Source organism: Dendrobates tinctorius, unplaced genomic scaffold, assembly GCF_039654945.1.
Source record: "Dendrobates tinctorius isolate UK_male_01 unplaced genomic scaffold, ASM3965494v1 ptg000158l, whole genome shotgun sequence".
Lineage (NCBI taxonomy): Eukaryota > Metazoa > Chordata > Amphibia > Anura > Dendrobatidae > Dendrobates > Dendrobates tinctorius.
In genome coordinates this window covers 35,041,455-35,102,402 of record NW_027361825.1, presented here as the reverse complement: position 1 = coordinate 35,102,402, position 60,948 = coordinate 35,041,455, and the positions used below count along the sequence as shown (strand labels likewise).

At 45.0% G+C, this 60,948-nt stretch overlaps 1 protein-coding gene and 1 long non-coding RNA gene across 2 annotated transcripts; both read left to right on the top strand.

Moving 5' to 3' along the window:
* Positions 1-681: 681 nt before the first annotated feature.
* LOC141051705 (uncharacterized) lies at positions 682-1,702 on the top strand. The gene is made up of 3 exons (XR_012220680.1): positions 682-800; positions 898-993; positions 1,511-1,702. It is a non-coding gene; the product is annotated as an uncharacterized lncRNA (long non-coding RNA).
* Positions 1,703-16,032: 14,330 nt separating this feature from the next.
* On the top strand, positions 16,033-49,280 carry BLVRB (biliverdin reductase B). The gene is made up of 5 exons (XM_073549273.1): positions 16,033-16,186; positions 31,320-31,481; positions 36,203-36,292; positions 43,639-43,770; positions 48,895-49,280. Exons 1-5 carry the CDS (start codon positions 16,069-16,071, stop codon positions 49,053-49,055), a joined length of 663 nt encoding a protein of 220 aa, XP_073405374.1. The 5' UTR covers positions 16,033-16,068; the 3' UTR covers positions 49,056-49,280.
* The last annotated feature ends 11,668 nt before the right edge of the window (positions 49,281-60,948 follow it).

Genomic DNA, 60,948 nt, shown 5'->3' with positions numbered 1-60,948 from the left:
CAGTCATGCGCATGCGGATGAGTGCGTCAAATAATCGCATTACTTTCTATGGGGTACGCAAGGACGTGCGTACGCACATGCGTTCTATACACATGCGTTTTTTTTAATGAGTTGGTCCAAGAAGTGATTTAACCACCTGATAATTGAGAGCTCTATAAAAGGAAGTGTGGACACAGCAAGGCCATAAGTCTTTGGACGATACCACAACACTGTCTATGTAAGGCTAGGTTCACATTGCGTTGGGGCATCCGTTTAATGGATCCGTTAAACGGATGCGCTAACGCTGATGTCATTTTTGACATCTTTTGTGCCCTAGCGCATTTCGCTACCATTCGTTAGCCATACAGGTCTATGCACAGTGAACACGTCTGTTCACTGTGCGCTAGACCCGACGCACCCCAAAACGCTGCAGACCGCGTTCGAGGGTGCGTCATAAAGTAACGCATCATCGCTAACACATGCCGATATTGGCATGCGTTAGGATGCGTTACTATTATTGCGGCCAACGGGAGCCTTAACACATCCGTTACATAGCGTTAGTGCCGCTATGGAACAGATGTGTTCAACGCATAGCCCCTAACGCAATGTGAACCACCCCTAAGTATAGAACCTTAGAAAATGTCTGTCTCACTGCTGTTTGTACTTTTTATTACATTTCTTTTTGGTTACTTTTAGACATGTCGACTGTCCTGATACAGTGGGTGTCTCCTGGTGCAGTGGTTTTCTCGTGGTAGTCTCCTGTTGCTGCTGTCTGTCCCTGGCCTGTGCAGACTGCTGTGGTGTTCACTACTGCCTGTAATGTAAGTATTGTTGTCCTTTTTTTTTTTTTGGGGGGGGGGGGTCTACATTGTTTTTGGCTCTTTACAAGTTTAATTTTTTTTCTGTTTTTTTCTGTAGTGTATCACTTGACTGCTGCCTGCTCTTGAAAATGTCCTCAAGTGAAGAACAGACCTTCCCAGGGTGGACCCGACAAAGATTATGCTATATTGATTGGTATGTACTGACTGGCAATACTTCACGTGTTAAATCATTTAACTTCTTTACGGCTGTGTACCCACGTAAGCGTTTTTACTGGCAAAAACGCTTAAAAAACGCTTACATGAAGCATTCCATTCATTTTAATGAATTCCGCACTTTTTGTGCACATTGATGCACTTTATTCCACGAAAAAACGCATCGTGGTAAAAAACGCAGCATGTTCATACATTTCTAACTATATTCTATGAGCAGGAGGATGCTCCTGTAAAAAAAAAAAAACGCTTAAAAAAGCGCAAGAAAATGCGCGTTTTTCCTGGGAAGGAGTCCGTTTTTTTCTGCATACGTGGGTACATAGCCTACAGGTACCTGGCAGTGATGAAGAGCAGGAGCAGTCGAGTGGAGCTGATTCTTCCCAGGGTCGTCGGGCACATGTGTCTCAGGAGGGAAGACGGGGTGTAAGAATTCCTTTCATCAGAGTTGTAATACAATTTTTTTTCAGTTTTACTCAAAATTCTTTCTATTTTATCTATAGGTTTCACAATGGGAAGAAACCACACTGAATATAGACAACGTACAACTCATCCACCTTGTGCAAAAGCGAGTACCGTTGTGGGACACCCGTGACCGTCAGCACTCCGACAACGTGGTGATTCGATGGCTCTTGGAAGAAGTGGCAACATCGCTGCTGCCTGGTTGGGACCGTGCCTCGCCGTGTGCCAGAACAGATTTTGGTAAGTATTGCAATGTGGTCTGAAACAGCACTGAACCTGTAAATCAATGTGTATTGTTTTATAATATTTTTTTTTTTCCCCTTTCACAGTGAAGTGAATCAAAATCTGGTGGCTTTCGATGAAGGACCGCTTCAACAAGGACATGAGAGAGGAGGTTCGGGTTCAAAGTGGTTCTGCTGCAAGGTTTTGCAAATACAAGTATCACTAGGACCTTGCCTTTCTGAGGCCTGCGCTTGCGCAGCGAACGTAAGTATATAATTTTTTTTATTCTTTTAACTAATGTTTATTTTTTTTCCACACACAGAACCAGTGTCACGTGGACCCGTCCTGTGTGACACGGCTCGCAGGCCGGTAACTAAAACAACAGGACGCGGCACGTGATACTGTCCTGTGTGACACGGCTCGCAGGCCGGTAACTAAAACAACAAGACAAGGGGTAGGGAAAACAGTTACAACGGTGGGCCCTGCGATAGGGAAAGGGGACGTGGAGACCTCCTGCACTCCCCTGAGTCAGTGTCCCTACCGCTCCTAACGTTCCCTATGCCGGTTCCGCAGCGGGCGCCGATCACGAACCTGTCGCCCTAGCACACCCTACACCTATCCCTTGCTAGGGAGCTGGGTGGCGCAGGCACTGGCCCCACCGCTGTACTAATACACACTAAGGAGAAAACACAAACGGGGAAACACCACTTAGCTTTACTCTGTTGCACTTGCTCCTGGCAACAGAGTCCACCACCAGCATGCAGCTCTCCTCCTGAATCGCTGCCACCAAGCTCTGTCAGAGCTAAGGAAATCCCTATGACTCCTTTCACACCAGGCTCAGTCAGAGCTGCTCTCCAGCTCCTTCCTCCACCAAGGATGGATGAAATGAACACTATCACTAACACTGATTGCAACACCTGTGACTCTTTTATAGCACAGCAGCAATCACACCTGCATTATAATCATGTGCACTTAACTAACGAAACTAGAGTGCAATGACGCTCACCACCACCGGGGGAAAAACTTAGAACGACACACAGTGCAATAATCCTAATGGCCACCGGGGGCAAAAACACCTTAAGCACAGCTTAGGGAAAAAAAAAGGTTACCTGTGCATTAGATCAGTCCTGATCCAGCATGGATCATGACAATCAGGAGCAGCACAACATAACCTGGATTTTTTCACTAATGTTTTTCTTTTTTCCACAAAGAACCTGGTGCAGCACCACACAACCCGGATCATCCTCGATTGAAGCGGCCCCTCATCTACCAGCCACTGAACAGACACAGTCCCATTCATCCACCAGCGATGGAGCAACCTTGCCGGCTTCACAGGCTGGGGTAGAAGCAGCCGGTCCATTAGGTTTTCCCCTCTCCCAGCCCTCTGCCTCTGCTTTTGCAGGGTCTTCTCGTCAACGACAGAGTGCCTGGGAGAGGTCAGACGTGCATGAATTTGTGCAATTAAGCTCGGTCTTCCAGGATGGGGTTAGGTTGATTGCTGACAGAGTGAAGAGTGGATTCAAGAAAATCAACAATCGCCTTGACCACCTGGAAGCCGACCTTGAGAGACCGGCGCAACATTTTTTTCCTGCAATTGAGCGAAGCGTGTCAGAAAACCTTACGCCTCAGCTCCAGTTGACCGTCATGCAGGCCTGCCAGGTTGCTTACAGCCACTCATTACAGCAGCAGCAGTCCCAGCAGCAGTCACCATCCTACAATCAACAGGCCGGAGGATACTACCAGCAGCCAATCTTCTATCCAGCTCCCACAGCACAAAACTATTCGCCACCACAACCGCCTCCAGTTCCCTGAGCGACCACGCTGCCAAGTGTATCAACCCTGCAGCTGGCAGCATCCACCATGCTCCAGAGTCCAGCACCCATGCAGCCATCAGTATCCACAAAGCGTCCCAGTCCAGCACCCCGGCCCAGTCCAGCACCCCTGCCCATTCCAGCACCCCTGCAGTCAGCAGTATCCACAATGCAGCCCAGTCCAGCACCATGCCAGATGACTGCTACAGAGCCCAGCGCTCCCACTCGGCCAGGAAAAGCGAGGTCCAAAAAAAAAAAACTTGCATCAGGACCAAAACCAGGAGCCAAAAAAATCTGCCCACCTTGAAACCACTACCTCCACCCTCACCTACCAATTTGTCACTACCTTCCCTTGTGTCTCTGTCTGTTCCTTCCAGTTTGTCTATCGATTCCCATTATTCCACTTTGTCATCTATCCCCAATGTCTCCAGTGCCATCCCTGATTCAATCCTTCAATTTGTTGCCCCTTCCCCTGTAGACCCTTCCCCTGTAACCCCTTCCTCATCAATTACCACCCAATCCTCACAGCTCCACACCCCCAAGGTCCTCCCCATTTCACCCTTACGTAAACCCGACAAAACAAATCACCCCAACCTTAACCTTGTTTTTTTTTTTTATAAAAGTGTATAAAATTAAAGTTGTTTAAAGTGTTGAAAATAAAATTTGTATTTTGTTAGCACTATATCTTGTGGGTTTTTTTTCTTTATGCCCGCCGCCGACACAAACACACTTTACTTTTGAGGTAAGGTACGACACAAACACGCTTTATTTTTGAGGGAAGGTAGTTTATATTTAAGTCAGCAAACATTAGGGGTACATTATATTACATGTACATGTAACATCACAGGTACATTTAAACATAACAGGTATGTAATCTTTAAAGTTACAGGTATGTTTTAAACATAACAGGTACAAACTTAGCGGCTTAAATCATTTTGTCTTGCCATGCCACACGTCCATTATCTGAAACATAGTAAGCGGCAAACTTATCCCTCATCTGGGCAACTTCCACTGTGGTTCTCAGAGGCTGAAATTGGTAATCATGCAATGTAACGGGTTCTTCAGGTTGTATGCTTGGTTGCTCTTTTACCTTGATGTAGTTGTGCAGAACTACACATGCTTTCACAACCTCATCAATAGTGTCAATTTTTAGATTAATGGATGTGCACAAAATGCGCCATTTCGATACCAGCAATCTAAATGCACACTCCACGGTTCTTCGTGCCCTTGTCAGTCTGTAGTTGAAAATTTTTTGTGTGTGATTTAAGTTTGGACTTGAGTATGGTTTAATGAGGTTGGCACACATTTGGAAAGCCTCATCACCAACAACAATAAAAGGCATTGGAGGTCCATCAGTGTTGGCCAGACGTCATGGCAGCGGAAAATTAAAATCAGTTCCATACAGACGTTGGCCCATGTCTGAGTTTTTGAACGTCTGCGAGTCATTTTCTCGTTCAAATGATCCAATGTCCATGGCAACGAATCTACAATCGGCATCCGCAATAGCCATTAGAACAATAGAAAAATATTTTTTATAATTGAAGTATTCTGTTCCACTTCCAGATGGTTTCATAATCCTAATGTGTTTGCCGTCCACAGCCCCCACACAGTTAGAAAAATTGCAAATTGCAAAAATTGCAAATAAGTTCATCCAAGTCTGGTGACTTGGATGAACTTATCCTCCGCAGCAGAGGTGACTCTTGGTCTTCCTTTCCTGGGGCAGTCCTCATGTGAGCCAGTTTCTTTGTAGCACTTGATGGTTTTTGCTACTGCACTTGGGGAGACTTTCAAAGTTTTCCCAATTTTTCGGACTGACTGACGTTCATTTCTTAAAGTAATGATGGCCACTCGTTTTTCTTTACTTAGCTGCTTTTTTTCTTGCCATAATACAAATTCTAACAGTCTATTCAGTAGGACTATCAGCTGTGTATCCACCAAACTTCTGCACAACACACCTGATGGTCCCAACCCCATTTATAAGGTAAGAAATCCCACTTATTAAACCTGACAGGGCACACCTGTGAAGTGGAAACCATTTCCGGTGACTACCTCTTGAAGCTCATCAAGAGAATGCCAAGAGTGTGCAAAGCAGTAATCAAAGCAAAAGGTGGCTACTTTGAAAAACCTAGAATATAAGACATATTTTCAGTTGTTTCACACTTTTTTTGTGAATTATATAATTCCACATGTGTTAATTCATAGTTTTGATGCCTTCAGAGTGAATCTACAATTTTCATAGTCATGAAAATAAAGAAAACTCTTTGAATGAGGTGTGTCCAATCTTTTGCTCTGTACTGTAGCTTGACATACTGTATACTGTGTGTGTATATATATATATATATATATAACATATATTATGTGGTGTAGTAACCACTGAGTCCGCTAGGGGGCGCCGTGTGGATGTCCCAGGAGAAAGGATGAATGGCAGAATACGGAATGGCCGTTATGTATCCCCAAGTGGGTGGCTTTGGGATGGAGACTTATCTGTTGTTCAGCAAGGATATTGCTTCAAAGTATAAGGGAGAAGTCTCCAGGTAACTAGAGAGATGTGCGGACATGGATACCTACAAACCCACCCACCCAGGGGTGTGTTTAAGAGTGTCATAATAAAGCATATGTGTGGCTGTGTGTAATAGGACCTTTAGTGAGGTCATAGCCATGTGATCACCTGTGGGTGTGGTTATGGACCATATAAGGTACCTGAGGTCCGGTCACATGAGAGAGAGCGCATGGATCTGATTGGGCCATGTGGAAGGTCCCGGCAGGCCTATGTGGAGGAAGGTGTGCTACCTTCCTAAAGACCACGTGCTGAGGCTGCTGACCCGGTGAGGCCTGTGGATATTGGCTGTATGTGAGGACGGATAAGCCTCCTGTGTTTGCTGAGGCTCCAGGACTGAGCCTGAAATCATGGACACTTATGCGTGCTTTCGCCTGACCTAAAGGCTATTCCTTGTGTTATGTGCTGCTTTATGGGTTATGAAGCAATAAACCCTGTGAACTTTTAAAAGGAACGTGCCTCCTGATTGACTCCCGTGGCTCCTGAGCGAGTTGAATCCCTACAATATATATATTATGTATATATATATATATATATATATACACTGTGTGCAGAATTATTAGGCAAATGAGTATTTTGATCACATCATCCTTTTTATACATGTTGTCCTACTGCAAGCTGTATAGGCTTGATAGCCAACTGCCAATTATGTAAATCAGGTGATTTGCATCTCTGTAATGAGGAGGGGTGTGGTCTAATGACATCAACACCCTATATAAGGTGTGCTTAATTATTAGGCAACTTCCTTTCCTTTGGCAAAATGGGTCAGAAGAGAGATTTGACAGACTCTGAAAAGTCAAAAATTGTGAGATGTCTTGCAGACGGATGCAGCAGTCTTGAAATTGCCATACTTTTGAAGCCTGGGCCAAGAAATATCTTAAGACTGATTTTTCTAAGGTTTTATGGACTGATGAAATGAGAGTGACTCTTGATTGGCCAGATGGATGGGCCCGAGGCTGGATCAGTAAAGGGCAGAGAGCTCCACTCCGACTCAGACGCCAGCAAGGTGGAGGTGGGCTACTGGTATGGGCTGGTATCATCAAAGATGAACTTGTGGGACTTTTTCGGGTTGAGGATGGAGAGAAGCTCAACTCCCAGACCTACTGGCAGTTTCTGGAAGACACCTTCTTCAAGCAGTGGTACAGGAAGAAGTCGGTATCGTTCAAGAAAAACATGATTTTCATGCAGGACAATGCTCCATCACATGCATCCAAATACTCCACAGTGTGGCTGGCCAGTAAAGGTCTAAAAGAAGAAAAAATAATGACATGGCCCCCTTGTTCACCTGATCTCAACCCCATAGAGAACCTGTGGTCCCTCATAAAATGTGAGATCTACAGGGAGTGAAAACAGTACACCTCTCCGAACATTGTCTGGGAGGCTGTGGTGGCTGCTGCACACAATGTTGATCGTAAACAGATCAAGCAGCTGACAGAATCTATGGATAGAAGGCTTTTGAGTGTCATCGTAAAGAAAGATGGCTATATTGGTCACTGATTTTTTTTGTTTTGTTTTTGAATGTCAGAAATGTTTATTTCTAAAATTTGTGTTGTTATATTGGTTTACCTGGTGAAAATAAACAAGTGAGATGGGTATATATTTGGTTTTTATTAAGCTGCCTAATAATTCTGCACAGTAATAGTTGCCTGCACAAACAGATATCCTCCTAAGATAGCCAAATCTAAAAAAACAACACTCCAACTTCCAAAAATATTAAGCTTTGATATTTATAAGTCTTTTCGGTTGATTGAGAACATAGTTGTTCAATAATAAAAAGAATCCTCTCAAATACAACATGCCTAATAATTCTGCACGCAGTGTCTATCTATCTATCTATCTATCTATCTATCTATCTATCTATCTATCTATCATCTGTTAGTATATAAAGCTCAAGTGTGTGTATGTATGTATGTGTGTCCGGGATTGGCATCCGCACCGTCGCAGCTACAGCCACAAAATTTGGCACAGTCACACGTCTGGACCCCGAGAGCGTCCTAGGCTATGTTGTGAGGCGAAATTTTAACCCCGCATGTTCAAATTCACCAAACAATTTTGCCCCTATCTACATAATGGGGAAAAAGTGTGTGTGTATCAAGCCCCGCCCCTCATTATGATGTCACAATGATTGCCATGGCGACGCTGATGTCATAATAGGCTGCAAGCACCGCCGCTCATTATCATGTCATAATGGTTGACTATGGGATGGAGGATGTGTGATGGGTATATGGGCACTGGACTATGGGATGGAGGATATGTATGACGGGTATATGGGCACGGGACTATGGGATGGAGGATATGTATGATGGGTATATGGGCATGGGACTATGAGATGAAGGATGTGTGATGGGTATATGGGCACTCGACTATGGGATGGCGAATATGTATGGGTATATGGGCATGGGACTATGGGATGGAGGATATGTATGATGGGTATATGGGCATGGGACTATGGGATGGAGGATGTGTGATGGGTATATGGGCACGGGCCTATGGGATGGAGGATATGTATGATGGGTATATGGGCATGGGACTATGGGATGGAGGATGTGTGATGGGTATATGGGCATGGGACTATGGGATGGAGGATGTGTGATGGGTATATGGGCACTCGACTATGGGATGGAGGATATGTATGATGGGTATATGGGCACGGGCCTATGGGATCGTGGATATGTATGATGGGTATATGGGCATGGGACTATGGGATAGAGGATGTGTGATGGGTATATGGGCACTCGACTATGGGATGGAGGATATGTATGATAGGTATATGGGCACGGGCCTATGGGATCGTGGATATGTATGATGGGTATATGGGCATGGGACTATGGGATGGAGGATGTGTGATGGGTATATGGGCATGGGACTATGGGATGGAGGATGTGTGATGGGTATATGGGCGCTGGACTATGGGATGGAGGATATGTATGATGGGTATATGGGCACGGGCCTATGGGATCGTGGATATGTATGATGGGTATATGGGCACGGGACTATGGGATGGAGGATGTGTGATGGGTATATGGGCACGGGACTATGGGATGGAGGATGTGTGATGGTATATGGGCACTGGACTATGGGATGGAGGATATGTATGATGGGTATATGGGCACGGGACTATGGGATGGAGGATGTGTGATGGGTATATGGGCATGGGACTATGGGATGGAGGATGTGTGATGGGTATATGGGCACTCGACTATGGGATGGAGGATATGTACGATGGGTATATGGGCATGGGACTATGGGATGGAGGATATGTATGTTGGGTATATGGCCATGGGACTATGAGATAAAGGATGTGTGATGGATATATGGGCACTCGACTATGGAATGGCGAATATGTGTGATGGGTATATGGGCACTCGACTATGGGATGGAGGATAGGTATGTTGGGTATATGGGCACGGGACTTTGGGATGGAGGATAATTATAATTTGTTATAACTATCCACAGTTAGTTACTATGCCCGGGCAGCGCCGGGCTCTTCAGCTAGTATATAAATATATATATACACCTATGTGTATACATGTACTTTATCTATTCTATTTTAACATGTCAGTGTGATTTTACAGTATAGTGCACTGAATTGTCGGCTTTTCTAAAGGACATCAGTGCGTATTTCTCGCAAGTCACACTTGTGGTCCGTGTGTAATCCGTTTTTTTCTCGCCCCCATAGATAATAATAAATTTTATTTCTATAGTGCTGACATATTCCGCAGCACTTTACATTTCAGAGGGGACTTGTACAGACAATATACATTACAGCATAACAATAATCACATAGATCACAACAGATACCAAGAGGAATGAGGGCCCTGCTCGCAAGCTTACAATCTATGAGGAAAAAAAGAGGAGACACGAAAGGTGGGTGGTAACAGTTGCCCTGATTGAATGGACCAGCCATAATGTTAAGTGTGTAACAGTACAGACACAGAGGGCTAATGGATGCATAAAGCATGTGGGAACATGATGCGGGGAACCTGGTTATGGTAAAAAAACTTTTGGCTGTGCCACACAGGGATAGATTAGGTTAATGTGTTGAGGCGGTAGGCCAGTCTGAATAAATGAGTTTTCAGGGCACGCTTAAAATTGTGGGGATTGGGGACTAATCGTATTGACCTGGGAAGTGCATTCCAAAGAATTGGCGCAGCACGTGTATAGTCTTGAAGACGGGAGTGGGAGGTTCTGATTATTGAGGATGCTAACCTCAGGTCATCAGCAGAACGGAGGGCGCGGGTAGGATGGTATACTGAAACAAGGGAGGAGATGTAGGGTGGTGCTGAGCAATGAAGAGCTTTGTGGGTGAGGGTAATAAGTTTGTACTGGATTCTGGAGTGGATGGGTAGCCAGTGTAATGACTGGCACAAGGTAGAGGCATCGGTGTAACGACTGGTGAGGAATATGATCCTGGCTGCTGCATTCAAGACAGATTGGAGGGGGGAGAGTTTGGTAAGAGGGAGACCGATTAGAAGGGAGTTACAATAGTCGAGACGAGAATGAATAAGAGAAATAGAGTTTTTGCAGAGTCAAAAGTAAGAAAAGGTCGAATTCTAGAAATGTTTTTGAGGTGCAGATAACAAGAGTGAGCAAGTGATCGGATGTGGGGGACAAAGGAAAGCTCGGAGTCATGTATGACCCCAAGACAGCGGGCATGTTGCTGGGGAGTAATAGTAGAAGCACACACGGAAATGGCAATGTAGGGTATAGGTACATTAGTAGAGGGAGGAAACACAAGGAGTTCAGTCTTTGACAGGTTCAGTTTCAGATCTAGTGAGGACATGATGTTAGACACAGCGTTTAGACAATTGCCGGTGTTTTCTAGAAAGGCTGGCGTGATGTCAGGAGAAGAAGCATATAATTGGGTGTCGTCAGCATACAGATGGTACTGGAAACCAAATCTACTGATTGTTTGACCAATAGGGGCAGTATACAAAGAGAAGAGGAGGGGGCCTAGGACTGATCCTTGAGGAACCCCAACAGTAAGGGGAAGATGAGAGGAGGAGGAGCCAGCAAAAGATACAGTAAAGGAGCGGTCAGAAAGATAGGAGGACAACCAGGAGATAACGTGTCCTTGAGGCCAATGGAACAGAGCATAGTGAGGAGGAGCTGATGATCCACAGTGTCGAATGCTGCAGAGATCCAAGAGAATTAGCATGGAGTAATGACCATTTGATTTAGCTGTTAGTAGATCATTAGAGACTTTAGTGAGGGCAGTTTCAGTAGAATGTAAAGAGCGGAAACCGGATTGGAGAGGGTCGAGAAGAGAGTTTTCTGAGAGATAGCGGATAAGACAGGAGTGGACCAGGAGTTTAGAGATGAAGGGAAGATTAGAGACAGGTCTATAGTTAGAGGCACAGTTTTGGTCGAGGGATGGGTTTTTAAGTAGTGGATGTATGATGGCATGCTTAAATGAGGAGGGAAAGATACCAGAAGAGAGAGAGATGTTATATATTTTAGTTAGGTGAGGGGTGACAGCAGAGGAAACGGTCTGGAGTAGATGTGACGGAAATGGGTCACTGGTGACCCATAGATTTGCATTGGCGAGTCTTGGGCGTAATACGGCGCAAATCGCAGCATGCTGCTATTTCACCCGCACGTATAATATGGGCGAGAAAAAAACAGATGATGGGAGCTGCCCCATAGGTTAACATTGGTCCGAGTGCTATGCGATTTTTTTTTCTCGCATAGCACTCGTCTGTATTTCTATCTAGTGTGACTCCTGCCTTAGGATTTTGCTCTGTTCAGTTGGTTGTCACGTGATCGCTCATATGTGACTTGCATATTTGTGGTTTTGTGCCAACTCACTTTTCTTCCTGCTTCTCTCAGTGCTTTAAAGTTACAATTTCGTGAAAAAAGGAAGAAGCGCTCGTCGCCACGTGACCACAAAAATGCTAATCGCATGCGATTGATCATGTGATGACCGATCTAAGGGGGAAGCAGAGCCGATTCCTATACTGTAAGCAGAGGAGTAATGATTCGGAGACATATATTACTGGAAGGGGCCCAAGATGAGGGGCATTATACCAAGATAAGAGACATATTACTTTAAGGAGCCCAGGATTGGGGACATTATACCAGGATGGGGAACATTATACCAGAAACATGCCCATGATGGAGGACATTATATCAGAAAGATACCCAGGATTGAGGACAATATACCAGGAAGGGGCCCAGGATTGGGGGCATTATACCAGGATGGGGGACACATTATTGCAAGGGGCCCAGGATGGGGAACATTATACCAGAAAGATACCCAGGATGGAGGACATTATATCAGGAAAGGGAGACATTATACCAGGAATTGTCCCAGGATGGGGAACATTATACCAGAAATATGCCCAGGATGGAGGACATTATACCAGGAAAGAGAGATATTATACCAGAAAGGTGCGCAGGATGGGGAACATTATACCAGAAAGATGCCCAGGATGGAGGACATTATACCAAATAGATACCCAGGATGGAGGACACTATACCAGGAAGGGGTCCAGGATGGAGTACATTATACCAGGAAAGGTAGACATTATACCAGAAAAGCACCCAGGATGGGGAACATTATACCAGGAAAGGGAGACATTATATCAGGATGGGGAACATTATACCAGAAAGATACCCAGGATAGAGGACATTATACCAGAAAGGTGCCCAGGATGGGGAACATTATACCAGAAAGATACCCAGGATGGAGGACATTATAATAGAAAGGTGCCCAGGATAGGGAACATTATACCAGGAAAGTGAGACATTATACCAGAAAGGTGCCCAGGATGGAGGACATTATACCAGGAAAGAGAGATATTATACCAGAAAGGTGCGCAGGATGGGGAACATTATACCAGAAAGATGCCCAGGATGGAGGACATTATACCAAATAGATACCCAGGATGGAGGACACTATACCAGGAAGGGGTCCAGGATGGAGTACATTATACCAGGAAAGGTAGACATTATACCAGAAAAGCACCCAGGATGGGGAACATTATACCAGGAAAGGGAGACATTATACCAGGATGGGGAACATTATACCAGAAAGATACCCAGGATAGAGGACATTATACCAGAAAGGTGCCCAGGATGGGGAACATTATACCAGGAAAGTGAGACATTATACCAGAAAAGCACCCAGGATGGGGAACATCATACCAGGAAAGGGAGACATTATACCAGGATGGGGAACATTATACCAGAAAGATACCCAGGATGGAGGACATTTTAACAGAAAGGTGCCCAGGATGGGGAACATTATACCAGGAAAGTGAGACATTATACCAGAAAGGTGCCCAGGATGGGGAACATTATACCACAAACGATGCCCAGGATGGAGGACATTATACCAGAAAGGTGCCCAGGATGGGGAGCATTATACCAGAAAGGTGCCCAGGATGGGGGGAACATTATACCACAAAAGATGCCCAGGATGGAGGACATTATACCAGGAAGGGGCATAAATAAGATGGAGACATGATACCAGGAAAAGGGCCAGGGAGGAGGAAATTATGTTTGGAAGAGGTCCAGGATGGGGCGAACGTGTATGTCTTCACACAAACTGAAACGCTACAAAGGCACAGACATCTGCAAACATGCAGGTGGACGCCCAGGTCTAAATTTTTGCATCGGGGCACATCGGACTCTAGTTTCTACACTGACCATAAAATACATTGCCTGACAAAAATTGTTCCAGGTCTGAGAGCCCCCTTTAATGATAATGCATTGGTTTTGTGTATGAAAGAAGGGCCCTCAAAATCAAGTCCTCTGGTAGGCCCAATGTCTCACAGTCCCACATTGGAATAGATCTCTCAGTAGGTTGCCATTTTCCTTGGCACTGCAAGTCCTGTACACAAAGAACAATGCAATGCTGAGAAATATGATCTTTTGTGCTGCACAAAAGATTATTTCACCTGATGCTTGTTCATCGGCAGCCTGTTTACAATGAAAGATTATCGTGAAATTAGCGTTCTTAAGAATGCTTGTTCAGGGTAATCTTCCAGTGTAGACGTAGCTTAAGGTCGCACCATTTAATAGTTTCCTTACTTGTGATGCGTCGGTGCCTGGGATCACATCACCTCTCTCCATCCACTTATAATAGTCCTTGCCCCCTTATTGCACATGTCCAAAAACTGCATCTAAACCAAACAATAAGTGGGGTTCAAGTCAAGGAAGACCCGTTAATAAGTTAAAGGGGTTTTCCAGGCTTAGAATATTATGCACAGAAAACGCTCAGATCAGGGGTGATCCGGCACTAGTCAACCTCCACGGATCAGTCATTTTCAGCTCTGGCAGCAGCCAGATCTAAACAGTGTACGGAGCAGAACAGCACGGCTCTATACACCACGTAGTGGCTGTTCCAGGGTACTGCAGCTCAGCTCTTATTAAAGTGAATAGGAGCTGAGCAGATCTTCCTAGAAATGGCCACTACAGGGCGATCCTTGTCATCTTGGGTGGCCAAATATACAGTATGGAAGAAACAAAGAGGAGATGAGAACATTGGGGGGGGGAAGCAAACAACAATAAAGTCTTCCCAGAATAAAGCTAGTGAGTTGTCACCCCTTATTCATACAATGCATCTGGCATACAATAAGCAGGGTCTGTGGCTGTGTGCGGGCGCCAGGGTAAATGAGCATGGAAGATAACTAGCCCATTACTGCCAACTGTCAGAAAACGCGCTTTTTATCCGCGTTTTTGATGCGTTTTTTCTGGAGCATCCTCGGTCTCATAGAATATAGTTAGAAATGTGGATTTTTCCGTGAAATTAATGAGCATGCTGTGTTTTTTACCGTGATGCGTTTTTTTTTTTTTGCGGAAAAAAACGCATTAATGTGCACAAAAAGTGCAGAATTCATTAAAATGAATGGGATGCTTCTTGTAAGCGTTTTTAAGCGTTTTTGCCGGTAAAAATACTTAAAAAAACGCAAAAAAAAAACGCTTACATGTGCACACATCCTTAGGCTATGTGCACATGTATGCAGAAAATTTCTGCATGAAATCCTGACTCCTTCCCAGAAAATGCGTGTTTTTTTTCTGCAAGTTTTCTGCGCGTTTTTAATGCGTTTTTTTCCGGAGCAGTCCCAGTCACATAGAAAATAGCTAGAAATGCGGAATTATCCACAAAATTAGTGAGCATGCTGCGTTTTTTTCCACGGAAAAAAACGCATCAATATGCACAGAAAGTGCGAAAATCATTCAAAAGAATGGGATGCTTCTTTTAAGCTTTTTTTAAGCGTTTTATTTGGTAAAACGCGGAAAAATCCCGCAACGTGTGAACAGCATTATACTCGCTGTGGTTTATAGATGGCAGCTAGCTGGTCTCCCTTGTTATACATTATGGGAATCACCTTCTTTCAAGCAGGAACCTGATACACATGGAGGGACATGCTGGGGCAGGGCGGACAGACAGAAGGGGCCCCTAATGTAAGGACCCTGTGCTCAGTCCCCCCACCTGCCTCATAGGAGGTAGAAGCCCCTGACCCTTGGCGCCACTGTGCAGCTGCACAGGTTCCACCAGTGGTGGGAGCAGGGTCACTATAGGGGCAGAGGTTGCTCTGGCTCCAGCACTGGTGCTTAGGCCTCATTCACACTAGAGAACGCGCTACAAAACGCTCCTGGCCTCCATGCAAGGCTGCTACCCCGCGGCCTCCACCTGGCGTGTGCTGCTGTAGTACTGAGGTCTGCGCCCTCTCCGGCACCACGGCCTGGCTGTGACCGACCTCTGCCGCCCCTTTCTACACACTCGTGATGTTCCAGCTGTGCCAAGAAGCTTCTTGTTTCGCCTGTACTTTATTAGAGGAGGAATTGTTTGTCCTGGGCCGTCAGACTCCCCTGCAGTGTCCACACATTGCTACGGCCACTGTGAGCACCATAATGACACGCTAGGACATGCACGGCTCGGCCTGTCTACACACACAGCGACCAATGCAGTTGCACCTTTCTACTTGTGCAGCAGTGAGAGGGTTAAGTACACAGTCCGTGCCTGAGGAGGGCGGAGCGTCCGCGGTGCCCGGAGTATAACATGCCGGGAGGGAGCGGGCCGCTCAGTCAGACAGGCACTATGGCACACACAAATATTGTCATCTTTGGGGCCACAGGAATGACCGGGAAAGTGACCCTGGCGCGAGCGGAGGGAGCAGGTAACTTACATGGCATTGTCTACATAGCACATGGTGACATCCTGCACACAGTGCCCGGCGTGACACACTGTCCGGTGCCCGGCGTGACATACCGCACACACTGCCCAGTGCCCGGCGTGACATACCGCACACACTGCCCGGTGCCCGGCGTGACATACCGCACACACTGCCCGGTGCCCGGCGTGACATACCGCACACACTGCCCGGTGCCCGGCGTGACATACCGCACACACTGCCCGGTGCCCGGCGTGACATACCGCACACACTGCCCGGTGCCCGGCGTGACATACCGCACACACTGCCCGGTGCCCGGCGTGACATACCGCACACACTGCCCGGTGCCCGGCGTGACATACCGCACACACTGCCCGGTGCCCGGCGTGACATACCGCACACACTGCCCGGTGCCCGGCGTGACATACCGCACACACTGCCCGGTGCCCGGCGTGACATACCGCACACACTGCCCGGTGCCCGGCGTGACATACCGCACACACTGCCCGGTGCCCGGCGTGACATACCGCACACGGTGCCCGGCGTGACATACCGCACACACTGCCCGGTGCCCGGCGTGACATACCGCACACACTGCCCGGTGCCCGGCGTGACATACCGCACACACTGTCCGGTGCCCGGCGTGACATACCGCACACACTGTCCGGTGCCCGGCGTGACATACCGCACACACTGTCCGGTGCCCGGCGTGACATACCGCACACACTGCCCGGTGCCCGGCGTGACATACCGCACACACTGCCCAGTGCCCGGCGTGACATACCGCACACACTGCCCGGTGCCCGGCGTGACATACCGCACACACTGCCCGGTGCCCAGTGTGACATACTGCACACACTGCCCAGCGTGGCATACCGCACACACTGCCCAGTGCCCGGCGTGACATACCGCACACACTGCCCAGTGCCTGGCGTGACATACCGCACACACTGCCCAGTGCCCGGCGTGACATACCGCACACACTGCCCGGTGCCCGGCGTGACATACCGCACACACTGCCCGGCGTGACATACCGCACACACTGCCCAGTGCCCGGCATGACATACCGCACACACTGCCCAGTGCCCGGCGTGACATACCGCACACACTGCCCAGTGCCCGGCGTGACATACCGCACACACTGCCCAGTGCCCGGCGTGACATACCGCACACACTGCCCGGCGTGACATACCGCACACACTGCCCGGCGTGACATACCGCACACACTGCCCGGCGTGACATACCGCACACGCTGCCCAGTGCCCGGCGTGACATACCGCACACACTGCCCAGTGCCCGGCGTGACATACCGCACACACTGCCCAGTGCCCGGCGTGACATACCACACACACTGCCCAGTGTCCGGCGTGACATACGGCACACACTGCCCGGCGTGACATACCGCACTCACTGCCCAGTGCCCGGCGTGACATACCGCACTCACTGCCCAGTGTCCGGCGTGACATACCGCACACACTGCCCAGTGCCCGGCGTGACATACCGCACACACTGCCCAGTGCCCGGCGTGACATACCGCACACACTGCCCAGTGCCCGGCGTGACATACCGCACACACTGCCCAGAGTGACTGCACACAGTGCACAGCATGATACACTACACACACTGCCTGGTGCCTGGCGTGACACCCTGCCAAGTGCTCGGCGTGACACACTGTACACACTGCCCAGCATGACACACTGCCCAGTGCCCGGCGTGACACACTGCCCGGCATGATATACTGCACACACTGCCCAGAGTGACTGCACAAAGAGCACAGCATGATACACTGCCCAGTGCCTGGAGTGACACACTGCACAGTGCCATGACATGACACCTGCACACACGTGATGTCCGTACACACTGCACAGTGTGCCTGTATGGCACAATGCCTGGTGTGATGCCAGCACACACATATGTACAATGTCTGACATGAGACACTGCCTGGAGCGACCCCTGTATACACTGCACTGAGTGAGTGACACCTGCATATACTGCACAGTACACAGGGTGTCACATGTATACACTGTCCAGTGTTCAACATGACGTCAGACACACACAGCCTGCCATGACACATTACACACTACAGAGTGACACCTGTATGCACTGCACAGTACCCGGTGTGTCACATGTATGCACTGTACCGTTCCAGGAATGACGCCAGTACACATACACACCGCACAGTACAGTGCCTGTCATGACACGCTGCAGACTGTACAGAGTTATACCTGCATATACCGTACTTCACAATAGCCAGTGTGCACAGAGTGATGATTGTATACACTGCACAGTACCTGACATGTCACGTGTATACCCTGCACAGTACCCGGCGGGCCACGTGTATACCCTGCACAGTACCCGGCGGGTCACGTGCATACCCTGCACAGTACCCGGCGGGCCACGTGCATACCCTGCACAGTACCCGGCGGGCCACGTGCATACCCTGCACAGTACCCGGCGGGCCACGTGCATACCCTGCACAGTACCCGGCGGGCCACGTGCATACCCTGCACAGTACCCGGCGGGCCACGTGCATACCCTGCACAGTACCCGGCGGGCCACGTGCATACCCTGCACAGTACCCGGCGGGCCACGTGCATACCCTGCACAGTACCCGGCGGGCCACGTGCATACCCTGCACAGTACCCGGCGGGCCACGTGCATACCCTGCACAGTACCCGGCGGGCCACGTGCATACCCTGCACAGTACCCGGCGGGTCACGTGCATACCCTGCACAGTACCCGGCGGGTCACGTGCATACCCTGCACAGTACCCGGCGGGTCACGTGCATACCCTGCACAGTACCCGGCGGGTCACGTGCATACCCTGCACAGTACCCGGCGGGTCACGTGCATACCCTGCACAGTACCCGGCGGGTCACGTGCATACCCTGCACAGTACCCGGCGGGTCACGTGCATACCCTGCACAGTACCCGGCGGGTCACGTGCATACCCTGCACAGTACCCGGCGGGTCACGTGCATACCCTGCACAGTACCCGGCGGGTCACGTGCATACACTGCACAGTACTCGGCGGGTCACGTGCATACACTGCACAGTACTCGGCGGGTCACGTGCATACACTGCACAGTACTCGGCGGGTCACGTGCATACACTGCACAGTACTCGGCGGGTCACGTGCATACACTGCACAGTACTCGGCGGGTCACGTGCATACACTGCACAGTACTCGGCGGGTCACGTGCATACACTGCACAGTACTCGGCGGGTCACGTGCATACACTGCACAGTACTCGGTGAGTCACATGTATACACTGCACAGTACCCGGTGTGCCACATGTATGCACTGAACCGTTCCAGGAATGACGCCAGTACACGTACACACCGCACAGTGCCTGCCATGACACGCTTCAAACTGTGCAGAGTGATACCTGCATATACTTGACAGTAGCCAGTGTGCAGAGTGATGACTGTATACACTGTACGGTACCTGGCATGTCATATGTATACATAGTGCACCGCCTGGTGAGACACCTGTGCGCGGTGCCTGGAGTGACATGTGCACATGCTGCAGTGTAGCCAGTGTGATGCTGCCTAACACTCAGTGCATGCCCACTTTGACACGGAGTCTGCCGCCAGCTCTTCACGTGCACAGGGACAGGGATTCGAGTTTATAAAGTACTCACTGTATTTAAAAAAAAAAAAATAAAAAAAAAAAATTGCCGTCAAAATCAGTAACACTGCTAAATATGCAAAATGGAGGGTGTAACAGGTGGCCGAGTCATTGGCCACGCCAAGAGTGCACCAACGCATCCTCATACTGATCAGAATCATCTCTCACTACAACACTGGAGCTTATATTACTGGCTTATTTTAGGGGCCAAGTTTCCTACATCAATGTTAAGTGGCTGACTGCATGTTTGGGGTGAGACCCTCCCTTTAAGCCCATTTGGGGCTTATTCACCGTCTTTTCTTTGCAGAGCCTGCAGGAAAAACGTAGCATGCAATATATATTTGGGTTTGACATATCTTATGAGAACGGAGTAATCCATCTAGAGAGCGTGAATTTAGAATAGAGGGTGTAAAGATACGCCAAACTTATGAAACCTCACACACACTGTGTAAAATAGGCATGTTTAGTAGATAGGCCCCATAGTGCCCATTGGTACCTGGACCCGCATGCTGAGTCACGGTGAGTGTGTTTGGCAGAGATAAGCCACTGTTTGTGTTCCTCCCTCTGGTAAACATTGATCAGCATTAGTCATCCACTTCTTAAAAAAATAGAACACAAAAAATTGCCTTTGTCCACACCTCCTTAAATTTTTATGGCCGCTCGCAAAATTATGACTGTCCTTGGATGCTCCCCTTTCTATTACCCCATATCCAGCTATGAGAGCTTCTTTTGGACGCATTATCCCCTTCTGCACTGGAAATAAAACTGACACCCCGCTGCAAAGGCTGGGACTGGAGATAAATTGGTGGGATCTGATTAGCTCCTTAAATTCTACAGTCAAAACGGACGGACGCTGTCAGCTGGGAATGCTGATGCAGATTTATCATTATTGCATTTTGCGGTTGCCTGGAACATTTCCTACAGATTGTGACAGTCCGGCTTATTTGATGCTGTTAGCAACAACCGTTATAGGATGATGCGGTAATGAAACGTGAGCGGAGGAATTGTAAAAAAATCAAAAAAAATTGCAGTCATTCCTTGCTATTAAATTCTGCTTAAACAAAAAAAAAAAAATTCAAAGAGTGGCTCAAAAAGAAAATGCTGCAATAATATTAATTTTATTTCTATAGCGCCAACATATTCCGCTGCACTTTGCAATTGAGCAAGGACACGAACAGACAATAAAGGCGTTACAAAGTAACACATAGTTTTACAGTTAGGGCCCCATCACACATAGCAACTCACCAGCGATCCCGACAACGATATGAACTTGTCAGGATCGCTGGTGTGTCGTTACATGATCGCTGGTGAGCTGCCAAACAGGCAGATTTCACCAGCGATCAGCACCTGCTACGACGAGCGTGCGTGTCGCTGTGTACCTTAGATACCAGCACGCTGGTGCAGGGAGCTGGTAACCAAGGTAAACAGCGGGTTTCTAAGCGCCGCGCGGCACTTAGAAACCCGCGGTTTACCTTGGTTACCAGCTCCCTGAACCAGCGCGCTGGTAACTAAGGTACACAGGGTTTCTAAGCACCGCACGGTGTTTAGAAACTCGCTGTTTACCTTGGATACAAGCTGGGAGCACGCTGGTCGTTGCTCTCCCGCCTGCCACATGCAGCGATGTGTGCTGGACAGCGGGAGACCAACGACCCAAATAAAGTCCAGAGCTTTCAAGAACGATCAGCGATACCCGGCAGGGGGGCCGGTCGCTGATAAGTGTCACACACAGCGATCTCGCTGGTGAGATCGCTGTTGCATCACAAAACTTGTGACTCAGCAGCGATCTCGCTAGCTTTACAGGAGGAGTGAGGATCCTGATCACAATCTTAGGGTGTGTCCACTCGTTGTGGATTCTGCTGTGGAATTTTCCTCGCGGATTTGTATAAATCCGCAGGTCAAAAGACCTGCGGTTTAGCCTGCGGTTTGACACCTGCCATGGAGCAGGTGCCAAACCACTGTGGAATCCGCACAAAGAAGTGACATGCTGCAGATTTAAAACCGCAGCAAATCCGCGTGGAAAATTCCGCACTATGTTTTTCATTTTACATTGCCTTAAATCCGCAGGGCCAGATCCGCTGCGGATCTGCAGCATAATCCGCAACGTGTGCACACACCCTTACAGTCTGTAAGGAAATGGTGGGGGGACAATAGGTAGAACGTGCTCATCATGTATGGTCCGGTCAGCTTTATAATAAATGGTGCTATCAAATGATCCATGATCCGATCACCAACCACTATCTAAGGGTTCGCTCAGATCAGCTTATAAAAAATAGCTGAGACTCTCGGCCAGAAAAGTTGAAGAGTGTCATGTTTGTTTGTTTTTCTCACCTAGCATCCGTATGACATGCATTTTTAACTTCAGCTTTTACATACAGTAATTTTGTCATTTCGAGCTAGTTTTCAAACTAATCATACAATAATATAAATATATATATATATATAGGTCGGTGAGATATACAATTAGTGCAGTCGGTGTGTAGCTTCCTGTACATGAATTTAGGTAATAATTAAAGAATTAAAAGAAAAAAATGGCGTGGGGTCTCCCATATTGAACTTAACCAGCTTAATGAAAGCCGACAGCTGGGGACTGATGTTTATAGTTTGAGAAGGGGCCAATAAACACGGAGCTTCTCAGACTATTAATATCAGCTCACAGCTTTCTACTTAGCCTTTACTGGCTGTTAAGGGGTGACTCCTCCAAAAAATGTGGTGTCCACCTATTTTTTAATAACCAGCAAAGCCTAGGCAGACAGCTGCGAGCTGATAATAATAGCTTAGGAAGAGGCCAGGGATATTGACCCCTCCCAGATTAAAAATATCAGCCGCCCTCAGCCACCCAGAAATGGCACATTCTTTAGATTCTGGTGCTTGGTCTCCACTCTTCCCACGTGCACTGGTGTGATGACAATTGGGGTAATAGTATTAGGGTTGATGTCAGCTGTTTTATGGTCGCTGACATTAAGCCCAGGGGTTAGTAATGGAAAGGCGCCTTTAAGACACTCCCATTACTATCGTCATATTTTAAAAAATGCACAGCCAAAATAAAGTCCTTTAATTGAAAGACACAGACTCCTTTATTTGAAATAAATGCTCACCTGGTCCGTGTGCCATACGATTTTTTTTCTTGCACCCATTGACTTTCATTGGGGAGTCTCAGCCATTTCACGTGGCCATACACCGCATGCTGCAAACTTTTCCTCACCCTAATCCCATGTGAGGAAAAACTCGCACATGAGCACTGGCTCATTGACTAACATTATAGCGAGGGCAATGCAAGATCTTCTCATATCACATGTGCCAAATTTAAACGCTGATGTGAGCGCACCTCTGAGTACAGTTACTAAGTGCTTCTGCATGCCCAGACCGTCTCATAAATTGGGATTGTTCAACACAAGAGCAGAGCTTGCTCAGGAATGGCAGCAGACATGTGTCAGTGCAGCTGCATTTAAAGTGAGGCCAAGAATTTTGGAGGCTGGCCTGGTGTCAAGAAGGGTAGCAAAGAAGCACCTGAAAAGCCACAAGAAAAGCATTAAGGACAGACTGACATTCTTTAGAGAGTACAGGAATTGCACTACAGTGGGCTGGAGTAGCGCTATTTTCTCTGGATAAGACCCCTTCAGACAGTTTGGGCCATCGGGGAAGTATGATTGTCCCTAGGAGAAAAGGTGAGTGCTACCATCTGTCCTGTGTCTTCCAACAGTAAAGCATCCCGAGACCATTCATGTGTGGGGGCTCCTCATTCATGGAGGGGGCTCACTCACAATTTTATCATGACTAAATTGAATTGGTTCTAAACATCCTTCTAAAACAACTTCTCTCAACCATCCAGGAGCAATTTGGTGATGAATAATGTTTTTTTTCTAGCATGATTGAGACCATGTCACAAGGCTAAAGTGATAACTAAATGGCTCGGTGAACAAAACATTACAATTTTGGGTCCCTTATTAGGAAACATCCCCGACTGCAATCCTATTGAGATTCTGTGGTCAATCATTGAAAAGCAGTAGGGCAGCCAAAACCACAGAAATTGTGATAAACCCCCAAATACCGATCCAACAAAATGGGCGGTCATCAGTCACGGTTTGGGTCGGAAGCTCATATCCTGCTGCCAGGGGATGAAGGGCAGACATCATGCAAAATAAGGGTCAATGCTGTAAATGTTGAGTCTGTCCATAAACCTGATTAATTTGTCAACAAAATTTTACAAACTTATGAAATACTGATAATTATGCTTTTGCAATCTAGACCATCCCTTGTTGCAAAGGCTTCCTGATAACCTGAGTGTCTTGCTGCTGGATTGCCAGCAATCTCCTGTAATGTACAGTAGCAAGTGTTCTATTTACCTACAGCACCCCTGCAGGTGAAAAATGACATTACACGATTCCCATTAAAACCCAGGAGCTGTCTATGTAATATACAGCCATGTCTTGTTCTTTAAAGTGAGACACCCTCTTTGTGGATGCTCTCTACTCTGGCTGATGGATAGGGGGTCCTGGACGGGAGACGAACCGGTACAGTGGGCAGTCCTATCATGGACTGACAGCTTTCCTTGTATAAGAGCGCATACAAAGATAGGACCGCCTACTGCACCAAAAATACCATACAAAGCTAAGGTATTAATGATTAAAACATAAAAAATTATATGACATTTTCTCATAAACCTACACATCAATTTTCTCAGCTCCTTCTGCTCTATAAAATGCTTCCTACAGACTAGGCAGCATTTTCATGGTGACATATCACATTTACAGCTGTGTTCACACATAGCATAAATGCAGCAATTTTATTCTGCTGCTTTATCCGCACCAACACACTCAATCTTCTCCGATTATTGAGTTTTTCATTTAATGAGTTTTTCATGCAAGTGTTTTTTTAGTACAGAAAAACTGTGATACTGCAGTTAAAAATGTGGGTTTTTTTTTTGTTGTTTTTACAGTCTCGTTATAGAAAGAAAAAAAAAAAAAACGTACAGTCCAACGGTGTCTTTGAAACGCACAGTGGGCATTAGTTTTCATTAAATCACATCCACGTTGTTTGGAGAGTTAAACGTAGCAGATGTGTTCCACAAAGAAAAACGCAGTAAAAAAGTCGTGTATTGAGCCATTTTTATGGTCTTTGCCAGTTATGCAGAGCCGCCTAAAAACATGCTCCCTTAGTTAAAAAAACAAAAAAACAATTAGTACTGAACCATATGATGGAGGGGCAGCAGGAATAAAAGAACAGAAAGAAATGGTCTTTTGATCTGTCACTTGCTAAAGAAAATTGAGTTAAATACCTAGAAAAAAATCCCTGAGCTCCCCTGATTCTACCACTTTTTTCAGGACTGCGCTGCGTTGCTCCATTGCAGAGATATTCACGTTTATTTCTTTTGGAGCGCAGTATGTGAAATCTCTGCTTGTAGACCAATTGGGCATCTCCTCAGTCTTCTTTTGGGGCCTGCACTTTCACTCATCCCACCTAGACACTGCCAATCACAGCTCCGTGGCATCTGAGACAGACTGCTGGATCACATGCCAAGCTGTGATTGGCAGTGTCTGGAAGGAAGAGGTGAAGTGAAAGTGCACGCCCCACGAGAAGACTGAAGAAATGCCCAGTTGGTCTACAAGTAGAGATTTCACATACTGCTCTCCAAAAGCAAAAAAAAAATGTGACTATCTTCGCAATGGAACCACGCAGTGCAAAATGGAGAAAAGTGTCAGAATCGGGGAAGCTCAGGGAATTTTATAGGACATTTCACTAAAAAATATTGAGACACTGACAGATCCTCTTTAAGGCTGACTGGGGGGGATTTATTGTGAAATTTGGTGTGAACTCCAAAATGCAATGTAAATGTATAACAATCGTATGGACATTGTACATCACACTTACTATTTAGTGCATGTGTTGTGTGTCCTCGGGGGCTACCTTGCCAATATTTATTGCATGACAGGCTGGAGGCACTATGCAAACCCCTTGACAATGTTTTTGTCACAAGGGACTGCTAGATCTTACCAGCGAATAATGTATAATTAGTTTGGTTCTGAGTATCTTGCGAATCCTGCTGACACGTCCTGACTGGCAAACTGGAAAAAAGAGAACTTGACTGAAGGAAAGTAAGAAACCTAATCAGGGTGACTCATCAAAACGGGTGTGAATAGAAATGGTAGATATCCACCATGTAGGGAGCACCAGTGTTCTGTAGTAGGATTACCTACCATCCAATGGAAAGTCAGAGATTTGCTGTGCCAAATAAACACCGTTCTGCTACATCTATCTCTCCAATATCCTCACACACCTACAGTATTTTTATTGCAGTTCACGCCCCTGCTGTTACAAGCTCAATGTGGTTTTGGCCATTAACTGTTCCCGCTTCTTTCCCTAATTTTCCAATCCTGTACAATGTACATATGATAAAGATAAATCATGTCCTTGTTCTCGAGATAGCCAGTGGATATGCTTTAAGAGTACTAGATTGGAATAAGCCTTGGTCATTGAGGGGCCACTGCCAAGACACCCATATGTACTGAGCAAGCAGGAGTGGACACAGATAGAAGGGGCCCCTGCGCAAGAACAGTATATGGGCCCATTGCAGTCCAATATCTCATCTTAATGCACAATTCCACCTGATCTGGAGTTGGTAGTGGCCCCCTTACCTCTTGGGGCTCCTGTGTGGCTGCAGAGGTTGCATCAATGGTATGTCCGCAACCGATCCTGACAATGGAGATCCAAGTGTCATGTGTGAATAGATTTGTAGTGACCTATAGATGTTAAAGGAGTTGTACCAAGTTTTAAAGTTATCCCCTAGTTAGAGAATGGGTGATAATATCCTGACTACTGAGGGTCTGACCACTGGGACCTCCACTGATTCTGAGAATCTGGCAAATGAAGTGCCCTCTGTGAATAAAGTGATCGATCTGTAGGGTTGCTGGGCCGGATTGGGGGGTGGTCCCTCTGTATACCGCGCAGTGACGTACAGACACAAGCTGGAGGCAAGTTTCTGGTGCAACAGGTCCAAGTTTATTCTCTCTCTCGCCATCCGCCAGACGGCCTCACAGCACACCGCACTTCTCTTTACAGCTCTCCGGTTACAGAACACCTTGCGACACCGTACTTTCTCCGGGGACGTATGTGTACGTACCTTCCCCTTTTACACTCTGCGACGCTTCTGACAGCTCAGCCACTGTGGCCGCCGTAGGCCTGTGCACCAACAGTAATTTTACTGGTCAAACATTGTTCCAAATACGGTGTCCTACACCCGGAGCCTCATCTATACTGCGGTACTTTGGGTTTTCCTCACAGTGCAGCAACTGTCACAGTCTCTTCGTCACATGAGCTCCCCCTGGGTACTGGAACTTTCTGGATCCCTCCTGTCAAATTTATAACTTTCCCGATTCCCTATAACTCCGCCCCCCATGACCAACAGTTTCTTAGCCCTAAGCTGATGTCAAGTCCTATGCTCACACTCCTCCCTGCCCTCTAATGTCAGTTCAAGGTACTGCACATCACCTACACTTTCCTAGCTGTTTTCCCTTTTTAAATCTGACCAGTCAGTCCGTCAGGTCACCTTCCCTACAGATCATTAAGCAATGACTGCACATGCACACTTACAAACCAATCCCAAGGATGATATGGACCCCCGTTCTTGAAATTAGTGAAGGCTAAGCAGCTTAACTCCCAATAAAACATAAATTCATCACCTATATAATGTTAGCACAGCACCGGCGCCCCTGCACGTGTCCCCTTCCTCCCTCCTGCAGGAATGCCAGCGTGTTCACTTGCCCTTTCGCTCTCACTCAGCTTCTGTTTCCTCCCAGGTCCTGCGCACGACATGAGTATTCTGGGAGTGTGCTTAGGACGTGCTCACGCTCCCAGCCCCCAATAAGGACAGCGAACGCTCTGCTAAAAGTGTGTCCAGCCATTGGCTGGGAGACGTCTGGTATTTAAGGCACCCTCCTCTATTGGGAGGTGCCTTAGCAACTTCAGTTATCAGTCTATATCCTGTTACCTAGATGTAAAGTACCTGTGCTCTCTGTATCTGATCCTGTCTGCACCTGATCCTACCTATCCTGCTATACCTATACCTGAACCCGTCCTGCCTGTGACTAGTGTTGTTCCTGATCTTCCTGAACCAACTCCTGCATATTAGTGAACAAGAACCTATGGCTATCCTGTGCTCCTATTTCAGTCCTGCTTGTGCCTAGTCCCGCTTCTATCTACCTGTCACATACATCCTGCTGACCAGTTCCTGGCCAGTCCTGCTGCCCTGTTGTCCCTTTGGGAGTCAGGTGCCTCGGCTCCAGGATCCATACTAGAGAAGCACCTGGCGCCCACCTGGTTTCAAGTCAAATCACACCATCAGGGGCTCTAGTGAAGAATCAGGTGTTTTTTTAGGTACGCTCCTCCAGGCTTTCCCCGCATCGTAGCAAAGTGATTCCTCTACCACGTGCATAACATCCAAAGTTGTTTTGGTATAACCCTTTAACCCCTTCCCACACCATGACGTAGTATGACATCATGGTGCAGACTCATCAATTGAGCCTGTATAAAAAAATATTAGAACATATTAAATAAAAAACATACATTGCTATCACTCTGTTTTCTCCTTTTTAAACATAAAAAGAAAAAAACTTGCTGCATCGGTAAAAGCTCAATCAAAATACAAAATCATTCAACTCATAAGGTAAACTTCTTAGGCCTGTTTCACACTTCAGTTTTTTTGTCAGTTAAAATCCACCAAAATGGTGGAGAGCAGATCCGTTGCTAACTGATGTGAACGGATGCCACCGGCCGTTTTTTTTTTTTTTTTTTGACAGATCCGATGAATGAAGAATTTTAAAGGAACCGCTGCCCGAGAGAGAGAGAGAATTTTTCTGTCCGGCAGAAATGATTTCAGGGTTAAATTTCCGGCTGACTTCATTCCTCCGGGCATGCGCACAATAAAAATGCAGCTCCTGCGGGGAAAAAAACCGTTGCATGGTCCGTCCAGGCATCTCGGCGGACGGAAGAAAATTGACGGATCCGCAAAAAACGGATCCAACGGATGGCCATCCGTCAAGATCCGCCGGTAATGCAAATCAATGGGGAAAAAAAGGATCCGCCAGAAAAAATGGCGGATCCGTTTTTTTGCAAAAACGGCGGATTTTGACTGATGGTCAAAAACGGAAGTGTGAAACAGGCCTTAAAGAAAAAATTGAAAAGCCAGAATTGCCATTCTTTGGGGTTGCTACACATCCCCTTCAAAAAATAATCAAAATATTGTATGAAATAGTACCATTTAACACTACAGTTCAGCATGCAAAACACAAGCTTTCCTACAAGTCCATGAATGGGAAAAAGTTATGCATCCTAGAAAACAGCAACACACACATCTAGATCAGTGAGGAAAATAAGTTGTAATTTTTATCGTAGGTACACTTCAATTGTGAGAGACAGAATCTAAAAATAAAATCCAGATAATCATATTTTATGATTTTTACAAACAGTAATTAATTTGCATTCTATTGCATGAAATAAGTATTTGATACAATAGAAAAACAACTTAATATTTGAACCAATGTATCAAACGATATAAATTTACTTTGATACATTGGTTCCATTTCTAGCAGGTTTGCACAGTTCCTGTTTTTTCACTTGCAGCTACTATAGTCCTCTAGTCCCAGGTGCGCCAGTGTGTATTTTCTAAAATGCTTTAGAACTTAATATTTGTACAGAAACCTTTGTTTGCAATTACAGCGGTCTGACGATTCCTGTAGTTCTTGACCAAGTTTGCACACACTGCAGCAGGGATTTTGGCCCACTCCTCCATACAGATCTCCAGATTTTTAGGTTTCAGGGATGTTGCTGGACAACATTGAGTTTCAGCTCCCTCCATAGATTTTCTATTGGGTTCAGGTCTGGTGACTGGCTAGGCCACTCCAGGACCTTGGAATGCTTCTTACGGAGCCACTCCTCAGTTTCCCCGGCTGTGTGTTTCGGGTCATTGTCATGCTGGAAGCCCCAGCCACGACCCATCTTCAATGCTCTTATTGAGGGAAGGAGGTTGTTGGACAAAATCTCACGATACTTGACCCCATCATCCTCCCTTCAGTACGGTGCAGTCCTGTCCCCTTTGCAGAGAAGCACCCTCAAAGTATGATACCATGCTTCATGGTTTGGGACGTTCTTGGGGTTGTACTCATCCTTCTTCCTCCTCCAAATATGGTGAGTGAAGTTGATACTATAAAGTTTTATTTTGGTCTCATCTGACCACATGCCCTTCTCCCATGTCTACTCTGGCTTATACAGATAGTCATTGGTGAAGTTCAAACAGGCCTGGATATGTGCTGGTGTGAGTAGGGGGCCTTGTGTGCCTTTCAGAATTTTAATCCATGACTCCGTAGTGTTACTAACGGTAATGTATGAGACTGCTCCTAGCTCTCTTAAGATCATTGATCAGGTCCTCCAGTGTAGTTACAAGCTGATTCCTGACCTTTCTCAGAATTGTCCTTACCCCACAAGGCCAGATTTTACATGGAGCCCCAGACCAATTTACAGTCATCTTGTGTTTCTTCCATTTCCTAATAATTGTGCCATCAACTGTTGCCTTCTCACCACGCTGCTTGCCTATTGTCTTGTATCCCATCCTGGCCTTGTGCAGTTCTACAATTTTGTCCCTGGTGTCCTTAGACAGCTCTTTGGTCTTGACCACGGTGGAGAGGTTGGAGTGTAATTGAGTGCGTGGACAGGTGTCTTTTATACAGGTAACGAGTTCAAACAGGTGCTATTATTACAGGTAATGAGTGCAGGGTAGGAGGGCTTCTTAAAGAAAAACTAACATGTCTGTAAGAGCCAGAATTCTTTCTGATTGGTCGGTGATCAAATACTTATTTCATGTAATGAATGGAATTGAATTATTTAAAAATCCTACAATGTGATTTTCTGTTTTTTATTTTTAGATTCTGTGTCTCTCAGGTGAGAAGTGTACATACAATAGAAATTACAGACCTCTCCATTCTTTGTAGTTTGAAAATCTTGCAAAATCGGCAGTGTATAATATATATTTAATGTTTATGTATTTTTTTAGATGATCACTAGAGGACTAGTAAAGTCTGCTGTTATGCGGTCCTTCATATTCATGAGCGCTAAATAACCCTGCCCCCAGCATTGATTAGCAGCTTTCTGTGTACCCTGTGCATAGGCAGAAAGCTGACATTCAGTGGCATTATACAGTGATCAGCATTTAGAGATCTACTAGATCTGCAGCAGATAAACAGTGATTTTATAAAAATGTCAGCAAGCAGCCCAGTAAGTGACACATTGCTGGAATCAGGGTCTCTGCTCCTACATCATGCTGCTTTCAGATGGGATGGCAAAATCCTGCTGCATGGAGATTCAAGGGTATCTAAGCAGCCCCAAAACTTTGGTGACAGGACAACTCTACTTTATACAGATTTGTTCAGTTTTTTTGAGAGCTTTTGGGGCTTTTATCAGGTAAGATACCATATTGCACTATATAAAATGCTTAGCACTATAAAAATCTATCATATACAGGGAAGAATGTGACTGTCCTGGTGAGGGACCCAGCTCGCCTTCCTGCTAGCAAGAAGCCTCCAAGGGTCATTGTTGGTGATGTGCTGAACAAGTCTGATGTGTCTAAGGCTGTGGAGGGACAGGACGCTGTCATTATTATCCTGGGGACCAGGAATGACCTTGGTAATGAACACATTCTCTTATTTTCCATATATATTAGACTCTACTATATTGTACGATCTTGTCCTCTGTTGTGTGTTACAGAAGTGGGCAGATTTATTAAAAAAAACTGCCTAAAAGAATCTTTTGGTCAATTGCCCAATATATTTTAGTTTGTTTCATATTGCATTATATGGCACCACATAATACCTCTATATAAATAATAATGCCCTTGAAACAAATGTTAACACGCAGTTGATAATGTCCTATAAGTGTATGGGGAGCAACCTCCTTTTCAAATTAATTTTCCCAGCATGAACATTGCAGATATATTCAGAGGAGATCCGAGCACTCAACTCTGACCAGCTTCCCTGACCCCGCTGAAGAAAAGCCTCCCCACGGCCTAAAGCTGCCGCCACTATGTTTGACAGTGGGGATGGTGTTTTCAGGGTGATGTGCAGTGTTAGTTTTCTGCACACATAGCATTTGGGGTTTAGCCCAAAAAGTTATACTTTTGATCTCTGACCAGAGGACCTTCTGTAAGCATGCATGTGGAAGAAGGTGGTCTGCTCAGATGAGATCAAAGCAAAGTGGGGTCCACTGCAACAATGTTGCCCAGGGGCCTAAATAAACCTGGAGCTAGTCTTGTAGTAAATGTTAAAAAAGTGGGGTGTCTGAGCTCTAGTGTGAAGGATCTCAGCTTCACTACGGTCACCACCAACAGGTTACAGGATGAGCTGGTATGAAGCAGTGATCCGACAAACACTCCTATTCCCATAGACATCTGTATGGGATCAGTTCAGGGTCAATCTCTGTGGTCTTTAGGCTATGTGCACACGCTGCGGTTTTTGCTGCGGTTCCGCTGCAGTTTTGGCCGCAGCAGTTCTGCAGACAGTGTACAGTAGCATGTTATCCTATGGGATTAACATTCTGCTGTGCACATGCTGTGGATTTTTAACTGCGGAAAAGCTGCGGTTTTGAATCCGCACAAAGAAATGACATGTCACTTCTTTTCTGCGGATTCTGCTGCGGTGTACCATCTCCTCCATTGTAGAGGTGATAAACCGCAGGCTAATCCACAGGTAAAACCGCAGGTCATTTTACCTGCGGTTCCGCAGATAAAAAATCTGCAGCTCAATCCGCAGCGTGTGCACATAGCCTTAAACTTAGCAACTTTTTTTCTTAAAAAGAAATAATAATAATTCTGTGTGTTCATGATATGACTGTTATTGTACACTTATGGCATTCTGCTCCTATACTTTCTAGTGAATATTAAAAACTAGAAAAGTTCTTAGCAATGCCTCTACTTCCTGGACTTTCCTTGAGGGTGTCTCAGACTTTCACATTGATTTGCTCTCCTAGCAGAAATCTGCAAAGCTTCCAAACTTTATAAAATAAAAAAAAATCTGGTCATCAACGACATTGAAGAAAACATGTACAAAGGTCACAGCGTTCTGTTCAAGGTTGTGTGCAGACTGCCTACTAGTGGTGCATAATGAGAATCAACACTGAGATTATATCATTTGTCTTATTTGTTTTTGCATGCACTTCGTTATTATTTGGGGCACTTTTTACTTGTCTTCCTGCATATATTTCTGTAATCACGCTTTATTGGACAGCTAGATTGTTCTTTGAATACAGTTTGTATTTGGTGTTAATTTGTCATATTACATTATGTCCACTAGGGGGAGCCACTGACCAGTTACTAATGTTTTGTACAGGAAAGATGTATATCTTTGTACCTTGTTAGCCAGTAGATAGAAAAATATTCAGGATTGAGAGACCTCAGTAGTTGATACCTTTTAATGGCTAACTGAAAAGATGGTAATACATTGCAAGCTTTCGAGACTACTCGGGTCTCTTCATCAGGCTAGACTAATACAAAATCTGAAGTCTAATGTTTTGTAGTGTTGGATTTGCTCTTTTGATCCAGGAGTTGGAGGCGAAGTTCACATTAAGTGTTTCTAAGTAAATCTACTGCAAAGACAACACCAAAAATCTTCATTTCATCCAGAAAACTCATTTATTCTTCTCATTGTCAGCCATGTGCAATTTGTTTGTTTGTTTTTTTTTACATCAACAGTTATAATTTACAAGACGAATTTACAGTTTCCTATGTTAAAGAATTGCAATGTATCTTTTAAAAATCAGATGCTATATGGGTGTCCTTTATGGGATCCGTTTGTTTTGGGGGGTTTTTTTGCACACCCATAGACTTGTACCTAATATACGGAAGAAACTAGTGCGTGCTGAAGCGTCTTCTCTGACTACTTTGCTGCCAGAATTTTTTTATTAATTTCCCATATGAAAATTATCATTATTTATTATTATAGCATCATTTATTTCCATGTGCTTTACATGCGAGATAGTGATATATTCCAAGGGGAAGCTGCCTAAAGGACGGTGCAGTCATAGAATAGTAGAGTTGGAAGGGACCTCCTGGGCCATCTGGTCCAACCCCCTGCTCAAAGCAGGATTCACTAAATCATCTCAGACAGATGTCTGTGCAGCCTCTGTTTGAAGACTTCCGTTGAAGGAGAACTCACCACCTCTCGTGGCAGCTTGTTCCACTCATTGATCACCCTCACTGGCAAAAAGTTTTTTCTAATATCTAATCTGTCTCCTCCCATTCAGTTTCATCCCATTGCTTCTAGTCTTTCCTTGTGCAAATGAGAATAAAGATGATTCTTCTACAATGTGACAGCCCTTGAGATATTTGTACACAGCTATTAAGTTTCCTCTCAGTCTTCTTTTTTGCAAACTAAACATTCCCAAATCCTGTAACCGTTCCTCGTAAGACAGGGTTTGCAGACCGGTCTCCATTCTGGTCACTCTTCTCTGAACTTGCTTCAGTTTGTTGATGTCTTTTTTAAAATGTGGCACCCAAAACTGGACACAGTATTCCAGATGAGGTCTGACCAAAGAGGAGCAGAGGGGGATAATGACTTCACGTGATCTAGACTGTATGCTTCTGTTAATACATCCTAGAATTGTATTTGCCATTTTCGCTGCTGCATCACACTGTTGGCTCATGTTCAGTCTGTGATCTATTAGTATACCCAAGTCTTTTTCACACGTGCTGTTGCTTAGCCTTATTCCTCCCATTCTGTATATGCCCTTTTCATTTTTATTGCCCAGATGTAGTACTTTGCATTTTTCACAATTAAAAGCCATTCTATTAGTTTCTGCCCACTGCTCCAGCTTATTTATCTTTTTGAATCCTCTCTCTCTTCTCTAGTATTAGCTATCTCTCCTAGTTTTGTGTCATCAGCAAATGTAATCAGTTTACCCTCAATTCCTTCATCTAAATCATTGATAAAGATGTTGTACATTACAGGGCCCAGGACAGAGCCCTGTGGTACCCCACTTGAGACATTCTTCCAACTGGATGTGCAGCCATTTACGACCACTCTTTGGGTCCGATCACTAAGCCAGTTATGAATCCACCTAACAGTTGCTTTGTCTATTCCATACATGTTTTCAATATGGATGGTGTGATACTTTGTCAAATGCTTTGCTGAAGTCAAGATATACTATATGTACAGCATTTCCCTGATCCACACAGTCAGTGATTCTGTCATAGAAGGAAATTAAGTTAGTCTGACATGACTTATTAGTTAGAAACCCATGCTGACTCTGTTTAATCACTTCATTCTTATCCAGGTACTTACATACATGTTGTTTAATAATTTGTTCAAAGATCATTCCTGGTATAGAAGTCAGACTCACCAGCCTATAGTTCCCTGGGTCCACTTTCTTGCCCTTTTTTTGAGGATAGAAACAACATTTGCTCTTCTCCAGTCTTCTGGGACTTCTCCTGTTCTCCCAAGAATTTTCAAAATTATGGAGAGTGGTTCAAAAATCTCTTCTGCTATCTCCTTCAGAACTCTGGGATGTAATTCATCTGGACCTTGAGCCTTGAATTAATTTGTTAGCTAAGTGTTTCCTCACTATCTTTCTATTTATAGATAGCCTGGATTCTTCTATTCCTTTAATAGAATAGTCACTTCAGTCCGCTTCAGATTTTGAAGCCTGAAGCTGTTAAAAAAAAAAAAAAAAAAAAAGTTAAGAAAGACAGAACAAGTCATTTTCACATTGCTGTGCGGTCATTATTTTTAACATTTCAATGCTCTTTCAGGTGCAAGGGAGTCTTTTTGCTGAGTATTTTAGAGGAGGATTTTGGAGACTTTCCAATCCAAAACTCCCAAAAAAAATTCACTCCCCCAAAAAAAGGAGCTTTTCCTGAAGACTTTTTCTTTAAAATGCATCATTTTATGCTCCTATAAATCCAATATTTGGCTCTAATGATTGTTAATGAAGCTTTCAGCCATAATACGCATTCTAAATTGGCCATTTATTTTACATAAATATCCATATTTGTTCTTTATTCTCCTCATAAAAGCTTAATACAAGGCGTCAAGATAAAATATAGACAAATACAAATGTAGGTAAATATACATAAAATAAAAACCATATATAGGAGACATACCATATATTGTGTGGTCTGCCATATCTCTAGCCCATAAATCGTGGCACATTCTTTACTTCATGCCCACAGGCATATAGCATTCTGGTTTCACCTGTACCCTAAAACCTTAGAGGGGCACCAAAAAAGTCCTTCTTCTTTGTAAGAAACCTATACTAAAAATGACAGGTTGGTTGGGGGGCCGTGTTACAGATACTGCATTGATTTGTACAAATCTTCAAATCACAATCGTTATAACAAGTCTTTTATTTACTGACAGCACCAACCACAATGATGTCAGAGGGAACCCGAAATATCGTAGAGGCAATGAAGGCGCATGGCGTTCGAAAAGTTGTGGGATGCATGTCTTGTACGTATATTTGTTTTTTTTTATCCAGGAGTCAATTTGAAGGTGGTCTTGGGAGTTTTTATGGATGGTGGGACACAAGTGTTGTATTAGTGAATGTTAAATTGTAGGCCTTGTTTATCCGAACATGAAACTGGGCCTTGTTGCCCACAGTAACCAATCACAGTGCAGCTTTCTTCTTTCTGGTGTAGTTTCAGAAATGAAAGCTGAGCGCTGATTGGTTATTTATTGTTGCTATGGACATCCATACCAGTGATGGGCAATGTTTATCAGTATCTTCACCACATCCCTCCTATGAAAAATTACAAAGTGGGCACTAAATTTTAATAAACATAACCAAAGTAAACGGCACAAGAAATAAATAGATATATTGGTATGATTTAGTTATGTGTGCTTAAAATCCAGAACCAAGATGGTGGTCATGAGAGTAAATTGCAAATCGCACACACTTTTCAGAAAATCAAAGTAGATGAAAATATTATCCATTCTCACCAGCCATGATAGGTCTTTTTTAATTTGTTGGTACATTTGCAATTTACAATAGCTCTAACCACCATCTTGGTTTCATGAACAACATAGGTCATATGAATGCTTACTCTAGGTCCGACCACTGGGTCCCCAGCAATGACAAGAATAGAGGTCCCAAAATCCCGTGCGAGGGCATGTGGTGTCACTGCTCCATTAAAGGGGTAGTCCAGCATCAACATATTGATCCTTGTAGAAAAAAGGTCGCACTCGACGGGATGAATTCTCAAATTTGACACATATTACATGTCGTGGTCGGGAGGGTGACATCTAGAGTGCAAAAAGACTGACGTCTGTCAGTCTTTTTGCACTCTAGATGTCACCCTCCCGACCATGACATGTAATATGTGTCAATAAATTTGAGAATTCATCCCGTCCTGCGACCTTTTTTCTACAAGGATTTCAAGTTGTGATTACTTCGAGGTCAAGCACACGGGATCCTTGGTTGTTGGTCTTCTGATTGCTGCACATCACCAACACGTTCACGGTAAAAGCGGTGCCGTCCGCGGTTTCTTTTGTGGTTGTTAGATATATCAACATATTGATGACCTACTCTAACAGATCACTGGGGTGGGTGTTAAGTTATTAAATGCCGCTGTTAATTTTTGACATCGGCATTTACAATGACGTATAAAGATTCATATTGCCCCATTAAAGAAAATACGAAAAAATAAACCTCTTTGTTATCTCCATATCCGTAAAAGTCCAGTCTAGCAAAATTATAATGAATTATCCCAATTGGTAAACAGCATAACAAGAAAAAAATGGAAACCCCAAAATTGCAATACTACAAAAAAAGGCAATCAACACGTTGTATCAATAGAAATCCTTTCAGTGGTGCTCAGAGTGTATAGTGCTGCAAAATTAGACAAAAAAACACTGTTTTGTCAAATTGATCAATCTAAAATAAATAAATTAAAATAATTTTACGCACAAAAACATCACTGCACTGTAAAATTATTATAAATTTATTAAAAAACCTTATAAAAATACAATTCACCAAGAAAATACTTTTAAGAGAAACCATGTAGGTTAATTGAATCCAAAAGAAAAAAAAACAATGCCAATAATGAGAAAATTCATCCGAACGTACTCTTAGAGGCCAAAATGATGAATATTTCAGTCAAAGAAAACCCAAATCACTGCAATATTAGTTCACCACCTATAAAAAATCTATTTATGTGTATCCAAAATATCGTCCAACCATGAAAAAATTCCTAGGAGTGAATATATAATGGTTGAGGAGAAAATGGCAGATTGATTACAATCACATGGAGATTGCCCTGGCCGGTGGCAATACTTCCTACCAAATAATTGGTTTAAAACAATCTTTATGTACTAAAAATACCTTTTACAGTCCCGGAAAAATCCAAAAGCTATAGCCAGCTAATAACAAGCAACTCCAGTACGCGTGATCTGTACCTGCGTCTCCGTTGTTTGCGGCGTCTCCGTTCTCTGAGGTAAGGAGAGCAGGACCTAGCGTGACGCCGGTGTCACGTGTGCAGCCGCGCTCAGGACGTATACTGCTGTGTCTCCGTTGTCTGCAGCGTCTCCGCTGTCTAGGTGAGGAGAGCAGGACCTGGCGTGACGCCGGTGTCACGTGTTCAGCCGCGATCCGGAGTAAAACACTGTTGCTAGAGAGCGGTGCGGCGTGTCTCTCTGTAGCAGATAAGAGGCACTTGTGCCGGTTAATTGTAAGAGAAGTCCCGGTCGTCTAGGTTAACAGCTGCAGATTTACTAGTAGATAAGTAAAAGCAGGACCTAGCGTACCACGGATGATCACGTGACCAAGGCTTGCCGCTGGCTGAATGAAGTACGGGTTGCAGAAAGGACCAAAAAACATGTTTGTTTATATCATTCTTTTTGATTGCATGTTATTCCAATTTTTGTTCGGTGGCATGATGATGAAGCATTGTTTTTTTTGCCTTATTTTTTATGGTGTTCACTAAAGGGATTAACAAGTGGGACAGTTTTATAGGTCAGGTCGTTTTGGACGCGGTGATACTAAATATGTGTACTTTTGTTTAGAATTTTTTTTTCATTCAAATATTTATTGATATAATGAATATTGATTTTTTTTTTTTTTTTTTTTTTTTAATATTTTTTACAATTATTTTAAAAAAAATTTGTTTACTTTATTATTTTACACTTTGTCCCACTATGGGACACTCATTTTGTGCAGGCCATATACACTGTGTTCCAAATTATTATGCAAAAAATATTTCCTCCTATTTTCTCTAAATTACCTATATGAATTGCAGTCATTGTTATTTTCCAGTCACCTAATATTCTAGTATAATTGCAGTGTTTTTTAACAAACTGCCTATGAAAACAGTATATTTTTTAAAATAATAAACACTCAAAATGCATGTTCCAAATTATTATGCACAGCAGAGTTTTCAACCTTTTTATTTTGACCAAAAAAATGGTCAATTGTGAAATTATAAGCATTATCAGCTTATTACAAAATTAAATCAAACCGTTTTCAAGTCAAAACTTTATTCTAGGTGATGTTACATTTGCTCATAGGACCCCTTGTTGGAAAGAAGCTTCTGAACTCTCTCGTCCATTGAATTTGTCAGTTTTTGGATGGTTTGTGCTTCAATTGTTTTGCATGTGGACAGAATACCCTCCCAGAGCTGTTGCTTAGATGTGAACTGCCTCCCGCTATCATAGACACTCCTTTTGATGATGCTCCAGAGGTTCTCAATGGGGTTGAGGTCAGGAGAAGATGGTGGCCATACCATAAGTTTGTCCTCTTTTATGCCCATAGCAGCCAGAGATGCAGATGTGTTATTTTCAGCATGAGACGGTGCATTATCATGCATGAAAATGATCTTGCTGCGGAAAGCACGGTTCTTCCTCTTGAACCATGGCAGGAAGTGCTGTTTTAGAATCTCCACATAGATTATGGAGTTCATCTTTATCCCTTCAGGGATCCTAAAGGGGCCGACAATCTCTCTCCCCATGATTCCAGCCCAAAACATTACTCCACCTCCTCCTTGTTGACGCCTTAGCCGTGTTTTCATGGGGTGTCCATCAACCAGCCATCCTCCACTCCATCCATCTGGACCATCGAGCGTTGCACGGCATTCATCGGTGATCAAAACAGTTTGGAAGTCAGTCTTCATGTATCGTTTGGCCCACTGGAGCCGTTTCTGCTTGTGTGCAGTGGATAGAGGTGGTTGACAGGATGGCTTACGCACAGCTGCAAACCTCTGAAGGACCCTGCATCTTGTTGTTCGGGGGACGTTGGAGGCACCAGCAGCTTCAAAAACTTGTCTGCTACTATGACAAGGCATTTTTGCAGCTGCTCTTTTAACCTGACGCAATTGCCTGTTGGAAAGAGTCCTCAATTTTTCCTTAGCAGCACGCACACGTGTGTGCTGGGAATCGGCTACATACTTCTTGATTGTGCGATGATCACAATAAAGTGTCTTGGCAATGTTGATTGTAGTCATGCCTTGACCTAAATACTCCACAATTTGTTGCGTCTCAGCAGCCGACACATCCTTTTTCTTTCCCATTTTGGCAAAAAATGTAGGCTGCTTAATAATGTGGAACAGCCTTCTTAAGTAGTCTTGCCTTTATTTGGACACACCTGCCAAACTAATTTGCACAGGTATCTGCAATTGCTTTCAGTGATATATAAAGAGCCCTGACACACATCACCATCAATGAGTTTAAATGTCAAACAAAAAAATTTCTAACCTTATCACTCCTAAACTCTTTTTGCATAATAATTTGGAACACCGTGTAAGCTGTCAGCACAGCACTTTCTGCACACTGACATGAGAGACTTCCTGATCATGCACTGCGCATGACAGGAAGTTTCTCAGCTCTGGTAACCCAGATGTCGGACAACATCAGGTAACCATAGCAGCAATCGGGACCCTGAGTCACGCCGCGGGGTCTCTGATCCAAAGGCAGAGGGGTTTTCAGCCCCTCTGCCGGCACCAGAATGTTGCGATCTTGTTTGATCGCAGCGTTCCGGTGGTTAAAGTGCCGGGAGTGGTCTGTGACCCCTCCTGGCACTTAGTGCCAGGTGTCATCTGTGAGTATCACCTGACACTCGGCCGCGCTTCCCCCGTGAGCGCGGCCGATCGCCATGACGTACTATCCCGTACCTGGGCTAATTGTGCTGGGGCACATTGACGGTATAGTATGTCAACTGGCACAAAGAGGTTAAAAACAACAAATACAGTTAGGTGAATATAATGCCTAATTTCACTGAAGCCCTCGTCTTCTGTAATAAAAGAACAAAAAAAAAATCCCTCGCCGTAATCCATGTCTGGGGGAAAAACAGTTTTCAACCAGGACGGTGCCAAAATGCGACCGTTCAGGCTGAGAACCACTGGTGACTGAACTGCGAGCGCAGCCTCAGTGACCGGCGGTGACATATTTGAGGTTACTTCTGGTCACGGAGGCTGTGTTCCGGTCTGGCTGAACTGCAGTGACCTCGGTGAGATCCACGCTAGCACTGTGTTTTTCTCAAGTTGCTAGCGAGGATCTCACCTCGATGACATCACAGCCGGTCACTGAGGCTGCGCTCACAGCAGTTCATTCACCAGTGGTTCTCAGCCTGGACGGTCGCATTTTGGCACTGTCCAGGTTGAAAACTATTTATCCCCCAGACATGGATTACTGTGTGGGACAGAATGACGGACAAATGTCATTCATATAACAGCGTGGCAAATACTGATGTTCGGGCCCTCCATTCAAGTAACTGGGGTTTGGGTACTGTTCTGGTCTCCGAACGTTTTGGACTGTTCGTCCGAACCTATACATCAAGGTGTCCGCCCATCTCTAGTGGTGACGTGTTTCTATTATATTTTTCCTCTAATTGCACCACTGATTTTGTCTTACAAATAACTGATGTAAAATGCTGAACGTGGCCTAACGTACTGACCAGGGGAATAATGATGCCGGGTCAATTTTAGTTGACCATGGACGCCATAAAACAAAACCCCCAAAGTAATTATGGAATTGTTTTTTGCACAGTTTTATTGCAATTGGATTTTTTTACTATTTATAGTATATTGTATGGTAAAATGCAAGGTGTCCTTCAAAACTACAGCTTGTCCCACAAAAAAAAAAGCCCCATGTTGCTACATAGAGGGAAAAATAAAAGTTATGGCTCTTGGAAAAAAAAAAAAGGGGAAGATTGGTGGTGGGGGGAATCGACCAGTCAAAAAGTAAAAAATCTTTTAGTTTTTCTTCCATTTAGATCACTATTATATTTGTATGAATAAAGTTATTTGATATGTTCATTTGTATTATTTGGAGTGTCCATATTACAGACAGTAGGTTTGATGACCCAAAGTGACTGGTTTTCAAAAAAAAAAGTCCCTATACAGCTGTCAGTTTGGGTCATTAAATCCGGAGTTGTACCTGTAATACTATAAACCGGCCTTGCAATGAAAACATTAAATAGGCTGTGTGTTATATGTTGTGCAGTGTTTTCTATAAATTTGGAGAGAGATTTTTTTTTGTAAGTACTTAAGTATTTTATTGCAGTCTCTGTAACAATGTTTATTACAATAAGCCATTTCAATTTTAAAGGGAAACTTCTTTCAGGCTATGTGCCCACGTAGCGTTTTAAAACGCTCACTAAAAACCGGACTTCTTCCCAGAAATCGCGCGTTTTTTTCCGCGCGATTTGACAGCGATTTTACCGCGATTACGATCGCGATTTTGCCTCGATTTTCGTGTGCGATAATCAAGCACTTTCCAAGCGATTTGAAGCATCGCTTGGAAAGTGATAGACAGGTTGGTCACACTTGTCAAACATAGTGTTTGACAAGTGTGACCAGGTTTTTACTATTGAGGCCGCCTATGCGGCATCAATAGTAAAAGATAGAATGTTAAAATGCTAAAAAAAAATAAAAAATCGGGGTATATTTACCTACCGTCGTCCCGCGCTGCATTCCCGGGCCACAGCGTTCCCAGTAATGCCTTGCGAGACCTGTGATGACATAGTCTCGCGTTGCTATAGCGATCTCGCGAGACCACGTCATTACAGGGCCTTGCCGCAAGGCATTACTGGGAACGCTTAGGCCGGGAATGCAGCGCGGGACGCCGGAAGGTAAATATACCCCGATTTTTTTTTTATTTTTTTTTTTTTTTTTTTTTTTTTACAGGGGTATGGTACCCAGGGCCTGGAGGACAGTCTCCTCTCCTCCACACCGTGGGTACCAACCGCACATGAGACGCTTAACTTCCCGCATGGTGGGCATAGCCACATGCGGGAAGTAAGCGGTTCTCATGCATTCCTATGGGTGCGGAATCGCGGCAATTCTTTGCGATTCCGCACAAAAGAATGAGCATGCTGCGATTTTTTTCTGCGATGCGATTCCGCCGCGGAAAAAAACGCAGCATTAGCACAGCATGTGCGGAATGCAATAGGAATGCATGGGGGGCGTTCTGTACACGATTTTTAAATGTTTTTGCGCCGAAAATTGCGGCAAAAACGCTTAAAAATTGCTACGTGGGCACACAGCCTCAAACTAGCTTCCCATTGTTCTTATTAGGATGTTGCGGCTTTGACATTTGCTAAATTGTGGTTAGAGTAAGTGCGAGCTAGCCCTTGGCAATGAAAACTATTGTCAATGGGTGACAGTCCGATCTCCATGCTTTTTTGGATTCTCACGTGACAGATCATGCATATCAATTGAGCGGAGCTAAACATACTAGAGACAGAACCTGTTTACAGATCCGGTGCCAATTTTGTAAGAGTTATTGTGTTTCTAATACTGGAGAACCACTTTAAATATATACATTTGTGATGCCTTAAATCCTTGGTAATTAATGTATTTCTTTTGAAGCTTTCCTACAGTGGGATATCACCAAAGTACCACCTGCCTTATTGCCAGTGACTGAGGATCACATCCGGATGCTAAAGATCCTTCAAGGCTCTGGTCTGGACTACGTGGCTGTGCTTCCTCCACACATTGCAGGTAAGCGAGACCATTGGGGTTTTCCAAAATATCATGGATATCACAGTTTTATGTACAATCTCTTACTATAGAGAGGCTGGCGGTCAGGTTTTGGACATTATAGCCCACCATGGTTGACAGTGACAGGTCTTCTATATTCAGTATTTTGGTGCCATGTGAAGCTGTTGGCGGCCGCATATGTATTAGACAGGGCTGCAACTAGGAATTTCAGTGCCCCATACTGGCAAAATTTTGGGCCCCCTTGAGGCTCTGCCCAGGATCCACCCCAGCTCCGCCTACACTCCTCAAACCTTTCACAGTCCCACCGCCCACTCTTAGAAAAGGACCACGTCCTCACTTAATCACACATTATCAGTTGCCATCGAACACCAGGTCACATATATAGCCACAGAACACATGAGACACACACAAAAATGAACAGGTCAGTAAGACCCTGTTCACACCACCCAAAGACTAAGACACAGAAAGAACACACAGTATGACAAACGTGCATGAATACTCTGTTGTAAAATCTATGTAACAGTAAGTGCTAGTAAAAGAACACACTTGCTGCTTACTGTTACATAGATTTTACAACAGAGTATTCATGCACGTTTGTCATACTGTGTGTTCTTTCTGTGTCTTTTTCACATATATAGCCAGCAGCTTTTGATTTGGCCAAAAGATTTTTTTAACCCACCACCATGACAAGGTAGTCTCTTTTGGCAGCGACCTACTCTACTATTAAACATTTCTTTAAAATACCCAGTACTCTTTTTAGGTATATTTGTATTTATTTTTCTTTAAGGGAATGAGTCACATACACTTTTTAAAGTGATTAATAATACCCCATACAAGGGACCAATAACGTCACATAGTGACCAGACCACATATTACCACCACATTGTGACCGAACACTATAATACTGATCATTAATAAAACACAATACTAAGTGCCATTATACACAGGGGCTCTGTTTATAGTGTCAGTGTACAGGTAATACAGTGATCACCAGTGACATTATACACAGGAACTCTGTCCATAGTATATAGTGTATATTGTCAGTGTACAGGTAATACTGACTTACCAGTGACATCTCTAGTTGAAGTTCTTCATCTTTGCTTTTTTTTTTTTTTTTCATGCACTGCAGACCGTCATCACTTCTTCCAGTCAGGACTCGTCTCTGCATAAAATAACAGCTATCTAGAGCGCCGCTTCCAGAGCACATTCCCCACTTTTTTCCTTTCTTCTACACTACGCAACTGAATACAGACGTGCACCCACCATTAATATATAATTTAATTATTATGCAACCCACCATTCCAAATATTAATGATAATCTACCACTATGCCCCCACCAACCATAAATAGCCACTTATAAATTAATTCCCCTTATGCTCTAATTCATGGTCATGTCTTCTCTTTCTCACCCCCACCCTCTAATTCATTATCAATTTCTCTCCCCCACCCTGAATTTACCATCATTTGCTGCCGCACCCCCAATTCATCATCATTTGTTGTTCCCCCATCCTCAGGGGAGGGGGAATAAGTTTGCAAATTCTGCAAAGATTAGTGGGCCAAAATTCCTCCAGAGCATTGTAAAAGACTCTCTGCCAGTTATTGCAAATGCTTGATTGCAGTTGTTGCTGCTAATGGTGGCCCAACCAGTTATTAGGTTTAGGGAACACTTTTTCACACAGGGTTTGGATTTCTTTTCCCTTAATAATAAATACTTTAATTTAAAAACTGCATTTTGTGATTACTTGTATTATCTTTGTCTAATATTTACATTTGTTTGGTGATCTGAAACATTTAAGTGTGACAAACATGCAAAAGAATAGGAAATCAGAAAGGGGGCAAACAGTGTCACACAACTGTTTCCCTAAAAATTCGATGCTATACCGTTGATCGATATGGGATCCAATTTTTTTTTTTTCTCACTCAGACTTGAATAGGTGAGTCTCAACTGAAACATGAAGACTAGTGAATGTGGCAGCGTTTTTTTTTTTTTTTTCTATTTTCTGAACAGCCTTATTGATTAAGTGCCTTTTCTTTACCCCCCTTCCCCCAGACAGCACTCCGGCCAGAAAGTGTGGCTGTATGGCTACGTTCACACGATATATTTTAGGTCCAACCACTGATCTCCTGACAGCCTCATAGACATACAGGTGTGCTGAAAAGTTTACATACCCCGGCCGTGGTTGGGTGAAGCCATTTATTATCAAACTGTGTTTTCCCTTTTTAAATCATAAGGACAACCCAAGACATCCAAATGACCCTGATCAAATGTTTACATACACCATTTCTTAATACCATGTATTGCCCCCTCTAACATCAATGACCGCTTGAAGTCTTTTGTGGTAGTTGTGGATGAGGTTCTTAATTTTCTCAGACAGTAAAGCTGCCCACTCTTCTTGGCAAAAAACCTCCAGTTCCTGTAAATTCCTGGGCTGTCTAGCATGAACTGCATGCTTGATCTCCCCAGAGTGGCTCAATGATATTGAGGTTAGGAGACTGAGATGGCCACTCCAGAACCTTCACTGTGTTCTGCTGTAGCCAATGACAGGTCGTCTTGGCCTTGTGTTTTGGAGCGTTGTCCTGTTGGAACATCCAAATACGTACCATGCTCAGCTTCTGGGCTGATATGTGCAAATTTGCCTCCAGTATTTGCTTATAACGTGCTGCATTCATCTTTCCTTCAACTTTGACCAAGTTTCCTGTGCCTTTATAGCTCACACATCCCCCAAAACATCAGCGATCCACCTCCATGCTTTACAGTAAGAATGGTGTTCCTTTCATCATAGGCCTTGTTGACCTGTCTCCAAATGTAATGTTTATGGTTTTGGACAAAAAGTTCAAGTTTGGTCTCATCACTCCAAATTACCTTGTTCTAGAAGTTTTGAGGCTTGTCTCTGTGCTTTTTTGCATATTGTAGGCAAGATACTTTGTGGCATTTGCACAGTAATGGCTTTCTTCTGGCAACTCAACCATGCAGCACATTTTTTCTTAAAGTGCCTCCTTATTGTGCATCTTGAAACAGCCACACCACTAGTTTTCAGAGAGTCCTGTATTTCAGCTAATGTTAGTTGTGGGTTTTTCTTTGCATCCCAAACTATTTTCCTGACAGTTGTGGATGCCCTTTTTTGTTTGGGTCTACCTGACCATGGTTTTGTTTTTACAGAGCCCCAGATTTTCCATTTTTTAATCAAAGTTTGAATGCTGCTGACTGGCATTATCAATTCCTTGGATATCTTTTTGTATCCCTTTCCTGTTTTATACAGTTCAGCTACCTTTTCCTGTAGTTCCGTTGACAATTCTTTTGCTTTCCCCATGACTCACAATCCAGAAACGTCAGTGGCTGGATGAAACATGCAAGAGTCTAGATGAAACATGCAAGATCTGGATACCAGAATCTCACTCAGCTTTTATGCACACACACTGATTACAAACAAACAGGTCACAGGTGAGGATGTTAACTTTAGTAGCCAGTCAAACCCATTTGTGTCAACTTCTGTGCATGTTATCAGGCCAAAATCACCAGGGTATGTGAACTTTTGATCAGTGTCATTTGGATGTTTTGGGATGTCATTATGATTTAAAAAGAGAAATCACAGTAGTTTGACAATAAATGGCTTCACCCATCCACTAACCATGAGTGGAGAAAGTTTTGGTGATATCATTAATATTCTCTGAAAAAACGCCAAGAAATAAAAAAATTCTGCCGGGGTATGTAAACTTTTGAGCACAACTGTTTACAGTGGGTACGGAAAGTATCCAGATCCCTTTAAATTTCACTCTTTGTTTCATTGCAGCCAATTTGTAAATTCAAAAAAGTTCATTTTTTTTCTCACTAATGTACACTCTGCACCCCATCTTAACTGAAAAAAAACAGAAATGTAGAAATTATTGCAAATTTATTAAAAAAAAAGAAAAACTGAAATATCACATGATCTGAAGTATTCAGACTCTTTGCTCCGTATTGAATAGAAGCACCCTTTTGAGCTAGTACAGCCATGAGTCTTCTTGGGAATGATGCAACAAGTGTTACACACTTGGATTTGGGGATTCTCTCCAGTTCCATCAGGTTGAATGGTGAATGTTGGTGGACTGCCATTTTCAGGTCTCTCCAGAGATGCTCAATTGGGTTTAGGTGAGGGCTCTGGCTGGTCAAGAATGGTTACAGAGTAGTTCTGAAGCCACTCCTTTGTTATTTTAGCTGTGTGTTTAGGGTCATTGTCTTGTTAGAAGGTGAACCTTTGGCCAAGTCTGAGGTGTCCAGAGCACTCTGGAAGAGGTTTTCATCCAGGATATCTCTGTACTTGGCTGCAATTATGTTTCCTTCAATTGCAACCAGTCACCTGTCCCCGCAGCTGAAAAAGACCCCCATAGCATGATGCTGCCGCCACCATGTTTCACTGTTGGGATTGTATTGGGCAGGTGATGAGCAGTGCCTGGTTTTCTCCACACATACCGCTTAGAATTATCACTAAAAAGGTCTATCTTCATGTCATCAGACCAGCGATTCTTATTTCTCATATTCTGGCAGTCCTTCATGTGTTTTTTAGCAAACGCTATGCAGGATTTCATATGTCTTGCACCGAGGAGAGGCTTCAGTCGTGCCTCTCTGCCATAAAGGCCTGACTGGTGGAGGGTTGCAGTGATAGGAGAAATTTCCACCAAGTCAACTAACTCCCTACTGCATCGGTAGAGCTCATCCACAGTTATCTTTGGGTTCTTCTTTACCTCTCTCACCAAGGCTCTTCTCCCACGATTGCTCAGTTTGGCTGGACTAGGAAAACTTTTGGTGGTCCCAAACTTCTTCCATTTAAGGATTATGGAGGCCACTTTGCTCTTAGGAACCTTGAGTACTGCTGAACCCATTAGGTTACTTGTGGGTTTTTTTTTTCATTGCATCTTTGAATGCATTTCCTTTTTATGCATATTTATTGCGTTTTTGATACTTTGGCTTTGACAAATCTTTATTGATAAATGTCATGTTTTTAAAAATAATCGGTAGAAGTAGTTATACCCTAGTGGTGGTACAAAAGCAACATTAAGTTATCAGATTTGTGGGCTCTGTACCCTTTCAATATGCTGGTGATGCCTCTATGTATATAATAACTGCTCCTGTCTCTACCTGTGCAGATAATAAGCCTTTCACTGGAGATTACACTGTGAAAGTTGGCGAGCGCGGCGGAAATGTCATCTCCACCAACGACCTCAGCGACTTCTTCCTTCGCTGTTTGAACACATCCGAGTATGATGGGAAAAACGTCACCTTATCTCACGACTACAGCGGCTTGTAACAGCTCCCTCTATTGGTGGAGGATGCAATAACATTCCTAATTGATACCATTCTTTTTCAAATCTTATTACACTAACCCCAAAAAGATAAAAAGTTTCTAAAATCTTTTAAAATTTCATCTAACAATAGTGCAAAACTTCATCCTTTATTACCGTTTTCATTTCAACTAACATTCAATATGTAATAATGACAAACTCGCAATAAAACATCTTTCTATTGGATAGAAGTGCATGATTTTATGTTGTTGTTTTTTTTTTATTTAATTAAATTACTAATGGCTGCCATGCTTCTAACCATATCTCCCCATTAGGCCACAATGACATGTTCAGTATTTGTAAGACAAAACCATTAGTGGAACAATCAGAGGAAAAGTATAATAGAAACACGCCACCACTTCTGTATTTATCACCCACTCCTGGTTTTGGCTTACAAATACTGATGTAAAATACTGAATGTGTTAACGTGATCTTATGCGGAGGTTGTGGAGGAAAGGGACAATTTTTATTAGGTTATATTGAAATGTTTTTCAATTTTCTGATATGCCTTTTGAATTTTAAAAATGGGGGTTTCCAGTTCTGAAAAACCCTTGGAGCCCGGCTGCATTTTGTTTAATAAAAAAAAAGTATGTTACGTACCGGTAACGGTATTTTTCGGAAGCCCGTGACAGCACCATAAGAGAGGGTATCCGCCCTTCAGGAAAAGGAAACCTACAGATACAAAAGGGCGGCACCTCTCCCATCCAACAGTTGGATTCCAGAGCTTGAGAGGCCCTCCATGGTTAATGGCACAAAATATATACACAACCTGAGCTAATCAACCCACGTGCGAATTATAAGTGGAAGAAGTGCACACCCACACGTGAAAGGGAGGGAACTAAGGGGCTGTCATGGGCTTCCGAAAAATACCGTTACCGGTACGTAACTTAATACTTTATTCGAACTCCCATGACAGCACCACAAGAGAATTACAGAGATGTAACACTATCTTAGGGAGGGACTACAGCCTGCAGTACCCTTAACCGAATGTGAGATCTGAGGAATCACCCATGTCTAGCCTATAATGGTTAAAAAAGGTGCAAGGGGATGACCACGTAGCCGCCTTACATATCTGATCGATGGACACTCAAGATCTTTCCGCCCAAGAGGTTGCCTTGGCTCTGGTAGAATGCGCCCTTAAGTTCTGCCGAGCCGGACCGACCACCTGCTGTATAAGCTAGAGAGATAGACTCCCTAATCCATCTAGCTAATGTACACTTTGAAACTCTAAAGGGGGTTTTACACATAGCGATATCGCTAACAATATCGCTAAAGCATCACCGATTTGGTGACGCAGCAGCGATATCGCTGTGTGTGATTCTTACCTCCAACCGCCTCCCCCGCTGTCCATCGCTGATCGCGCAGCTCCATTTCTCGTCGGGCGCTTCCTGCTGGCGCCGACGCGCGGACGGGAGGACGTCAGGATCGTCGCGTCTGAAATGTCAGTAACGACCTCTAGATCGCTGCTGCGTCGCTGTGATATCTGCCTGTGTGGCAGCCCACTAGCGACCATTTAGCGATGCACCAGCGATCCTTACCATGTCGTATCGTGGTCGGGATCGCTGGTGCATCGCTAAATGTAAAGGGACCTTAAGACCCTTCCTAGAGCGCTTGAAGGATATAAATAAGGCATTGTCTTTTTTCCAGGAATTAGTGACAGAGAGATACTGTAATAGGCAACTTATAACATCTAAGGTATGAAGTTTTTCCTCCTTCTGGTTTGTGGGGTTAGGGAGGAAGGAGGGGAGAACTATCTCTTGTGATCTGTGGAAGTCTGAGGCAACCTTGGGCAAGTAGGCAGGGTCTGGCCTAAGTACTACCCTGTTGTTCAAAATCTGCGTGTAAGGAGGGTTTCTAGAGAGTGCCTGGATATTGCTTATTCTACATGCCGATGTAATAGCTACCAAAAAGGCTACATGGGTTAAAACTGAGTCTTCGTCATCGCCGTAAGGACCAAGTTTAAGTCCCATGGTAGGCACCTTACCCTTTGTATGGGCCTAGATCTGCTAGCTGCTTTAATGAATCTGGATATCCAGTAGTTCTTTGCAACATCACAATTAAATAAGGCACCAAGGGCTGAAATTTGCACTTTCAAGGTGCTAGTAGCTAACCCTAATTCCAGACCCTTCTGCATGAATTCTAAAATCTGTCTTATAGGAACCCCCTTTTCGATTTTAAGGTCAAAAGTGGCTAGAAATTGTCTCCAGGTTCTAGCATAGATTTTGGTTGTTACTGATTTTCTACTTTTCAGAAGGATGTCTATTAGATTGGGGAGAATCCTTTGTCCTTCAATAATCTTTCAAACTCCACGCCATCAGGTGGAGCCCTGCTACCTTCGGATGACTGACTGGGCCTTGGAAGAGAAGATCCGGGAGATCTGGAAGTACTCACGGGTCGCTGCCCGCATTGTCCTCAGCCAGGAAAACCAGGCCCTTCTGGGCCAGAATAGGACAATAAGAATGATCATTGCCCTGTCTTCTCTGATTTTCCTTACTACCAGAGGTAACAGGGATAATGGGGGGGATGGCGTAGGCCAGATCGAAATCCCTCTTCCTCAGGAAGGCGTCCACCACCAGAGGTTTGTCTCCCGGATTCAGAGAACAGAACTGTTTTACTTTTCTGTTCTGCCTGGTGACGAAGAGGTCTAAATCAGGTTGGCCCCACATACAGACAATCTGGTTGAAGATGGCACCATTCAGACACTATTCTACCTGTCTTAGAGTATTGCGGCTTAGAAAGTCAGCTGTGATATTGTCCTTCCCTCTTATGTGCAGCGCTGTTAACGATAGAAAATGTCTTTCTGATGTCTGGAAGGGCATTGCGCTGTCACCTGGTTGTCTGAGAGAATTCTGACATGGTGACCCTGTAGGTACACAAGGAGTTTTTTTAATTGACAACTCTACCACCAATAGTTCCTTCAGATTGGAGGAACTTTCTACTGAGGGGTCCCAATGTCCCTGGACCACGATATCCCCCATATGGGCTCCTCACCCTGATGGGCTTGCATCTGTAGTTACTACACAGGACATGCGATTCTCCCAGGGAACTACGGAGGACAGGTTTTTCTTGTTAAGTCACCATTTTAGGGAATTCAAGGCAGATGGACCTACTGTCCTTTTACCGAGTAGAGACCCCCCTAGGGCTCTATCATTAGATAAAATATCGCTCTGAAGGGCTCTGGTGTGAAACTGAGCCCATTTGAAGGCCGGGATACAAGATATTAGAGAACCCAATAGGGACATGGCCTGTCTGAGGGTCATGGAGGGTTTATTTACCGCACGCAAAACCTGATGACGACTGAGAGATTTTGTCAGTTGGCAGATGACATTCTTGCTTTTCCGAATCAAAAATGAGGCTGAGAAATTGCTGGACCTTCAAGGGTTGTAAACGAGATTTTTCAAAGTTTATCAGCCAACCCAATTGTTCTAGAATGGATATAGACCTTTCTACTTGGAAAAGGCAATGGTCTGCAGAATTGCCTATAATCAAGAAGTCGTCTAAGTAAGGTACTATTAAGATATCCGACTCGCGAAGGTGGGCCATAACTTCAGATATTAACTTTGTAAAAACTCGAGGTGCTACCGAAAGGCCAAAGGGGAGCGCTCTATACTGGAAATGCCGGATTACGCCATCTATGGAAACAGCCACTCTTAAGAAGCGTTGGTGTACTGTATGAATGGGCACATGGTAGTATGCGTCTTTTAAATCTAAAACCACCATAAAACAGTTTTCAAACAACATTTTTTATTGCTGAACCGACTTTCCATTTTAAAGGGCCGAGCTACTAGGAACCTATTAAGGGACCGAAGGTTGATAATGGTCCTGTAGGAATTATCCGGTTTCCGCACCAAGAACAGGGGAGAGCAAAATCCTCTACCCTCCTCAGATTCCGGTACTTCCACTAGGACTTTTTGTGGCACAATTGAACAATCTCTGTTTCAAGATCCGTTTGTTCTATCTGAGAGGGACGGACTGGAGTTATCCTAAACATCCCCTGGAATGGAGAGGAACTCAAGCTTTAGTCCTGTCGATATCACATCCTGCACCAAAATGCTGTTGGTGATAGGAGTCCAGGCTGGATAAAAGGCCGCCAGTCTACCCCCTACGGGGATTGCTAGTCATTGGGATGGCTTCTTTCGTTCCCGCGATGAACGCCTAAACATGAAGCCAGTACCTCTTCTTTTCCTGTCATCCCACTTGGAACGATCTCTTGTCGGCCTTCTCTGACCTAATTTTCTCCTGCTGAAGGCACCCCTTTGTAAGCAGAGGACGCTAGGATGGGGAACCTTTTTTTTCCTCATCCCCTGCCTTATCCAGCAGCTCATCCAGGACTGTGACAAAGAGATACTCCCCCTCACACGGGATGGCGCAGAGCTTAGACCTTGCTTGGATGTCGCCTGGCCAGCATTTTAACCATAGTGCTCAGCGGGCCGCATTGGAGAGGCCAGCTGCCCTTGCCGCCATTCTGACCGAATCCACTGAGGCATCTGATAGGCTGCGGCCCCCTGATATGTTGGAAGGGCTCCGAGAATTGCTTCCCGTGAGGCTCCCTCTTTTAGCTGAGACTCAAGTTGGTCTAGCCAGACATTCATAGATCTGGCCATGCAAGTGGATGCCAATGCAGGTCTCAGGGATCTGGCCACCATCTCCCAAGTTCCTTTAAGAAAAATGTTCACCTTTCTATCCAGGGGATCCTTAAGGGCCCCAATATCCTCAAAAGGCAGAGAAGATTTTTGTTGATGCTTTGGCCTCAGCTGCATCCAATTTAGGGTCTTTCTCCCAGATGTTAACACCTGGGTCGTCAAAAGGATATCTCCGCCTGAGTGCCAGAGGTAAGGAGCCCTTCTTTTCCGGCCTCTTCCATGCCCGGAGAATCAGTTCTTGAATCTTTTTATTCAAGGGAAAGGATCTTTGTTTTTTCTGATCCAATCCCTTAAACATAATTTCTTGCATGGATAGTTCTGGCCTGGGCTCCACTATCCCCATTGTTCCCCTGACCGCCTTTACTAGTTTATCTACCCGGTCTAGGCACAGACAGAAGCGGCCCAAGTCCTCCTCAGATGAAGAAGCGGAGAAGAATGATTCAGGGGAACTGTCATCTCTCCTCCAGTCAACCGATGAATCAGATTCTGGGGGTTCTTCCTGCCTAGAACTCTCGCCCTGAGTCAGGGACTTTATGGACTCCCTTACTTCTGTTCTGATGATGTCCTTGAGAATTGAAGTGAAGTTGGGAGTCTCTTCTGCCACCTGAGGGGAATATTAATGGGCAATATATTGTAGACTCTCTAACGCTGCTCCTCCCTCCCCATTCCCTGAGACCTCACCGTCTGCTGGATACAGGGGGGCATAATCTCTTTGAACAAGAGTCCGGTAGGGGGCATCTACAAAGGGCGCATTCTCTGTGCCTTGCCTTATCTTTGCATTTCTTCCCCTAGGACAAAAAACATAAGGGGGAGGCTGCATCATTAGGTGAACATTCACCAAGATCATTTGCAGAAATAGGTTCCAGGATACGAGGGGGGAATATCTCAGCTGGTGATGCTCTCTGCCGTCTGGAACAGCTCTTCCGGCTGGACCGGTCAATCAATTGGCCCCGACCTGTACTCCAGTTCTTCTGTCGGGTCTGAGATTTCTCTGTCACTTGCTGCTCTGTGGCTTCTTCCTGCTGCAGTGGTTGCTGCAGCTGCTCATCCTTCATGGTGATGAAAAAATGGACCAGAAGCATGGGTCCCCCTGCTTAACGGCCATATATACTTCCCCTCAGTATCCGGTCAGCAGGTGATGCCGCGCTTCCTCCCCAGACTCCCCCGCCCCCTGCAGGTGCACTTCCTGTTTCAAAGTCAGGGCTCCAGTCCCCTAGGATGGTGGTCGCCATTTTCCCGGGACAAGAACAGCCCTGCGCATGCGCAGAAGGGAGCCAACGCCGGTGACCTGGAAGCAACCGCTGGCCCCACACCCCAACATGACCCGGCGACCCCAAAATGGTGCTGATCATGTCCAAGGCCGCTCCGTGGAGCCGCATGCACCCCCGTGCCAGACACTACCGGACTTGGGCACAGGGCCCCCGCACCGCAGGGAGGCCCAGGGGATACTTACCTCACTCTGGCTACCTTTCGAAGGCGGCGATCCTCCGAACCCCGCTCCCTGCTGCACACAAACTTCCGTGAAGTCCATCGAGGACAACTGTGGCACTTCCAAGGCCTCCGCATCAGTCGAGGTAGGAGATCCCCCCCCCCGCTACCTGAGCCGACTGGCTGGCCCTGGGGACGTCTTGAATCTGTAGGATCCGGTCCCATCAGGAATAGGAAACCAACTGATGAGTCGGAGAGGTGCCGCCCTTTTGTATCTGTAGGTTTCCTGTTCATCAAGAATAACATATTGGGAGACTAGTCATTCTTTTTATCTGACCTATGTGCAAGATCTGATATGACGCCATCCCTTCATTACTGCTCAGGTAAAAGTAGTCATTCTGCTGTTTGTGTTACTAGACTTCTGTTTACTGACAACTAGGCAGTCCCTGTTTTTCCAAAATTGAGAAAATATAGCCTAAAAGGCCTCATCAGATCGAGATGCCAATAATACATGTATCACAGAGATGAGCGATAATTTGTAGAATCCTGGTCCAATTGCCAAGTCAGTATTGTGTAACCCCCTGCAAACCGCCATAATCCATCATCCGATTTGCAGGCAGGATGTTATTGTTGCGGCAAGATGATTTGTCAGGCCTACTAATCAGATGAGGCGATGGGATGCCAGCGGGTAGGAGGCTATTCGCAGGGCTCCCACTTGACCTGCCCGCTGGATCGGGGTCCTGTGTACTGATTTACTCAACTCTGTCAAGTCAAGAAGTGAGATGCCTCATTTACAGAGTCTTATGTAATACACACGTGGTCAAAATTGTTGGTACCCCTCGTTTAATGACAAAAAAACCCCACAATGGTTTGAATGTAAAATAAATCAAAAACTAAGATAATGAACAAATGAAAGTCAGATATTGCTTTTTCAACCATGCTTCCACAGAATTTAAAAAAAAAAAAAATCTCTTGAAATAGGCCTGTACAGAAATGATGGTACCCCTGAAAATAATGTGACAAAAGGGACATGTTAAATCAAGATGTGTCCACTAATTAGCATCATAGTTGTCTACAATCTTGGAATCAGTGAGTGGGCCTGTATAGAGGGCTACAGATACTCACTGTGCTGTTTGGTGACATGGTGTGTATCACACTCAACATGGACCAGAGGAAGCAAAGGAAAGAGTTGTCTCAGGAGATTAGAAAATTATAGACAAACATGTTAAAGGTAAAAGTTATAAGACCATCTCCTAGCAGCTTGATGTTCCTGTGACTACAGATGCACATATTATTCAGAAATTTAAGGTCCAAGGGACTGTAGCCAACCTCCCTGGACATGGCCGCAGGAGGAAAATTGATGACAACAAAGAGACGGATAGTACGAATGGTAAAAAAAAAGCCCAGAAAAACTTCTAAACAGATTAAAGGTGAACTTTAAGCTAAAGGAACATTATTGTCAGATTGCACCATCCATCTATCATTGTTTGAGCCAAAGTGGACTTCATGGGAGACGACCAAGGAGGACACCATTGTTGAAAAAAAATCATAAAATAAAGCCAGACTGGAATTTGCTAAACTACATGTGGACAAGCCACAAAGCTTCTGGGAGAATGTCCTATGGACAGACGAGACAAAAATGGAACTTTTTGGCAAGTCACATCAGCTCTATGTTCACAAGACCAGGGGTGGACACAGACTGTAGTGGGCCCCAGTGCAAGAAATTTTTCGGGCCCCCTCCTGTCCTTCATAAGGCAACAAAGTTATGTAAACATATAGATAGGTAATATATATACGCACCCCCGTTTCCCTTTGTTTCATAATGCTCTCCCTCATATGCGGTCTACTTTTGGCATAGTGCTTCTCGCCCTATGTGGCCCCCCAGTTTATGCTGCTTCTCCCCATGTGGCCCCCCAGTATATGCTGCTTCTCCACCTATGTGGGCCACCCGATTCATGTTTCTTCTCCCCCACATGAGCCGTCCCATTCATGAGCAGCCAAGCATCTCCCCCAGGGGCCCCCCCATTCATGAGCAGTCATGCTTCTCCCCAGGGCCCCCCCCATTCATTAGCAGCCATGCTTCTCCCCAGGAGCCCCCCCATTCATGAGCAGTCAAGGCCATGCGTCCCTTCTCCCCAGGCCAGGGGCCCCCCATTCATGAGCAGCCAGGCCATCATGCTTCAGTTCTCCCCCAGGACGGAGCCCCCCAAAATCATGTCTGCCATGTTCAGTTCTCCTCCACCCCAGGAGCCCCCCAAAATCATGCTTGTGCCTCGGTCTCAGTCCCTCAGTCCTGCTCAGCTCTGGTAGTACTCTTACCTGGAGCAGGCAGGGCAGGCCAGACCAAGAGCATCCATCCATTCCACACTGTCCAGTGTCTGTACATTCCTGAACTGCAGCATATGGGCAGGGGCAGGGCTGCCACTAAGAATTTCGGGGCCAAATACTGGGAAAATTTTCGGGGCCCTCGTAAAACTCCGCCCAGGCTCCATCCCAGCCCCGCCTCCACCCATCAAACTGTCCACAGTCCCACCTCCCTCTCTTGGAAAACTCCACTTCTATCAATCACACATTAACAGTTCCCATCACCAGATCACACATATAGCCAGCAGATTTTTTTTTTTCGCCAAAATATTTTTTAAGCCGCCATCACAACACTGTAGACACTTTTGGCCGAGCTCTACTCTACTGTAACCTATTAAATATTTGTTAAAATATGCAATACAATTTAGGTACCTTTTGTATTTATTTTTCAATTTTTAAAATGACCATTAATATCACATACAATGGAAAAATACCACCGCACCATGACCAGACACAATATTACCACCACATAGTGACCTATAATTAATACCACATACAAGGAACAAATACCACCACACCAGGACCAGACTATATATTACTACCACAGTGACGAATAATATCACATAAAAGGAACAAATACCACCGCACCATGACCAGACCACATATTACCACCACAAAGTGACCAAATAATAGCACATACAAGGGACAAATACCGCAACACCGTGTCCAGACCACATATTACCACCACATAGTGACTGAATGCTACAATACTGATCAGTAATAAAAAAAACAATACTATCGCCATTGTCATGATCCAGGTTGGATTATGACAGATAAATGCATTAGTAACCTTTTTTTTTTTTCTTAAGCTGTGTGCTTACAGATAGTTTTGCCACGGTGGCCATTAGGGTCATTGTACTGTGGTGGTTTCAGTTCTAGTTTTGCCCCCTGTGGCCGTTAGGGTCATTGCACTTGCTACTTTAGTGCAAGTGATTATAAAGCAGGTGTGATTGCTCTGGCGCTGCTATAAAAGAGTGTCAGGTGTTGCAATCACTGTTGGTGATAGTGGTCATTTCCAACCATCCTTGGTGGAGGAAGGAGCTAGAGAGTTCCTTGCAGCACAGTCAAAGTCCTGGTGTGCAAGGAGTCACAGAGGGGATTTCCTTGCAGCTCTGACAAAGCTTGGTGGCAGCTATTCAGGAGGAAATCTGCATTCTGGTGGTGGACTCTGTTGCTGGGAGCAAGAGCAACAGAGCAAAGCTAAGTGGTGTTTCCCTGTTTGTGACTTCCCTTATGTGTGTTTCAGTGCAGTGGTGGGATTAGTTTCTGCACCGTCCATTTCATTAGAAAGGGCTAGGTGCAGGGCGAGCTAGGGTTCTTAGGTTCCAGCTCGGCAACAGGTGCGGAGCCTGTGTAGGGACTGTTAGGAGTGTAGAGACTGGCTCAGGGGAGTGCAGGAGGTCTCCACGTCCCCGTTCCCTATCGCAGAGCCCTCCATTGTATCGGTTTCCCTAGTGTTTCCCCTTATTATTTAAATTCACCCTGCTGAAAGCGGTGTATCCAGTTTCACGTGTAATTCTGAAATTCGCCTGCTGGAGGCGGTGTATCCGGCTGCACGTATATTATTTAAATTCGCCCTACTGGAGGTGGTGTATCCAGGGTCATGTGTGTCAGAGAAATTCGCCCCCCCTGACGAAGCCCACGCGAAACGCGTGTAGGGGCTACACGTGTGGCATACTAATTAGCTATGGGTAAGCGGTTTTGAACAGGTTTTTCATTATGTGGCCTCCAGACTAAGATTTTGAGCTATTATGTTGTGATGGTTTATTACTGTGAGGGGGTCACTTTGTGGGATTCTCTGGATATCTGAAAGAAAGACTTTAAGCACTGGCACTTTACTTATCTCTGCATATCCATTATACACATTCCATTGCTGTTAGTATTGCTACATGTGTGTTTTTTCTGTACCTGAATTCCTTATCATATGGAGCTCTTTTATTATGTGACCCGTCTTTATGTACTTCATTGTCTATATTATTAACTTTTCAGAATAAAACTATTTTTTATATTTTCCTTGGTGGATGTCTTTACTCCATGTGTTTTTGTATACAAAGTATTGGGAGTTTTTCCACAGCTAGTGCATGTTATGGGGTGGTCACCATGGGTCAGGGCCACCTATAATTATATGTTCACTGCCCTTGAAATCTTGTTTGCTAAATTCGCCCTGCTGGAGGCGGTGTCACACGTTGACCATCACATTATCACCAACGCAACATTTTTTTTCCTCTGGTGAGCCATGGGACAAGTGCAGACTGGTGAGCTGTTGCTGCTGGCTCTCACTGAGATTAGTGAGGAGCTGAATGATGTGTTTCAGCAGCACCTGCAGCAGAATTATGGGTCTGAGGCTTATCCTCTGCCTCATCTAGAGGGTCCATATACGGCTTTGGCGAGGATGTGCCGTTGAGTTCCTGCTGGGGAGCAGTACTTATATAGGCGGATGTTCTCAGGCAGGTGGGTGGAGTCGGTGTCCCCATGGTGCTGCCTGGTGTTCCCCAAGGTGAAGGGGTACGTCCCTGTAGTGAGCAGACTAATGAGTTAGTCCTTGGCACTCACGCCGAAACTTCGGTTATATCAGAGAAGCCGGGTCGTGTGGAGGAAGACGACCTGGGAGTGTATATTTCCTCCTCGCCCTCAGAAAGTACTATGTCAGCAGAGGTGATGGTTGGTGAGGTACCTGAGGGCATACCGGTGCTTGTTAACAGTGGAGCAGAAGTCAGTCTGGTGGATGCCAAGTTTGTCCAGACTCATGGTCTGAGTGTTGAGACGCCGGACAAACCCATAAGCGTCCAGGCCATTAACTCTGTCCCACTGAGCCAGGGGGGCTTAAACCAAGTCGTAGAAAACATTGTGCTGTATAGTGAATATCATGATGAGTCCCAGTCATACTACGTCTTGGAGGGAAATCCAGCACCTATCGTTGTGGGCCCCCCTTGGTCTAAAAATCACAATCCGGTTTTGGATTGGCGGACTAGGGAAGTAGTCAGCTGGGAGCAGACGTGTGAGGGCTGCTGCCTAGGGGCTACTGTCTCTGCCGACTCTACAAACGTCCCCTTCCTCTCCAGTGAGAGCAGCGGAGGGGCTGCAGGAAAGTAGGGGCAAGTCTCAACCCTCGCCATTAGCCAACCCTGGGAGGCGGAGACCTCGTGGTGGAAGGGGTTGGAGGGTGGTGTACCCCTTGGTGAATTGCGGGGGTGTGAGTGTGGTGACACGGGGACGCCTCTGTTGTCAGTGCCAGAAAGAGTTCACCCTATTTTGACAAACGAATGTGTGGCAATAAACGTTCAGGTCCGGACCTGTGTGTGAACGAGCATGTATGGGTGGCCACCAAAAACATCCAGTGGAAGTGTGTTGCGGGCGTCTGAAATTCTCAGGTGATCGGTCCGTATCTGGTGTCGGCTATCCAGGGCCCGGAGACTTACCAGCT

Coding starts and splice junctions, on each gene's coding strand:
- BLVRB (XM_073549273.1), top strand. CDS start 16,069: ATGCCGGGAGGGAGCGGGCCGCTCAGTCAGACAGGCACTATGGCACAC. Junction 31,482..36,202: donor GGGGACCAGGAATGACCTTG/GTAATGAACACA, acceptor ATTTACTGACAG/CACCAACCACAATGATGTCA. Junction 36,293..43,638: donor AGTTGTGGGATGCATGTCTT/GTACGTATATTT, acceptor TTTCTTTTGAAG/CTTTCCTACAGTGGGATATC.